The sequence below is a fragment of the Capricornis sumatraensis genome, chromosome X (genome assembly GCF_032405125.1).
Source record: "Capricornis sumatraensis isolate serow.1 chromosome X, serow.2, whole genome shotgun sequence".
Taxonomy (NCBI): domain Eukaryota; kingdom Metazoa; phylum Chordata; class Mammalia; order Artiodactyla; family Bovidae; genus Capricornis; species Capricornis sumatraensis.
Window position 1 is genome coordinate 98982822 of NC_091092.1, and position 72089 is coordinate 99054910.

At 44.1% G+C, this 72089-nt stretch overlaps 1 protein-coding gene across 1 annotated transcript; it reads left to right on the forward strand.

Annotated features, from left to right (window-relative positions):
• The first annotated feature begins 19011 nt into the window (after positions 1–19011).
• Positions 19012–56391, forward strand: DIPK2B (divergent protein kinase domain 2B). Its single transcript, XM_068963069.1, has 5 exons — positions 19012–19244; positions 25560–25824; positions 50477–50650; positions 54022–54310; positions 56051–56391. Exons 1-5 carry the CDS (start codon positions 19012–19014, stop codon positions 56389–56391), a joined length of 1302 nt encoding a protein of 433 aa, XP_068819170.1.
• Positions 56392–72089: the final 15698 nt, after the last annotated feature.

A 72089-nucleotide genomic window follows, 5' to 3' on the forward strand; every position in this document is an offset into this window, starting at 1 on the left:
CTCCATGAAAATGGTTGGTGTATTAAGCCACTTGTTATGTTTCAGAGTGGTTTGTTATGCAGCAGTGGTTAACTAACACGCATAGACTTTCAAGCTTTTATTCTCTTTGAATTCTAGAAGGTGAACTTCTTAGTAAGAGAAGTAGTGTCTGCTTAGTCTCCCAATACAAGTAGTTGCTATCACTTTTGATTTTTTTAATCGTATTTTCCTCCTGTCTCTTCCCATGATGACACTGAGTTGGTAGGAGTTAGGTTAAACAGAGAGTATGACAGTTACAGAATGAACGTGACTTTACTCAGGACCATTGCTAGAGCTGTAGGGCCCACTGCAATGAGATTTTGCAGTGGGGGAGAGAGATTGGGCTCAACTCTGAATACAACAAAGAAAGAGTGAATTTATAGCCAAGGAGCAGGGACAGGTTCATGACGGGGGTGAAAGGAAGGGCCAGAGGATGGAAAATTACTAAGAATCTTAATAGGTCAGGTCAGAGTGTTCAGACATCACCTGGGGGGTAGTGGGGTATGAGGAAACCAATCAGATACAGAGTGTAATCAGGTTTGAAGGATGGAGTATTCTGGCTAAAATGACTAAGGATACTTGCTAAAAATTAGACAATGTAGAAAGAAACAAAGAAGCCCAAAAGTCAAGATCTAGCTGGGGAGAGGATTCAGAAGAGCCTGCCTGACTAACATTTGGTCAAGGAGAGACTGTCAGTGAAGAGACAGAATGTGAAAATGGGCACTTTCAGCCTGTTTTCCACCCAACAGTAGAGAGCACAGCAGCCAAGTAACCGAAGCTCCCTGCGCTCACAGCCACTGACCCTGAGGACTTCCATCCTCAGGGCGCAAGCTGTACTCCTCACTCTGCTGTGCCCTTTGCTGGAGCAAGGCTTCCTTACAGCAGCAGACACAGAGCATCTAGGGCCAGCTTCTGTGAGGTTGCGCAGGGCCCACGTTCAGAAGGCTCCCTGTACTGAAGAGTTAACACAGCAGGTTGACTGCTTATCCTTGGAGATGCCTGCTAGCAAAGTTGGCTCTTGGCTGGAGACTGGGAGCTTGAACAACAGGAGAGTTCACACCATTCCCAGAACTGATAAGGGTGGCTCACTGTGCCTAGACTGTTTGCACAAACATGAAGGTTTATGCTGAACACCTGCTTGCCTTCTGAGAATGTGGCATTGGGCGACGCGCCAAACAAGGGGTGCCTATACGAATAGCCCTCAATAAAAACATTGAATGTTGAGTCTCTAATAAGCTCTCATGGTTAGGGACATTTTACATGTGTTGTCACAACTCGTTTATGACTCCACTGGGAGAGAGCTCTTGGAAATTTGCCCCTGGTCTCTCCCCTGGACTTCATCCCACACACCTTTTCCCTGTGCTGATTACGCTTTGTGTCTTTTCACTGTAATAAATTGTAGACATGAGTACAACCATATGCTGAGTCCTGTGAGCCCTCCTCGTGAATCATCAAACCCAGAGATGAGTTTGGTGAGCCCCAATCCAGTCTCACACTTGGAGATTAATGCTCTGTGGTCACCGTCTTGACATTCTTAATAATCTGACCTTTGCATCAGTGTTTCCTAAGTGACGTCAGGTGGGATAATGGAGCACGTGCCAGAGGCCTGGGGATTGTTCCCACCCCCACCCCAGCCACCCAGGATCACCACTGCACTTTGCTCCCAGCAAAGACCTAACCAGAGGCATGCAGCCCTGTATATGTGCCCTGTGGCATCTCTGGGTGGGGCATGGTGGCTGTGGTCCTTGCCAGGGCTAACAGCTCCTTGGCACACTTTGTGTATGACTCAGGGGGGTGTTGGGAGACTAAGCCTCTTAGCCATCACCAATCCAGATACTGAGCAGGCCTAGGTACAGAGGTTTCAGTCCTTTGTGTGTGTGTGTGTCCGATTCTGTGCGACCCTATGGACTGTTGCTCGCCAGGCTCCTCTGTCCATGGGATTCTCCAGGCAAGAATACTGGAGTGGGTTGCCAGGCCCTCTTTCAGGGGATGTTCCCCACCCAGGTATCAAACCGGCATCTCTTAAGTCTAACTTGCATTGGCTGGTGGATTATTTACCGCAAGCGCCACCTGGGAAGCCCCTGGGGAGTCAATTATTTTTCATCTGCTGTGGTTTCCACCAGTGGGCCCTTTGGAAGGGGAATTGCCTGGATAGACTTCTCCAGGTCACTGCACTGCTTGTAAGTCTCACAGCTGGAGAGTGGAGGGAACCAAGAAGCTGGAGAGCCACAAGCACCCAGTCTCAGGGCACAGCCCCAGGGTCACTGTTCACAAACCCTTCAGGTCTCCGTTTGACCCACAAGGTGCATGCCCAAGGGAAAGTGAAAGTGTTAGTCACTCAGTCATATCCAACTCTTTGTGACCTCATAGCTTGCCAGGCTCTTCTGTCCATGGGTTTCTCCAGGCAAGAAAACGAGTGGGTTGCCATGCCCTCCTCCAGGGGATCTTCCCAAACTCAGGTATCCCACATTGCAGGCAGGTTCTTTACCACCTGAGCCACCAGGGAAGCCCATGCCCAAAGGAGCACAATTTAAAATAGAAAATAAAAGGAACATGAAAAGAAAAGTCTTTATATTTTGGTACCTTTAGTGGTTCATTTTTCCTGCTTTTTGAACAAGCGGTCACACATTTTCATTTTGCACTGGGCCCCACAAATTCTGTAGCCCATCCTGACAACAGCTGTGTATGTTGAACTCTTGGCACTTTGCCTGAATCATCTCCCGTCATCCTCACAAGTGTCCCTCATGCTTTTGAGCTGATATCTTAGAACTGTGTTTCTCAACTCTTTCAACCTTGACTCTGATTAAGAAACACACGTACATTGTGACTCATACATATGTGTGTGCTTAGTCACTCAGTCATGCCCGACTCTTCGAGACCCCATGGACTGTAGTCCGCCAGGCTCCTCTGTACATGGGATTCTCCAGGCAAGAATACTAGAGTGGGTTGCCATGCTCTTCGCTAGGGGATCTTCCCAACCCTGGGATCGAACCCAGGTCTCCCGCATTGCAGGCAGATTTTTTACTGTCTTAGCCACCAGGGAAGCCCAAGAATACTGGAGTGTGTAGCCTAGCTCTTCTCCAGGGTATCTTTCCAACTCAGGAATCAAACTGGGGTCTCCTGCATTGCAGGTGGATTCTTTACCAGCTGAGCTACATATAAATTAATCAAATGTTTCACTAAATAATACTTATTGTTGAGGGATTGATCAAGATGTCAGTGTAGGAGTATGTGAACTCACCTCCTCTCCTCCATGAACACATCAAAAATACATCAATGTGTGGAACAGTTCTCACAGGAAACTAACTAGAAACTGGCGGAAAGAGTCCTGTACAATCAAGGCTGTAAGAAAGGTACATATGTAATCAAGTAGGAAGGGAATAAAACGATTGGGTTAGAGCTTCTGCCCCTGGGAGGAGACTCAGAAGAAAAGGGAAATGACACAGGTGGAGACTCTCCCCTGGAGAGTAAGCAGCTTGAGCCGCACACTGGGCATCTCAGTTCTAGGGTCCTACACAAGAGAGACAAGCTCCCTAGGCTAGTTGGAGGGCCGAGGGAAGACTAGACTCCACTCATGAGGAGCACGCAGTGTTGGCTTGCTCATGAGGCAGAGGGAGAGGGCGGATTGAAGACTGCTCCAGTGACTGCCCCGTTTTCTGTGGCTGCCCAGTTTCCTGTGGCTGCCCAGTTTCCTGTGGCTGCCCAGTTTCCTGTGGCTGCTCTGGGGTGTGCCCCAGCATGAGCCAAGCAAACACTCCAGGCAACTTACTTCACCTCCCAGCTCTGCACTGGAGTGAGGGCTGCCACAACCAGGGAGAGAACTCAGCCGTGGGACACCGAGGGGACTCTCACCCAGGACAGTGTCTGGGCAGGGCAGGAGCAGCCAGAGCTGGCGCTTACACAGATAATACATCAGGATGGTCCTGATCTCTAACAGAGCTGGGACTGCCACAGCCCACACCATGATGCACACCAGGAGCCCACGTGGGCCCCACCAGCTCTGTGGTGTGGGTCCACATTGGGGCAGTGGAGGTTGGGGGTAGTGACTGGCTGAAAGGGACAAATTCCTAGAAATGTACAATCTCTCAAGACTGAACCAGGAAGAAATAGAAAATGTGCATGCTCAGTCGCGTCAGTAGTGTCTGACTCTTTGCAACCCCATGGACTGTAACCTGCCAGGCTCCTCCGTCCATGGGATTCTCCAGGAAAGAATACTGGAGTGGGTTGCCATGCCCTCCTCCAGCGGATCTTCCCCACCCAGGGATCGAACCCGAGTCTCTTGCATCTCCTGCATTGCAGGCAGATTCCTTACCCACTGAGAAACTATGAACAGACAAATTACTACCAAATGAAACCCAAACAAACAAGCAAAAATGGACAGAGGGACTGAATAGACGACTTTCCAAAGAAGACATAGAGATAGCCAACAGACACATGAAAGATGCTTGACATCACTAATTATCAGGAAAATGCAAATCAAAACCACAATGATATATCACCTCACACCTGTCAGAATGGCTATTATCAAAACTACAAGAAATAACAAGTGTTGGCAATGATATGGAGAAAAGAAAAACCCCATTCACTATTGGTGCGAATATAAATTTGTGCAGCCACTATAGAAAACAGTATGGACATTTGTCAAAAAATTAAAAGTAGAACTACCATATGATTCAACAATTCCACTTCTGTGTGTTCCTTTGAAGGAAGGTCAAACATTATTTTGAAAAGATATATTCACCACTATGTTTATTACAGCATCATTTACAAAAACCAAAATATGGAAGCATACTGAGTGTCCATCAGTAGATGGATGGATAAAGAAGTTGCGTATATATACAACTGAATATTACTCAGCCTTTAAAAGTCATGAAATCTTGTCATTTGCAACAACATGGATGGCCCTCAAGGGTATTACACTAAGTGAAGTTAAGTCAGACACAGAAAGACAAATACTGTATGATTTCACTTATATGTGGACTCTAAAAAACGAAATGAACAAACATAACTAAACAGAAACTATCATAGATACAGAGAACAAACAGGTAGTTGCCAGAGGAGTAGTTAAATAAGTGAGGGAGATTAAGAGGAACAAACTTTCAGTTACAAAATAAATGTCACAGTATGAAATGAACAATGTGGGAAATATAGTCAGTTATTATGTAATATTTTTGTGTGGTGACAGATGACAACTAGACTTATCATGGCAGTCATTTTGAAATGTATAGAAATACCAAGTCAGCATGTGTGTACCAGGAACTAACATAGTGTTGTAGGTCAATATACTTCAAGAACAAACAACCTCATAGAAAAAGAGATTAGAGTTGTGGCTATTGGAGGCAGAAGATAGTGGGGGGAGGGAATTGGATGAAGGTGGTCAAAAAGTACAAACATCCAGTAATAAGATAAATAAGTACTAGGAATGTAATATACACATGATAAAGGAAATTAACACTATGGTACATTATATATGAAGGTTATTAAGAGAGTAAATCATAAGCATTCTCACCACAAGGAAAAAAGTTTTTTTCTATTTCTTTGATATTGTATGCATATGAGATGATGGATGTGCACTAAACCTGTTGTGGTAACCATTCCATGGTGCATGAAGTCAGATCATCATGTTGTACATCACGCACACAAAAAAGAACCAAAGCTGCCTGATGAAACACCACATCTCCCTTCCCTTACGTTGTAGAATCTTTTTGCCAAGTTTAATGCCCATGACTAATGGATGTGCCACAGAGTACAAAGTTTTTTCCAGCTATACACGCATACATGTTCGTCGCTCTGTCGTGTCCAACTCTTCTTGACCCCACTGACTGTAGCCGGCAGGCTCCTCTGTCCATGCATCTCTCCTGGCAAGAATACTGGAGTGGGTTGCCATTTCCTCTCTCAGGACCATTTCTTCCTCCAGTAATAGTATCAGCCAAATCTATGGATGATAATAAGCCACGTGGGGAGCATGTACTTGTGATCTTAGCCAGGGGATCCCCCCACATAGTTCATGTATCTGTTAGTTCAGGCCTATAAGGGTCTGGCTGCTGCTGCTGCTGCTGCTAAGTCACTTCAGTCGTGTCCAACTCTGTGTGACCCCATAGACGGCAGCCCACCAGGCTCCGCCGTCCCTGGGATTCTCCAGGCAAGAACACTGGAGTGGGTTAAGGGTCTGGCTAGGGCAGCCCAATTCACTCCAAGTCTCTCTTCCAACAAAGAGTCAAGGCACAGAACTCGGATTTGCTCCACCACAGCCAAAAGCAGCCTCTTTTGACTGTGTCACAAGAAAGGAAAGGAAATTGCCATTTGAAAATGGTTTGGGAATGAGAAGACTTCTGAAGCACTAAAGAAAAGCCTACTGGTCTGCTGTTAGGGATCGTATTTCAACCATCCTTGGCAAATTTGCAGACTCTGCCTTTTGGCTCTCAACTCTTCACTGAGCAAAAGACCTCGCAAATAGAAGACACTAATTGATTGATCTCATGCAGACCACAGCAGCCTTTTCCAAGTACATAGGAAATACCATTGAGAAAAGAAGCTGAAAGGATGGTCCCCACTCCCAGGTCCTCAGGGGCCACTGAAGTTTGTTCCACTGGTTGGAACATAACCACTATGGCTCATATGGTTGCACATTTTGCCTCGTACAGATCATCTGGTTTTGATCACAAGACAAGCAGAGTAAGCAACTATAGCTGGATTGACAAAAACCCTCAGCCGCTCCTGGAAAACTAACTACAAATATACTTTATGACAAGATCAGTAATACCATGTCCCACTGGGAAAGAAAACATAGCCCAGGCCTCAATTCCTCATCCTGAGCTTTCCCTATTATAAGAGGACTCGAGCAACCTAAGACTTTCACAGAAAGACTGGTTAGATAGAGACCATCTTAGCATGTCTGAGGGGGTGTGAGGAACATGAACTTTGAAAGTTTCTGCTAGAAAGTGTTCCTTGTTCAAAAGCTTGTACAAAACTGCATACTATTGCTTTCTCTTGGAATTTCATAGAACATTTTGACATTTCAAGAGCTCTAAAAAGCCCTGCATCAACAAAACCACAACAAAAAACACAATAGCAACAAAAACCACATTTATGCAATCAGAGAAGCCATTATTCTTGTAAAACCTATGAGCATCCTTACACATGTACTTTTTCATAGAACACACTTCAAGAAACACTGAGGGTCATTCACATGTATCTTCCCACTTAGAAGTTCCACTTTCTTTTTTATCATTTATTTTATTGAAGTATAGTTGATTTACAATGTTGTGTTAATGCCTGCTGTACAACTAAGTGATTTTACATATATATATTTACATATATATATTTTATATGCATAATATAAATAAAATATTAATATAATAAATATTATTATATTATAATTAATATATGCTATACTAATAATATACTATTATTATATTACAATAAATATAATAAAATATTTTATATATACATATATTCTTTGTGACCCCATGCCCCATTGACTGTAGCCCCACCAGGCTGCTCTGTCCATGGAATTCTCCAGGTAAGAATACTGGTGTGGGTAGCCATTCCCTTCTTCAAGGGACCTTCCTGACCCAGGGATTGAACCCAAGTCTCCTGAATTGCAGGCAGATTCTTTACCATCTGAGCCACCAGGGAAGCCTATAAATACATATTCTTTTTCATTCTGGTTTATCCCAGGGTATTGACTATAGTTCCCTGCGCTATATAGAATAACCTTGTTCATTCATTCTATATATACTAGTTTGCATCTGCTAACCCCAAACTCCCTGTCCATCCCTCCCCACCTTTCTCCCCCTTGGCAACCAAAAGTCTGTTCTCTATGTCTATGAGTCTGTTTCTGTTTCATAGATAAGTACATTTGTGTTATATTTTAGATTCCATATATAGGTGATATCATATTATACTTGTCTTTGACTTATTTCACTTAATATAATCTCTAGGTCCATCTGTGTTGTTGCAAATGACATTATTTCATTCTTCTTTATGGAGCAGCTCAATTCTTGATGCTGAGTCAACCTGGAGGACAATGCTCTCAGAAGATCAAGGTGGCCCCAGGCCCGTTTGAACTTGGCGTTGACAGCAGCCACAAGGCAGAGCGGTGAAAGTCCTTCCCTTGAGGGGAGCAGCCTGGTATATGTAGGGTGGTGCTCAATAGACTGAGCCCAGATCCCTCGGTTTAAGTCTAGGTCAGGAACTTCAGAAGAAACACAAAGCCCTAAAAATATTATGTGCCCCTCTCCATACATATATGCTCTAATTCAAAATAAACTCAACTTAAATTGTAAAACTGAATACAAGGAAGCATAACAGAATTCTGAATGGTTCCATAATAACAACTTCAATATTTGAACTGCTTGTCCCCAAATTAATACTCCTGCTCTGCCTAGTGCCCCAAACACTAGTCCTGTCAGTATTCTTACCCCAGGATCTGCCACTTGTTTATTCCAAGTTCATCAGTTGATCTCTTTTGGCTCCAGTTAAAATAGCAAAGGAAGTTAAACTAGTCTAGACCCTAGACTTCAGATAATTGCTATGATTACTTCCAGCTCTAAGGTTCTGTGATTCTTCCTGCTCTATTAACCAGCCCTGATATTGGAGGATGAAAGCCTTCCCCAAAGAAATTCTCAAGGTGCCCACGGTAGGACACACTGCTGGCTTCTCACCAGCAGTTGGAAACTGTGGGTGTCCAGTCCACCTGCCCTTGGTGCTTCCTTCATTCCCATCCTAACTGATGGCATCCAAATTCAAACACTGCAGCACTTTGCCTGAGATCTTCCTCTGACTATTGACAGCCTGTATGAGGCAGGCTGGAACTACCATGGAATTAATATCCCCGAGAGCAGCCCTCAATCAACGGCGGCTGAGAGTTGGTCTATAAACACCCCCGTTGTCTGACCCTCAGTTGGAGTAACTCCAACGTGTTTGCTCTCCACTATCTCCCAGAATTCCCCAGCAGGACTGAACCTCAGTTAGCTAACTTGGCAATATACTCTCTTTTGGCTTCCTTCATTTCCCTATCTTTGCTCTCTCCTCCCCAACCAGTATTTCCTGAGATCACCTCTCAATCCTCAAATCCTTGTTTCAGAGTTTGTTTCTGGGGGACCCAAGCCAAGACACTACTAGCCATTCATTTCCGCACTTTCTTCCCCCTCTAACCACACCTTGTTTTGGTTTAGCTGTCTACCCTGCAAGAAAATGGATTCCTACATGATAAATTCAGTCTTCTTCCCAGTGATGAGGTAGGATGTGATCCAGTGCTAGCTAATGAGATCTGAAGGGAGGACTGGAGGATTCTGGGAAACAATTTCTTGCTCTAAGAGATGTCTCCTGTTCTTCCACTAGGAGTTGATATGTCTGAATGTGAATGCCCCAAACTGCAGCCACCAATTTATGACCAGGGAAGCCAACCTGGAGGGAAAACTGACTCACTTAACATGGAAAGTGGACAGATGGCAAGATCCTGTCTCTTTTCAAATTATTTATTTATTGGCCACACTATGTGGCTTGTGGGATCTTAGCTGCCTGACCACGGATTGAACCTGGGGCCCTGAACAATGAAAGCGCAGAGTCCTAACCACTGAAGATCCTGCCTCTTTGATGTGTTTGAGCTTCTGGAGCCCACTAAATCTCTGGACTTTTTACATGAGGTAATAGATTTTGTGGTATTTAGACAAATTTCCGGGGATGACAGAGGACAAGATGGTTGGATGGCATCAACAACTCAATGGACATGAGTTTGAGCAAGCTCCGGGAGATGAGGAAGGACAGAGCAACCTGGTGTGCTACAGTTCATGGGGTCACAAAGAGTCGGACATGACTGAGTGAACAACAACTGTAGGAAAATTCTGTTGCTTGCAGTTAAAAATACCCTATCTGATCAACCTTCCCAAAGATTTCAGGAATAAAACCAAAGTTCGTTTTGGAACTTTGCCACTTGAGAAATTAGATCCTGCATAATTTCTAACAGATGCCTTAATAACAAGGACTGGTTCAATAAATTATGGCACATATTATACATCCATGAAAAATTCTCCTTTAGGAAAAATAATGGCACAAAATTATTTCAGTGTATTTTTAAGTTAAAAAGCAAGTATGGTATAAATGCACTGATAAAATGTTAAAGTCCATTCCCAGAACCATTAACATTTAATTTTTTTTATCCACCAAGTTTCTATTAAGATGTATTGCTTTTAATACTTGAAAAAAAAGGACAGGATATTTGAAAAAGTAACCTAGACTCCTTCAAGTGTTCCTTCTCTTTCCTCTCCATCAGGTAAAGATGCAAGGGTCCAGCATCGAAGTACACATTGAAAGCAGAAAGTGATCAGAACTCTTTAAGAACCTAAATTTCAAAAGGTCAGCTTCATGAGCTGTTCAGAGCAGAGCTTTCACAGAAGTCATAAAAGATAACCATTTCTCTTGCTACAAGGGTTACAGGCAATGTAGAATGACTTCCAAAAGCCTGTTGGAGATATCTAGGTTTGCATTCTTGCCTGAGCCACTGACCTTTGGGAATACTACAGATATATAAAAAAAGAATACCTGATCACCTGGTTTCAGGAGAGGTGGCAGGGTTTGAGGAACATCTTCTAGGATCTAATTTACTAAAGAGGAAGTAGGGTTCTGTTGGGTTTTTTTTGTTTTTTGGGTTTTTTTACAAGATGAAAGGAACACATCCAAAAAAGAAGCCAGAATAAAAAAGCAGAGAGAAATCAAAACCAGCCTCACGAGGGTGATGGTGAATGGAGAAAAACAACACAGAGGGAAGCAGGAAGAGAAACAACAGCCAAGAAGCCCAATGGCTGGCAGCCTCCCCTAGGGTGAGCCCTGGACATCTGAAGTTGCTGACACTTCATGATAACATACAGATAGTCACAGGCACCAGCAATTCATGCACTGGTCCCTGATGAGTAGAGCAAAGAGGGCACAGGCTGGTCCCACATGATGGATTCAGAAGGATGCCATGTTCCTTGGGTATATGGCCAATGTGGAAAGCCTTCTGAGAACCCAGTGCTGCTTCTGCACATTTGGGAATGCAAGTTAGACTCCCTGAAACCATCAGTACAAACTCAAAGCACATCTTAAGAGGCCTTGTCATAGAGAAGCTGGTACACTGTGTTACGCTTCAGAGGAGCTGAGTTCAAGCTTCAGGTCTGACATGTACTAGCTGTGTGACCTTGGTTGTCCACTGTGTGTGTGCATGTGTGTGTGTGCTGAGTCGCTTCAGTCATGTCCGACTCTGCATGACCCCATGGACTGTAGCCTATCAGGCTCCTCTGTCCATGGGATTCTCCAGGCAAGAATATTAGAGTGGGTTGCTGTGCCCTCCTCCAGGGGATCTTCCCTACCCAGGGATCGAACCTGGGTCTCTTATGTCTCCTACAGTGGCAGGCGGGTTCTTTACCACTAGCGCCACCTGGGAACCCCTAGTTGTCCATTAAACATCTCTAAACTTCAGTTTCCTCATCTATAATAATTATTATTAGCTTTGCATCCTTCATAAGTTTCTTGTAAGAATCTAGTGGAATAATACATGTGATAGTGCTTTATAAAACTACAGAAGTCTCCACACTGTAAGGTACTATTAGTGATTTTGAAGTCCTAGTCAGGAAAATCTTAAAGTGGGGAATTAGGGATGGTTAACATGCTAAGGGGAAAAAAATTTTTAACGATGGTCATCCAGAGAAGAAACACAAACATATAGATCTACAACCTTGGAGCAGATGGTGCTGACAGAGAGAAAGCTGAACACCATTAAGTTGTCATGTTTTATATCAAGGGAAACAATTTGAGAAAGAATTTTGAGAAAAGAATCGAAGCCCAAGAGAGCTGAGGGAATTATGAGATCTCTTCCCTGGGACTTCGTGTTAAACAAATTATTTGTGTTCTCCCCCTACCCTAAAAAGAGAAAAAACTTAGACATTTGATCCTAAGACCAATGTCAGGAGAGCATAGAAAAATTACGTTTGTGTCATTTGGGCCCTCCAGGAAGCAGACTCTGAGAAGCAGCTGAGAGTGCATGAGGTTTATGGATTTGCAGATGCCTGAAGGGAAAGATAAGCGGAGAGGAAGCAATTTGGGGCAGGGAGCACCTCAAACCATAATGCATCTCTGACAAGGCCTCAGCCACCCCAACAGGGAGTCCTGGAGCACAGATTTCCCCTTTAAAGGAATTCTGATGGGCAGGGGCAGCCAGACCTTGCTACCTTCACTGTGCTCAGTCATTGACTAAGGGCTGCCCAGAAACAGTGTAGCCTCAGCTCAAAAGTTGAGCTGGATTCTGAAGTGCTAATAGTTGATAGGTTCGATCCCTGGGTTGGGAAGATCCCCTGGAGGAGGGCATGGCCCCCCACTCCAATATTCTTGCCTGGAGAATCCCATGGACAGAGGAGCCTGGCCAGCTACAGTCCATGAGCGATTAAGCACAGCATAGCAGTTGGAGAGCATCAGCTAACTGCACTCTTCAGCATGGATCTGCACTCTCTTTCATGAAAAGAGATGGAGCAGTGCATCTCCACAGCTGCCACAGTGCTGACTAAGGGAGATGCCAAGAGATCAAAGATATTCAGATACACTGGGGTTTTTTTTTAGGGTGGCCTCTAGAAAGTCTAGACTGGACTACTGAGCAAAACTACTGTTTGTGAGCACTTAACAACAGGGAGTGGAGATCAGTAAAGGCCAATAGGGTTCATCAAGAAAATACCTACACCCATGGCTGATTCATGTCAATGTATGGCAAAAACCACTACAATATTGTAAAGTAATTAGCCTCCAATTAAAATAAATAAATAAATTTTTAAAATACCGTAATAGCTCATCTCACTGTTTTGTTGTTGTTGTTATTGTTACTTGTTTCTATTGATTTTTATTCTTCAAATATTTTTTATTTTATATTGCAGTATAGCCGATTAACAATGCTGTGATAATTTCAGGTGCAAAGCCAAGCAACTCAACCATACATATGCTTGTATCCATTCTCCCTCAAACTCCTCTCTCATCCAGGCTGCCATGTAACATTGAGCAGAGTCCCCTGTGCTATACAGTAGGTCCTTGTTGGCTAGCCATTTTAAATATTGTTTATTCACTAGGTCATGTCCAACTCTTTTGCTATCCCATGGACTGTAGCCCGCCAGGCTCCTCTGTCCATCAGATTTCTCAGGCAAGAATACTGGAATGAGTTGCCATTTCCTTCTCCAGGAGATCTTCCTGATCCAGGAATCAAACCTGCATCTCCTGCATTGGCAGGCAGATTCTTTATCACTGAGCCACCAGAGAAGCCCATTTTAAAAATAGTGTGTATATATCGATTTCAAACTCCCTACACTGTTGGTGGAAATGTAAATTGGTACAGCCACTATGGAGAACAGTATGGAGGTTACTTTAAAAAATAAAAATAGAGTTGCCATATGATCCTGCAATCCCTCTCCTGGGCATACACCCAGGGGAAACCCTGGCCTGAAAAGATACATGCACCCCAGTGTTCATTGTAGCACTGTCTACCACAGCCAAGACATGGAAGCAACCTAAATGTCCATTGACAGAGGAATGGATAAAGATGTGGTGCACATATACAATGCTTTGGGTTTTTTTTTTCTTTTATTGGGTTGTTTTTTGATTTTTTGGCAGTGCTACACAGCTTGCAGAAACTTAGTTCTCTTACCAAGGATGGAACTCAGGTCCTCGGAAGTGAAAGCACAGGGTCCTCATTACTGGAATGCCGGGAAATCCCCTCATTTACTGTTTTTTACATCACTAGTCTGACGCACATACATCAGGAGAATGTTAATAATATAGTATAACCAGATTTCAGAAAGATATTTACTGAAATCTAAAGCCATAGCTTTATCATCAAGATGGAAATAGGGGAACTGGGTAATAATTTAGTTGGGCACATTCTGATATTCTAAAGCAATCATGCCCATTGAGATCAATTAATAAGACATACATAAGCAGTTAATGTTTTAAATTCAAAGATCCCAAACCAGGATTTTTGTCTTCCAACACCAACTCTTCTTCCTCAATCGTGACATCTGTCAAGAATATTATATTTTCCCAGACATCCACGTATGAAAACTCTGAAATTCCGTGACTTCTTCCTTCTCCCTTGTTCTCTTCATTGACTCAGTTTCCAAGTCATGAAGACTATATCTCTTCTGACCTCTCACATTCATCCTTTTGCTTTCATTCCTTGGCCTTGAGCACCATTTCTTCAAATCAACTCCATGTCATGGCCTGCCCAGTGTTCTTCACACATTAATCCATCCCACACCATTCACACTGACCTTCCATGCCACTCCAAATCATTGGCTTGCTAGCCAGGGCCCCTTCAGTGGGGTCCTTCATTTATGCTTCCCATCTTACCATTTGCCCATGTGTCCCACCCCCTAATGGCTCAGCTGGTAAAGAATCCACCTGCAATGCGGGAGACCTGGTTTCCATCCCTGGGTTGGGAAGATCCCCTAGAGAAGGGAACAGCTACCCACTCCAGTATTCGGGCCTGGAGAATTCAGTCCATGGGGTTCATGGGGTCCATGGGGTCCATGGGGTCCATGGGGTCGCAAAGAGGCGGACACGACTGAGTGACTTTCACTCACTCACTCCCACCCCTGGGATTAAACAAATCAAAGTACTGCTCTTACTGTGCCTCCTGCTGGCTATCAGCTGCCTTGCAGATTTCTTCAATCCTGAGTCACACATTTTAAAAAAAGAAAAAATCATCAACGTTTCTGAAATTAGGAAGCACCTTATATTCAAGACCATACAAAACTGTCAGCCTCCGAATTAAGGCAGAAGTGATGACAGGCTCCTTGCTGCCTGTGACTGAGAATTTCAGAATATGTAAAAGGGATCGGTTCATCTAATTGTCATTGCAGCTGTATATTAACTTTGGATGGCTAATATTTACTTAAAATGAGGCAGCGTATGCTATAAACTGCTCTGGATACTTGAGGCAAAAGAAGGGAAGGTCTCTGCCCTGGTGGAGCATATGTCATGAAGAACTGTTGCCAGGTTCTGAAGACTCTGTCACAGCATCTGGTGGACTTTTAAGAGAAGATCTTTAACTACTAGTGACAAATAACTCAATTAGGGGAAAAAGTGAAACTATGGTTCCACCAAATAAGTCATGAAAGCACAATCTGTTATACTTTGTGTGACAGAAAATCATTTGTAGACAGTAACCTGTGTTTTGTTACCCTCGTCCTTTCCTCTTTCTTCCCCTCCCACCAGTTCAAGCAGAGACTTAGTCCCTTTCTCATTTACTTGGAGGGAGAATATGGCAGGGAAGAAAGCAAATATGGCCGAAAAGAGAGGGAATCTTGGCTCTGCTTCCTGGTGGTACTAGGAACAAAAGGGTAAAGTGAAAAAGTGAAACTGTTAGTCGCTCAGTAGTATTTGACTCTTTGTGTCCGCATGGACTGTAGCCCTCCAGGCTCCTCTGTCCATGGAATTCTCCAGGCAAGAATACTGGAGTGGGTAGCCATTCCCTTCTCTAAGGGATCTTCCTGACCCAGGGATTGAACCCGAGTAAGGGAGTGGCAAAATTCCAGAAAGAAAGTGACACTCAAGGTACATCTAAAGGCGTGATGGGCAGTCTTGCAGGCTAAAGCATGTGTCCCAAGTAGAGTTTGAAGGGATTAAGAAGAGAGAGTGGTACCAAATATCTCCATCCAGTGGCTGAATGTTGAGTAAATCCCACAGAGCCACAGAGAAATTCCAGAGAAGGGAAAAACTGAAGAAATAACCATGCTAAGTTTTTCCAGCAATCCAGAATGGAAAGCGCAAAGTAGAAATCAGGTTGAATTATAAAATGTAAAGTTGTATGTCTTCACATCTGAACAAATAGACTGAAAATCTTACCTGCTATACTTGCCATGTCACTGAATTAAATGTACCCAAGAGACCGAGAATCATGTGAACATTATGAACAGCAGTGAGTCCATGGAAACAGCAACTCAGGAAAATGTTCAGACTCCAAATGTGAAAAACACTTTCAAAATTTGGTCAGGATTTGAAAAAAGGAAGTAGCAGATATTTAAAGTTATAAGGATAATCTCGATCGTTTTTAAATGGATACTTGATATCATGTTTCTTATATTTTTCCTCTAAAAAGATGCTACTTCAATTGATACTGGATATTACAATTCATGGCCTTTTCGAAGGGAGGACAAAAATCTGTTTTTCATCATTCTGAGGAATTTCTGCTGTCAAAATCCTACCCATCAGCAACCAAAGTGTCAAAAACAAGGGATTTGTTAAATAATTGTGCTATATCTATATAGTGGAATAGAGTATTTATAAATGGTCTCATAGAAGAATATTTAATGAGTGAGAAAATGTTAAAGTTAACTAAATTTTTAAAAACCTCTGTGTGTGTATGTGTGTGTGTGTGTGATACCTATAGGTCTGCTTCCAAAGTGTCTCTCAAGACCTCCAACCTTTAATGTTATCTTTTAGTCTAATAGCCAAATGGCACACCTGAAATGTCATCTCATATACCTCGTATGGGAGGTCTACCAGTACTAGGGTGATCAATCATTTGAGTTTTCCCAAGATTAATGGGTTACCTGAGATTTCAGGACTAATATCAGGACAGCCCTGGGCACACTGGAACAGCTGGCAACTCTAATCAGTGCCTGATGACAGGAGCTGAATCAAGCCCCTGGTGTAGCAAGCTACTGCTGTGCTATCCATGACCAACTTTCCTGAGCTCTTGGTCCCCCTGCTGCTGATACCATCTGCAGGACCTAAACTAAAGCCTTGAGGTAACAGTAAGTACAACATGAATGTGCACTCAGTTGCCCATGTCTTTGCGACCCCATGGACTGTAGCCCGTCAGGCTCCTCTGTCCATGGGATTATCCCAGCAAGAATACTGGAGTGGGTAGCCATTCCCTTCTCCAGGGGATCTTCCCCACCCAGGGATCAAACCCATGACTCCTGCATTGCAGGTGGATTCTTTACCACTGAACCACCAGAGAACCCTGGTGTAAGATATATTTTGTTAAATCACATTGAATCTAGAACATCATTTCTAGCACTTTCTCCAGGGATCTGTACTTAGCCCTGTACCATGTTTGGTATTTCTGTACCTTTTATAAATGCAAAAGACCCTGTTAAGAAGATGAAAGACAAGTTACCACCTGGGCCAAAATATTTGCAAGCCACCTAATCAAGACAGAACTAGTGTCTAGAATATATAAAGAATTCTCACAACTTCACAACAACAACAACAAAATGACATTTCATTGAGGAGGATATACAGTTAGCTAATAAGCACATGCTTAACCATCAGAGAACTGCCCTTATCCTGCTCTTCCTACCAATCTTTAGCAAAACTCCCCAGTTCTTCAGAGGCCGTCCCCAGCCTCCTCTTGACTCCCTTTTCCCCTCTCTCAACCCAAGCCTGCCTTAATTAGCACGGCTATCTACCTCATGCTCTGGACCTTATCTTGGTGTCAGGAGGAAGGCCATCCTGGGGCATCCAGTCCCACCAAGTCAGCCTGGCCACTAAGAAGGGAATGAAAGTTGCTCAATTATGTCCGACTCTTTGCGACCCCATGGACTATACAGTCCATGGAATTCTCCAGGCCAGGATACTGGAGTGGGTTGACATACTCTTTGCCAGAGAATATTCCCAACCCAGGATCGAACCTAGGTCTCCTGCACTACAGGCAGATTCTTTACCAGCTGAGCCACCAGGGAAGCCCAAGAATACTGGAGTGGGTAGCCTATCCCTTCTCCAGTGGATCTTCCCTACCCAGGAATTGAACCAGGGTCTCCTGCATTGCAGGTGGATTCTTTACCAACTGAGCTAAAGGAAGAGGGATTTTCAGGTAAGTGGGGAGAAGGGTAGACACAGCTGGATGCAGGCACAAGGATCTTTCTGGTGCTTTCCCCATCACACCAGAGGCCATCGGGTCCTTTCCCCTCCTTCCTTCTCAGACAGGCAAGAGGAGCTGAAGCATAAACTCTATTGAGTTTTTCTGTTTCCTAAGCCAGAGGTCCCCAACCCTCAGCCATTGACCAGAACTGGTCCATGGTCTGTTAGAACATGGGCTGCACAGCAGGAGGTGAGCAGCGGGTGAGCGAGCAAAGCTTCACCCATATTTACAGCTACTTCCCATCACTCTTGTCACCACCTAAGCTCGGAAAACAAGTTCAGGGCTCCCATTACAGTGAGCTGTATCATTATTTCATTATGTAGCACAATGTAATACTAATAGAAATAAATTGCACAATAAATGTGATGTGCTTGAATCATCCCCAAACCATCCCTCGACCCCCGATGTCCACAGGAAATTTGTCTTCCATGAAAGAGTCCCTGTTGCCAAAAAGTTTCGGGACCCCTGCCCTAAGCGGTGAAAAGGCTTCACCTTTCAAATCAAAATGTGCTGCTTAATGGTTGGTGAACTGACTTCTAGTTCTTTCATAGCCAAATATGGCTGGTGAGGGGGCACGCCAAATTATCCACGGCAGGGCGCTGGGAAGGGGTCGGGGGGTGTGTGTGTGTGTGTGTGTGTGTGTGTGTGTGTGTGTGTGTGTGATCCATAGGGACAGATACACCCAGAATTAAAACAGTGGAGGGTGGAGGCCTTCAGGATCCTTTAAAACTCCCAGGTGGAAACCAGGTCGGACATGCATCCTGCCTGGACCTTTCCTGCACAGCCAGGATATCCTGTGTTTGTCAAAAGGACTGCATAGGGAGGCCCTGGCCATTGTCCATCCCGAAATCTGCCCTTCAGCCCCTCCCCAGCCTTTAGCAGCCGCCCCGGGGCAGAGGAAGAGTAACTCTGGAAACAGTTTTATCAGCATCCTCCACGGACTTCCTCACCTCCTCCCCAGCCTCATTAGCCCCAAGGTCCTTAGCATCCTCCAGCAGAAACCTGTGAAGCTGGGATGGGGTCAGCGCCCTAAAGCCAGCCCCTTCTCTTTTGCCAAGACCTGCCTCTGCACAGCCCTAAGTGGGTACAGCTGGAATCCTGAGCCTGCGATGGAGCCCCGGCTGGGGCCCAAAGCTGCCGCCCTCCACCTGGGCTGGCCATTCTTGCTGCTGTGGGTCTCCAGCCTGAGCTACTCTGTCTCTTCACCGGCTTCTCCCTCTCCTTCTCCGGTGTCCCGAGTCCGAACGAGCTACAATTTGGGAAGGACTTTCCTCGGTCTTGATAAATGTAACGCCTGCATCGGGACATCTATTTGCAAGAAGTTCTTTAAAGAAGAAATAAGGTCAGAATCTCAGTTGGATAACTCTGAGGGGCAAAATGTTGTTCCCTTCATGTGATGAGGTCCAGGAATTTCTTGAAAATAAGTCAGGGTGTAGTTTTGGGGTGCGAGCTAAAGCAAAGCCATTTAATTATAGTGGTAATAGGTTAAGGTTGGGATGGAGAGGAGGGAAGGTGTGAAGTCTAATTCCAGCTCTAAATGCTAAATCCAACACTTCCTTTGGAAGTGGGAGCATAAAGTTTTAAAGTTTTCTTTTCCATGAATGAAGTAGCCCGGGACTATTGAGTTTACCAAGTTCATTTCTCATAGTAGCAGGGAAATAAAATTTATAAAAAGCTTACTTTGTGACGAACGTTTTTAAGCTATTGTTATTTTCGCCTCACAACAATCCTGGGAGTTAGTGATTCGCACCCATTATTCAGATAGTGAACGGAAACCTAGCAAGGTTCAGTGACTGGCTCAAGGTCACCACCTAATAAGTGGCATATCTGGGACTCAAACCAAAGCAGTTTGCTCCAAAGTTTCTGAATGAGTTTTCTGTTGTGAACTGTTACCTTGATCAGAGGAAAACCTAAGTTTAAAAAATCTCATGCACATGGCTCTCCCCAGAGAATGGTACCATGCTCTGGAATCAACCCTGTCAACTCATGTTCAATGAACCTTTACTATGGCCAAGGCCCAGGACGTGCTATAATGACATTGCTATAACTCTGGTCCTTGCCCTCCAGGGGTTCAGGAGGTAGGGAACAGTGTTACAAACAGCAATAAGGCCTGATCTGAGGCAGGCCAGAAGTGAAGTGTAAAGGACCTCGGGGAATTCCAGGGAGAGAATATTAATTCCAAATGGGGACTAGAGAAGGGCTTCTGAGCACAGCCATGAAGGATGATGAGCTGAAATTAAGTGGGAGGAGAGCAGCTTAAGGTAGAAGGATCAGCTTAAGCAAAGGCCCAGAGGTGTGCCTTCGTGGCTGGAGCATGGGGCCCATGTGGAAGCATGGCACAAGGAGGACGTTGCAAGGGGCAGGGGGCCTTGAATGCCATATCAAGGAATTGGGACCCTAACCTGTGAGCCAGTGGTCTCCAGCCTTCTCAATAGTAAAGACACTTTGTAATAGACCTCTTCTCTTATGCCCTCCCTCAAGGCTCTGCCCCTGGCTTGTAAGGTTTGGTGACCAGGCAGAAGGCATTAACTGACAATAATTTTATTATCTATATTAACCAAAACTTGAGTATTCCACTGAGTTACTAAACAGAAATAACAAACAGAAAATACCAATAAAAATGTTGAACTTTTGTGAGATGGTAGATATCACAGGGAGTTGAAATGAACTTTTCCTAGTAGACTGTTTTAAAAAAATTTTTATTGGAGTGTAGCTGATTTACAATGTAATGTTAGTTTCAGGTATATAGAAAAGTGAATCAGTTCTCTATACACATATATTCATTCTTTTTTAGATTCTTTTCCTTTATAGGTTATTACAGAATACTGAGAATTCCTTGTGCTACACAGCAGATCCTTATTAGTGATCTATTTTATATATGGTAGTGCATATATATGGGTTCCCCAGGTGGCTCAGTGGTAATGAAAATGCCTGCCAAGCAGGAGACACAGGAGATGCAGTTTCGAGCCCTGCATTGGAAAGATTCACTGGAGGAGGAAATGGCAACCCACTCCAGTATTTTTGCTTGGAAAAATCCCATGGACAGAGGAGCCTGGCAGGCTATAGTCCATGGGGTCACCAAGAGTCAGACACGACTGAGCACACACACACGTGTGTGTATGTATGTATATATATATATATATATATATATATATATATATATATATGAAAGTGAAAGTGAAGTCGCTCAGTCGTGTCCGACTCTTTGCTACCCCATGGACTGTAGCCTATTAGGCTCCTCCATCCATGGGATTTTCCAGGGAACAGTGCTGGAGTGAATTGCCATTTCCTTCTCCAGGGGATCTTCCCGACCCAGGAATCGAACCCAGGTCTCCTGCATTGCAGGCAGACTCTTTACCGTCTGAGCCACCAGGGAAGATCATATATATATATATATTCTATTATCATTTTTAAGGCATTTTGAATGTTGAAAAATTGAAAGACTTCCACTTATAGGAGTTCTGTAGCAGGAAATGGTGAGGGTGTTGCATAGGGTGGGGACAAGATGAGGCCAGTATTTGGCAAAGATCTTCCGGAAAGCAGTGTGCAGAATGGCCAGGTGATGCAGACCAGTTCTCCTCGTCCAGGAGAAAGATCATTGAGAACAAAGCTGGGCAGGAAGGATGCAAGTCAATTTAGCTGGAGACTTATTTTGTCGATCAACTCAATGTGAGAGGAAAAAAAGATGGCGATGTGGAAAATGAACTCAAGAATTCCCACCTATGAAATGGGACGAATAAAACCAGTAACACAGGGGAAGTGGGTGGGACTGATTCCTTAGAGAAAGAAGGCAGTGAAAATAGGGACAGATTTTAAGATAGGAGGGAGGGAAATTAAGGGATTCACCTGAGGGAGAGCTCCAGATTCACCTCCCCCTCCAGATAAGTAAATAAGAATATATTAATCTTACAGTCAACTCTTCACCAAGTGGAAAGAAATGAGGCTTTTTCTCATCAGGCAAGTAATGGCCAAATTCAGGAAGCATTTCCCCAAATAGGTTTGTGTTCCAGTTTGAGTTCAGGATATTACTTCAGCTCCCTCAGAATTCATTTTCCACATGTGCCTGCCTGAAAGGGAAGTGTGCAGATCCAAGCAGGAAATCACCAGGCAGGGCAGGTTGGGGTCTGGAATGCTTCACGTTGAGAAATCACATTCTCAATGCAAGGAAACTGAGGCCAGTGAATGGGTCTGGAAATGTAGCCTTGTTTATAGTCCTTTTCTCTACATTGTAAATAGTTATTTCCTTATTTTAAAGTGATATATCTTTATTTTAGAATCTTCAGGAAATATCGATTAAAGAAAACACAAAATAAAGATCTCAGACAATTCCTCACCAAGGATCACCGCTTCATTAACATTTTGGTGTATGACCCTTACTACCTTTTGCTAAGTGTGGATTAAAGTTTTTTCAACAAAAATGTGAGCATATTATGCACTCTTTTGGAAACTTTTATTTAACAATATATCGGGGAGATTTTTCCACATTAACTATTCCCCACAATTTGATTTTTAGCAGTTTCATGGTATTCGATTGCATCAGTCAATCCTAATTTATTTAGCTAAATCACTGTGGTAGGACAACTAGGGTTTTTTGCACTTTATGTTATTAAAAACAGTGCTATGTTGAACCTCCTCCTATGTGATATGCATATCAGTAATTAATTCCTATAACAAATTCTAAAAGGTAAAATTTCTGGGTCAAAAAATATAGTGACTTTTTAGAATTTTGAGACATATATATATACATATCCAAATGGAGACTTCTTCCTATAGAGTTTACTTCTTGCATACTCAGAAATGTTTACTATTACTATTATTTTTGCTTTGTATATTCTTCTGAGTTGAGCCCTTTTTTCAGACTTTTTGGCCTTTTGTATTTCTTCTTTGTTAAATAGTCTGCGAATTCACATCCTTTGCCTCTCTTTCCAAAGGTGTGTTTGCTCATCTTGTTCTTGTTCATCTCCAAACATTTCTCCACTTTGAAAAATGATCATGATGCTACCTTATGAGAAAACCCATCCCAGGCTTTAGATGGTAAGCTGAAATGCTGTTGCCAGACAAGCATTAGCACTCCAGGACCTGTCCTCATTAAGAACTGGACAATGCTTGTTGTTCAGCAACAGAGAGTGAGCTCCTGAGGCTGACTGGGTAGGCTGAAGACGCATGATTGGTGGATGATGTCACCTTTCCTTCTTTCCCTATCTGTTCCCTATTGATTCCTGGGTCAGGAAGATCCCCTGGAGAAGGGATAAGCTACCCACTCCAGTATTCATGGGCTTTCCTGGTGGCTCAGACAGTAAAGAATCCATCTGCAATGCAGGAGATCTGGGTTCTATCCCCGGGTAGGGAAGATCCCCTGGAGGAGGGCATGCCTATCCACTTCAGTATTCTTGCCTGGAGAATCCTGTGGACAGAGGAGCCTTGTAGGCTACAGTCCATGGGGTCACTAAGAGTCAGACATGACTGAAGGGACTTAGCACACAGCTATAACCCCTAATAATGTTACCAGTCTGTTCCCAAGAGCTAAGTCATAAAATGGATGATAAAGGACTAAGTAGCAGCAAAGTGGTTCAGAGTACAAGCTCTGGAGCCCTGAAGGCTACTTCCTCCATTTCCTGGCTGTGTGACTTGGAGTAAAGCACTTAACATTTCTGTGCCTCAGTTTCCTTATCTGCATGATAACAGCAGCGCTGACCTCATAGGTTTGTTGAAAGGTATAACTGAATTATGGCACATAAAGTATTTAGCAAAGAGATTGCTAAAGTGATTCATAAATGTGTGTTGCTGTTATTGTTATCTAAAAGAGCCACTTGGTTGTAGACCCTTAGTTACAGGCCCTTGGGGAGAAGTGGTTTGAATCCGCATGAACAAGAGCAGCTACAGGAAACAGACAGGCCTGCCTCAGGGCCCTGCTGCTGCTGCTAAGTTGCTTCAGTTGTGTCCGACTCTGTGCAACCCCATAGACGGCAGCCCACCAGGCTCCCTCGTCCCTGGGATTCTCCAGGCAAGAACACTGGAGTGGGTTGCCATTTCCTTCTCCAATGCATGAAAGTGAAAAGTGAAAGTGAAGTCGCTCAGTCGTGTCCGACCCTTAGCGTCCCCATGGACTGCAGCCCTCCAGGCTCCTCCATCCATGGGATATTCCAGGCAAAAGTACTGGAGTGGGGTGCCATTGCCTTCTCTTCCTTATCCTCCCAGTGTGGAGGATCAATTCCCATGATTGTCCGAAAAATGCCAGTAAAATTGATTCCTTGCAAGTTTTTGGCGTTTGGTCTTTTTAAACAGATTTGTGGCAATGTCCTGGAATAGAATTCTTTGTGCCTATTTCAACTGCAGTTTGAACAGTCCAGTATCACAGAAGGTATTGACTGACAGTTTCTTAGAGCATCTTCTTAGAAAAGCTTGCAGTCTCTTAGGGTAACTGTGTCATGTAAGCGAGAAAAAAATACAATGTAGGGTGTGGAGCTAGTTCCTCGAAAACTCATTATCATGAGGTTGCCCAGTAATGCCCAATAATAAGAATTTAAAGATTCTTATTGAAATTAAGTTAAAAATGAGGTCCTTCTGTACAGCACAGGGAACTATATTCAATATCCTGTGATAAATCACACTGGAAAAGAATATGGAAAACAATGTATATACACATGTAACTGAATCACTTTGCTATACAGTAGAAATTAGCACATTGTAATTCAACTATACTTCAATAAAATTATTTATTTTTAAAAAAAGAAATTAAATATATAACATATATACCTAATTTTCATTTGTAGTATAACCCTCAATAATAATGAAGATATACAATTTTCTTAGTAATTTTTCATCTATGAATGAGAAGAAGATCTAGCATTCTTTCTTGATGGAAATGTTGGCACACAGCTAGAGAGATGACTGGAGAAAAGGGTCACTGTGGGTTGGGCGTAGAAAATCAGCAAATGGTAATAGGCCAGTGCCTCTCCCCCATTGTGTGGAATCACACACCTCCTGGATCCCAGATAGCTTTGAGTCTGCTGACCCTTTAACAGCCACTGTTCCCTGACACTTGGCTTGGACCGCAAACTTAAATCTTTGGACTGAAAGAAAAATTGATGGGGCCGTTTGGGGTTGGATATGAAGGGGGTAGTGCTCTCCCCAATGCAAGGGGCCAGAGAACTAGATTCTGCACGCTGCAGCTAGAACCAGGGTAGCGAAGGAGAAAGATCATGGGTTTTGCTGACAGAGAGCCCTGGGTTTGCACCCCTGCTTAGCCACATATTATCTGACCTTGGGCAAGGCACTTAAGCTCTGTAAGCCTGCTTCCACATCTGTAAAGTGGGGATGGGACATGAGGAGAATCAAAGGTACCAGCGTGTATAAAACTGCTGCCTTCACAGAAAGCCAGTTAAGTGAAGAAGATAAAGTTTGTGTCCGGTATGCAGATCCCTCAACTTTTCTGACATCACATATAAACTTCCTTAAGCCTGAGAAAACAAAAATAGTCCTTTGACAGAAAGAGCCTGGAGTACCCCAGGCTAAGGAGAAGAAATGGATCCGGGCAGATGTGGGCCCCTATGTCCCTGTCCCCAGGCTCTGCTGGCTCTGGCAGTATGACTGGTCCCTGCCTAGTTCCTTCTCTCCAGCTCCCAGGCTGATCTGAAAATGGCTGATCCTTTTTCAGGTTTGACAACAGGCCGGCCTTACACCTCGGACCACCTCCTGATGACTTGCCTTCTTACTCTGCAAATTACTCAGATGATTTCAAAACCTGGCGCCCAGTGGAGATCTCAAGGCTGGTCAGCAAACAGCAAAACAAGATCTCAGACGGGAGAATCTGTGCCTCCGCAGCTGCCCCCAAGACCTGCAGTATTGAGCGTGTCCTGCGGAAAACAGGGAGGTTCCAGAAATGGCTGCAGGCCAAGCGACTCACACCAGACCTGGTGCGGGTGAGTGTCCTGGCTGTGGGGGGCAGGAGAACAGAGGGTACCATTGCCAGCTCACATCTCAGTCTGTCTGGGCAAAAGGAATTGTAGTTTGTCTAAAGTAGGACAAAACAGTGTCATGAAACAACATGGCTTGTGACGAGATAGGAACTAAAGAGGTTTCCTGATGGCTCAGACAATAAAGAGTCTGACTGCAGTGCAGGAGACCCAGGATTGATCCGCTGGAGAAGGAAACGATAACCACTCCAGTATTCTTGCCTGGAAAATCCCATGGACAGAGGAGCCTGGCAGACTACAGTCCATAGGGTCACAAAGAGTCGGACACGACTGAGCAACTTCACAAAGTGGTTTAGTTGGAGGGACCCCTCCCATTGTCATTCTCCATTCTCTCTGATGTGACCCTGAGGGACTCTTTGGGAAAGAGTTCCTAGCTGCCATCTCTGGTCTGAACATCTGACGGGATGACCCTCACCAACCTTGCCCCCTCCCCCAAAAGGGATTAGCTCACCTACAATGTTTGCTAACCCCTAAACTGTCACTGTTCTTTTTTGGAATATTCATAACGATTTTATTTTTAATTGAAGGATAATTGCTTTACAATATTGCATTGGTTTCTGCCATTCATCAACATGAATTAGCCACAGGTATACCTATGTCCCCTCCCTCTCGAACCTCCCTCCCACCTCCATCCTTTCCCACCCCTCTAGGTTGTTGCTGCTAAGTCACTTCAGTCGTGTCTGACTCTGTATGACCCCAGAGATGGCAGTCCACCAGGCTCCCCCATCCCTGGGATTCTCCAGTCAAGAACACTGGAGTGGGTTGCCATTTCCTTCTCTAGGTTGTTACAGAGCCCTGATTTGAGTTCCCTGAGTCATACAGCAAATTTCCGTTGTCTCTCTTACATATGGTAGTGTATATGCTTCCATGATTCTCTTTCCATTCATCTTACCTTCTCCTTCCTTCCCCTGCCCATGTCCGTAAGTCTATTCTCTATACTCCATGTGACTGTCTTAGAATCTTCCATATACATCCTCTTTCATGATCCAGAGACCCTACTCTGAAAATCAGCTTCCTTTTTCATCTCCCCCAATAAAGAAGAACCAAACCTAAGTTACTGCGAAAGCAGACTCCAGTAACGCAGCTCCCTTCTCCCATTCAAGAGTTCCAACCCACTCCCATGAGTAGGCTGCCTTCAGAGCTTTGGCACATTGCTGGTGACATCTTACCCTGTGTTTGTCCCCTCCTGCACCGTCATTGCTGGTATCATCTGATTTTTATCCAAACCAACATAGTCATGGACCTCCACGCACATCCAGCCCAGCCCCTTAGGGCAGACAATGCCACCTCAAAACATTGAGGAGCCACTCACCTTTAGCAAAGATGAGAAAGAAGAACTCACCTCAATCTTCCTGCCATGATGAGGCTGGAGGATTTGGCATTCCTCGGGGGCATGCCAAGATTGTTTCTCGAAGTCCCCAGACCACTAGCCACTTCAAATGGGCACATAAGGCTGCCCAGGTAAATTCTGAGCACTAATAGACCTTCCCTTTGGTGTGTTCAAGATGAGTCACCCAGAATAAGGCAGAATCACTGGTCCCTAGATATCTCAACCACGTGGCAAGACCATGTGACTTTGCCTTATGGTTGTGTGGAAACTGCTTAGAAATCAAGAGGAATCAAGCTGCTGGTAACATGGCCATCATCTGACACTGAACTTTACACGTGGTCCTTTTGTACTCTGTACTTTACAAATCTCACTGGCCTGGAACGGGGAGAAAATAAGCCAGAGGAAGTCAAGCTATTCCCAGGCTGGAGAGGTGGTGGCAGGACCCAGCCTAAGGGTCTTGGAGTTGGTGTGGGAGATAGGAATTGGAGACTCAGGTGGGAAGAACCTTATGGGAGCTGCTCAACACTGGGCAGAAACATGAAACAGAGGGCAGATATCAAAGCCCACACCATGGTACACACCCTAGATGTAATGGCCTTGTGCCTCTTTCTGCGCCTGCAGACACATCCTCTGCCTGCAGAAACACCCTCCCTGCACTGGCCTGGGGTACCCACCATCTGTCACTCTCAGGCTGGCCACATGGGAAGGACTAATATGAGACCTCCTGGGCTTTGCCTCAAATATGTGCTCAAGAACAAATAGGAGTCCCCAGGAAGAGTAAAACAAGATACACAAGGAATTGTTTCAGAACCCCTTGAAAATCCCATCACTTCTTCCTGTTCTCATTGTTGTCTGCTCCCTTGCTGGCAGGCACAGTTCTCCCAAGCCACCGGCCTCAGGCTATCTCCACCTGGGACCTGGACCAAGTACCAAAGGAAAGAACTTCCTGGTGCGTAAGATACATTTGGGATTTCACAGAAAGTGACTAAACTGGTCTTGGGCTTTGAACTAAGGAAGACTCCCTCTTTCCCTCATTTCTAGACACTTCATAATGCAGTGGAGATTATCCTGGGGGGGGCTAAAAAGTCCAAAGCAACCTGCCAGGTACATCTAGTGTCACCTACCTTCATGAGTATAGATGCTGTGGTAAAAACAGAAGATCCTTGGGGACTAGAAACTGTGGTTGAGTCCTGAAAGTAAAAGTATTAGTTGCTCAGTTGAGTCCAACTCTTTGCAACTCCACAGACTGCAGCCCACTAGGCTCCTCTGTCCATGGAATTCTTCAGGCAAGAATACTGGAATGGGTTGCCATTTTCTTCTCTAGGGGATCTTCCCCACCCTGGGGTCAAACCCACGTCTGTTACATCTCTTGCATTGGCAGGTGGGTTCTTTACCATTATCCCCACCTGGGAAGCCCATCCATATTGTAGTCATTGCCACGGGCTGAGAGGAGAAGAGAATTAAGAGTGACTCTTTAATAGATACACGGTATCTCTTGGGGTGATGAAAATTTCTGGAGTTAGTGGTGATAGTTGTACAACTAAAAGCCACTGAATTGTTCACCTTAAAATGGTCCAAATAATGAATTTTACATGATATAAAATTTACCTTAATAAAAAAATGAAAAATAAGCCATTTACAAAACTTCACCAATCCTCTGACTCCATTCCCTTAGAGCCCTGACAGGTGACAGGTGACATTAATAATTTAATTCATGCCAGGATGTTAACAGCTAATAGCATTTCACTGTAGCCCTCTGAGAAACCATTTGTGTGTAAAGTCAATATTAAGATGCTCCCACTAGCCCAACCCATGACTATCTCAGACCTTCCTAATACCTCCATGCATTATTTCCCCCACAAAACCCAGATGTGGCCCTGGAATTCTCCTCAATAGTGTTCCATGCAAGCAGCCTCTGTCATGATTTCAGCTGGACTATGAGGTGACATCTATGTAACTGCCGATTCATCCCAGACTTGGCCAAATAGCTCTATCCTATTTTTCTGACAATTGGTCAGACATGAAGTCCTGATTTCTAATTTAGAAATTATAGTATTTCTCTTTTCACATGGAAGTTTTAGGAGTCAAGTGGAGAGAGATTGTAGAATGGATGGTAGGGAGACTTGCCTCATCCTTCAACTCTATATTAAATGGCCTGATGCCAACTGTGCCTATTGGCAAGGCCATTCAGCACATGGCTTCAGTGTGCTTTCTCTGAATTCCTCAAGAGCCACTTTCCCCCAGGGATCTAGGCCAGGACCCTCAAGTGTGCGTATTTGAGTGAGGATGTGCTGATGTGTGTTTGGAGGAGACGAAAGGAGCCACAAGAAACTGATGAGTTGGCTCAGAAAACTGGCAAGGCAGGGAAGGAAGGAGAAATGAAGAAATAAAAGAAAATTGAAGGCAGGAGGGATCTGACTGGTGCAGGGCCCTCAGAACCTGGACTGTTGGTGTTGCTTAGAAAAGTCGACTTGGATGAAAAGATCCAGTGCTCCCCATCGGATGCCAAGTGCAATTTTGTATTAATACCAAGGACCCTCTCTTGAGCCATAGGCAATACACTGCAGCTAAGGGCTGCCAAGGAGGGTAGACTGGACCAGGAATCAGCAAAAGGGTGAAACAATGCAATGTGTGTGGGTGTATGTCTGTGGCACTTATGCTAATAAAACCATGACTTTTCTCCTCCAAAACCTGCATTGTTCTGACGGGAATACCCCACAGCCTAAATTACTAGCCCACAAATAGAGCCGTGGCCAAGGACAGCACCTAGAGTTTATCATGATGTGCTTGTTCACAAAACCACAAAGAAGGTTTCCTCTGCTGCTACGCAAGTGCCAAGAAGTAACCACCCTCAGCAGCACATGGCTAATCAGAGGAAAAACAGTTCCTCCATCGGGTCCTCCTCCCATCGCCTCAACTGCCATCCACTCTGGACATTGCTCTATACGCTAACCCTGTTTCTTGTCAGGTGGGAAGTGAAGTTTTTTCTCCCACTAGATGGTGGTATAGAGTGGTCAGGAAGCTTTGTTTAAAGCAAGGTGCCTGGCAATTTGACTTCCTTTGTCTCAATTCCTTTTTTTACATAAATACAATAAGAGGTGGGTTTCCCAGGTAGCGCTAGTGGTAAACAACCTGCCTGCCAATGTAGCAGATGCAAAAGGCACAGGGGGTTCAGTCAGTAAAGACTCTGCCTGCAGTGCAGGCAACCCAAGTTCAATCTCTGGGTTCGGAAGATCCCCTAGAGAAAAAAAAGGCAGTATTCTTATCTGGAAAATTCCATGGACAGAGAAGGAGCCTGGTGGGTCACAAGAGTTGGACACGACTTAGCGACTAAACCACCATACACATATATTAAGAGATATAAAGTAACCAAAGTGCATATTAACCATTTAATCAGAATATAGTTTTACAGGTAACTGCTAAATGAATGATAAAATTTCTTTTTGTTTAAATTTTATTAAAAAAAAAACATTGAAGGGGTATGGGTAGGACATATCCTAGACCCTAGGAGGGTATAAGGCTGTCTAGACAAGGCTCCTGCACTCTGAGAGATAACACCCCAGTGGGGGAGACAAAGCATATGCAATGAAGTCTGATAATTCAGCAGTGTGTGTATGCGTCATTGCTCAGTTGTGTCCGACTCTTTGCAACCCCGTGGACTGTAGCCCATCAGCCTCCTCTGTCCATGGGATTTTCCAGGCAACAATACTGGAGTGGATTGCTATTCCCTTCTCCAGGGGGTCATCCCAACCCACGGATCGAACCCAGGTCTCCCACACTGCAGGCAGATTCTTTACCATCTGAGCCACCAGGGAAGCCCTGGTGAGCCATAAATAAATAAATATAGCAGTGTGTACATGTCAAAAATAAATAATTTTTTTAAAAGAAACAGGACTCATAGATTATCCAACACATTCTCGAAAATGACTCCTAAATTATTCTTGATCTCATGACTGAAAAGGAGACAGTGAAAGGTTTCCCTTGACACAGACAGGTTCGGAGAGAAAAACAGAGGCAAGAGAAGACTCAGGAAAGGTAGACATGAGTTGCCAGTGGCTCCTTCCCTATGAGTCTCAAATGCAGATTAGAGGCAGTCCCCAGAAAAAGCATTACTGAAGGCTGGACAGTCACCAAGACAGACCATCAGAGCAGACTTCATCTTTCCAGGGCCCTCAGCTTTTCCTGAACTTAGATGTTAGCCAACCAAGCCCCTTCTTAAATCAATCAAGCCATCCTTTGTTCTTTCTATGACGTCTTTCCTGGCTATCTAGCTATCCCTATCACTATAGCAACCTACTCTGGAGCAAACGCTTTTGATGGAGTGTAGCTTGTCTCAGAGTCCTGGGGATTGACTATATACATAGTATATAATATATAATCTATAAAGATATTTGCTTGAAAAAAATGGTAGATGTAATTGATACGTGTGTTACATTCTAAAAACCATTTATTAAGCCACAGAAACATTCAATACATTTTAAAAAGTAGAAATGCCAAAGGCCAGATCAAAGAAAAATGAGTTATTCTAGAATAATTCTGTTAAATGATTCCCTGGTAATGACTTAAGATCATCTCTTCCTGTTCTCAGTTTAGTTCAGTCACTCAGTCATGTCCGACTCTTTGCAACCCCATGAATCGCAGCACACCAGGCCTCCCTGTCCATCACCAACTCCTGGAGTCTACTCAAACTCATGTCCATTGAGTCAGTGATGCCATCCAGCCAGCTCATCCTCTGCCGTCCCCTTCTCCTGCCCCCAATCCCTCCCAGCACCAGGGTCTTTTCCAATGAGTCAAATCTTCGCATGAGGTGGCCAAAGTATTGGAGTTTCAGCTTTAGCATCAGTCCTTCCAATGAACATTCATGACTGATCTCCTTCACAATGGACTGGTTACACCTCCTTGCAGTCCAAGGGACTCTCAAGAATCTTCTCCAACACCACAGTTCAAAAGTATCAATTCTTCAGTGCTCAGCTTTCTTCACAGTCCAACTCTCACATCCATACATGACCACTGGAAAAACCATAGCCTTGACTAGATGGCTTGCCTTTATTGGCAAAGTAATGTCTCTGCTTTTGAATATGCTGTCTAGATTGGTCATAACTTTCCTCCCAAGGAGTAAGCATCTTTTAATTTCATGGCTACAGTCACCATCTGCAGTAACCATCTACAGTCACCATCTACAGTCCACCATCTGCAGGAGCCCCCCAAAATAAAGTCTGACACTGTTTCCACTGTTTCCCCATCTATTTCCCATGAAGTGATGGGACCAGATGCCATGATCTTAGTTTTCTGAATGTTGAGCTTTAAGCCAACTTTTTCACTCTCCTCTTTCACTTTCATCAAGAGGTTCTTTAGTTCCTCTTCACTTTCTGCCATAAGGGTGGTGTCATCTGCATATCTCAGGTTATTGATATTTCTCCCAGCAATCTTGATTCCAGCTTGTGCTTCTTCCAGCCCAGCGTTTCTCATGATGTACTCTGCATATAAGTTCAATAAGCAGGGTGACAATATTCAGCCTTGACGTACTCATTTTCCTATTTGGAACCAGTCTGTTGTTCCATGTCCAGTTCTAAGTGTTGCTTCCTGACCTGCATATAGGTTTCTCAAGAGACAGGTCAGGTGGTCTGGTATTCCCATCTCTTTCAGAACTTTCCACAGTTTGGAGGTGCACAAATCATTTTATTAATACCTTGGCAATAATATTTCCTATCATGCAGTACTTTGCAAAGTCTATCCTCTTGCTCCTTTGAATATCAGAAATGAATTTTTATGCCTTTTCTGTTTTCCCCTTTCACTGCCCAAGATTCAGCAATATTGTTTGCAAGGTCTCTGTGAATCTTCCAGGTGGGAAAACTCATTCCAAACAATGAAAGCTTCCTTTACACATTCTGGCACCCCATTCCTGTTCACCACTGTTTTGCTCCATCCTTTTCAGATCAAAGGCCAAATACGTGTCAAAGAAGACAGGCAAACATTATGAACATTGGGCCTTCATTTTGTTATCCACCAAAATTCTCCCCATGGCCCTGGTCTGTAGTTTATTTTCACTTAATACTTTGAAAAATAGAGTTCTTTTCTAAGTTTTTCAATCAAAGTATAACCTATGTACTTAAACGTGCATATATAACATGTAGAGCTAAATTTTTACACGTGTTCATTCCTGTAACCACTGTCCACATCAAGATACTGAACATTTCCAGCCCCTCAGAAGGCTCTTTCATGTCCCTTCCCTAAAAAGACTGCCTCTAGGGTGACCAACCATCTGATTTTCTTGACACTAAACTTGTTTCAGCCCTGAAAGTCTCACATTCTGTGAAACCCCTCAGTTCCAGGAAAAATGGAACAGTCGATCACCACACCCCTTCCCAACAGTAACCATTCTGAACTAAATCCCCATAAATCAGTTTTACCTGGTTTTGAACTTCATTTAAATGGAATCACCCAGTACATCCTCAACATGTTGTCAAGCTATTTAACCACACTGTTGCATGAATCAGTAGCTTGTTTTTCATTGCAGTAGACTAGCCCATTATATGAAGAAGTCAGTTTATTCATTCTAATGTTGATGAACATCTGTGTTGTATTTAGTTTGGGTTATTGTAAATTAAAACTTCTGCAAACATTCTTATCTATGTCAGTTGGTGAACACAAGCATACAGAAAGGATATTTTGGGGTTATATTGTGTACCTATGGATTTAGTCAATACTGCCCAACAGTTTCCCAAAGTAGTTGTACTGATTTCTTCCTATAAGCAATGAAAGACAGAGTTCCATGGTTACACATCTTCATCACACTTGATATTTTTAGTTTTTCATTTTAGTCATCTTGGTGAGTGTCTACCAATATCTCATTGTGTGAGCTGAATTTGTATTTTTCTCATAACTTATAATATAAAGATCCTTTTCATACACTTATCAGCTACTCTGATTTCATCTTTTGTAAAGTGTTGGCATATGTTGTTTGTCCATTTTTTATTGGGTTGTCTGTCTCATTGCGAAAGTTACATTTACATTTTGGATACAAGACTTTTTGTTGGATATATGTATTACAAGTATCTTCTCCCAGCCCATGGCTTGCCTTTTCACTGTCCTAATGGTACCTTTTGATAAATTGACATTCTTAATTTAAATGAAGTCCAGTTTATTAATTATTTTAAATGTCCTAATTATCCTATGGCCACAAACGTATTCTCCCATTTACTTCTGAAGTTTTCATATATTATCTCTCATACATAGCTCACTAATTTTATGTTCTGCTCTGCCCAGTTTGGGGTTAAATCCAGTCAGTAACTTCGTAATTTCAGATACTGTATCTTGTATTTCTAAACACCAATTTAACTTTATTCCATGGACTCCAATTCTCTATTGCAATTCTCTCCCTTTCATTATTTTTGTCTGTCTTTTCCTCTGTTTTCTTGAAATCTTAATCTTAGTTACTTTGACTTCTATGCTTGCTAGCTTTAATAGCTGGCTTGTCTCTAGTTCTACTTCTGCTTTTATTGGTAGTTTTCTTCTTTCTTTATTTTGTTTTATTTTTAACCGCGATGGGTCTTCATTGCTGCATGGGCTTTTTTCTAGTTGCGGCAAGTGCGAGCTCCCCTTTGTTGCAGCGCACGGGCTTCTCCTTGCGGCGGATTCTCTCGTTGCTGAGCGCAGGCTCTAGGCATTCGGGCTTCAGTAGTTGCAGCGTGTGGGCTCAGTAGTTGTAGCTTGAGGGCTTGAGAGTTGGTCTGTGGCATGCGGAATCTTCTCAGACCAGGGATTGAACTCATGTCACCTGCATTGCAAGGCAGATTCTTAACCACTAGACTACCAGGGAAGCCCCTCTTTTTTCTTGATTATCGGAGAAAGGCTACCCACTCCAGTATTCTGGCCTAGCGAATTCCATGGACTGTATAATCCATGGGGTCACAAAGAGTTGGACACGACTGAGTGACTTGTACTTTCACCATTGGAATGGGATGGAGGGGAACAGAGTACTCATGTGTTTATTACTCTTAAATCTCATAGTCTAATAGAAGTGAAAGAAAGAAAGAAAGTGAAGTCGCTCAGTCATGTCCAATTCTTGGCGACCCCATGGACTGTAGCCTACCAGGCTCCTCTGTCCATGGGGTTTTCCAGGCAATAGTACTGGAGTGGATTGCCATTTCCTTCTCCAAGGGATCTTCCCAACCCAGGGATTGAACCTGGGTCTCCCACATTGTAGACGGACGCTTTACCGTCTGAGCCAAGTGAAGTATATAATAACTGTAATACAGTGAAGTAAGTGTTCTTTTTGGGTAATTTTTCATTATATGCTGGATTTTAAGGATACCACATGGAAGAGGCTCTAAATTATGTTATCTTCTCCTAAAGACTACTGAGCTTTGTTCTAGCAAGCCAATGAGATTAATCACCTAAATCCAGGGTTTCCCAATCTTGTCACTCTTGACTCTTGAGGCTGGATCATTCTTTGTTAAGAGGATAGGGTGGGGGCTGTTCTGTACTGTAAGATGTTTAGCAACATCCACAGCCCTCACCTACTTGGTACCAGTAGCATCACAACTCCCAGCAGTGACAATCCAAATTGTTTCCAGATGTAGTCAAATGTCCCCTGGGGAACAAAACTGCCCCTAGTCAAGAACTGCTGCCTTAATTCTGTTGAGATTGGGTTTGGGACTTTGTTACTGCAGGTCTGTCTCAGTTTCATCCTTACTCCTAGGACATATTCCTTGCTGATAGAACATGAGCCTTACCACTAGAATGTGGACTTTTTGAGGTCCAGTCAAAAGCCCAGGGTGCCCACTGAGAAGTCTAGCCCAAACCCCCACCTCACCAGCACTATGTGGCCTCTAAACTCTGCTCAGTGATACAGCCATCTAATGTGGCCCTAGAGTCCCACCCTGCTCTTATGCAGTTTAGGAGTTGGCCAAAGATCTGAAGGAAAACTTTTCTCGCTTTTTAGGTGCTCCTTCTCTGTGACTTTTCCTGTATAGGATCTTGCCCCCCAGCTTCTAGCTACTCAAGTAGGTTTTTCTACCTAGCAGGACCCTGCAGTGCAGCTTGGAAAGTGTCCTCGGGGGAAAAGACCCAGCTCATATGCATCCTTTCTCTCAAGGACCACTGCCTTATATTGGTTATGGTCCAATGCCCACAGTTGTCTTACATATTTTGTCCAGGTGTTAGAGCCATTTCCATCACAAAGGTAAGCCTGATACCGCTTACACTGTCATGACCAGAACTAGAAATCTCAAGATGATTTCCAGGAGAGGAAAAAGCTAGCGCTATTGTATTCATATATCCAAATCCAAATATAACTATGAAAGCCATCGTCCTTTCTTTTGAAAATCTCACCTTATTCTAAAAACCTTTGGCATTTTAGATACTATTTCAAGGCTGAAGAAAGCCTGGGGAATACCTGTGGCTTTCAGCCCAGCACATGTGAAAGGAATCAAGCCTGTCACGGGAGCCAGTGGAGAATCTGACTTAATAACACAATGATAGCAGACCAGAAAAGCACTTTTTATAGAGTACATGGCATTGGGTTTTTTTCTTTTTTCTTTCTTTTTATTTCCTTCCTTATTTCCTGCTTTCCTCCCCGACCCCTTCTTTCTCTCTTTCACTCTGTTTTTGCCTCTTCAACCAGACAGAGGGCCACTTGAGGGTAGGGACTGCATCTTATTCATCAGTGTCTTCCCTCACACATGTCTGACATGGAGTAGACACTTCATAAATCTTTGGGGAATGAAGGAGTGATCAAATGAGTGAATGAACAAGACCTCATTCACCAATCATTATTCATGGCTTCAGGGTGACTCTCAATCCACACCTGTGCTAACTCCCCAGTCGATCAGCTCTGGAGGCCATCAGATTTCAGAGTCTCGGAAAGTCAAGTCTTTCCCCAAGAGAGCATTTTTCCTGGCATGACTCAGGTGTTAACAAGCCTGAAAGTCCCATGGCTCCTACTCCTCGGAATATGACTCTTGATACCAAAAATGTCTACCTAATTTGGGTGAGGAGGGATGGTGACACAGTTATCTATTAGCTTCTCTAGGGTTTGATCTCTCCATAGTTATCTTGGAAGACAGACAGCTGAGGCATTTTGACCCAAAGCATGCAAGGGAGAAATAGATGGTGGGCCTCTTGCAGAGAAGGAGGAGGAGTGGTCCCTCCAGAGGCTTGTCTGTTAGGCTGGCCCAAGCACTTCTGAGGACAGCACCTCAAAGAGAAGGTAATATACCAAATACATTTAGGATGGTTGGGGTCCAGTGAAATACTTCAGTCAGGTTGAAGAAAAGTCACCAAGAGAGAAGCAAAGAAGCCAAGGGTGATGTGGTGCCTTTGGAATGTATCAGTATGACCAAGCAAAAGTCGTTCAGTCATGTCCCACTCTTTGAGACTCCATGGTCTGTGCATGGGATTCTCCAGGCAAGAATACTGGAGTGGGTTACCATTCTCTTCTCCAGGGGATCTTCCTGACCCAAGGATCCAACCCGGGTCTCCTGCATTGCACGCTCCTCTGTCCATGGGGATTCTGTAGGCATGAATACTGGAGTAGGTTGCCATTTCCTTCTCCAGGGGATCTTCCAAACCCAGGAATCAAACCTGCGTCTCTTACCTCTCCTGCATTGGCAGGCAGGTTCTTTACCACTAGCACCACCTGGGAAGAGGTGAATCTTCCTGTAATGTAGGAGAACCCAGTTCAATTCCTGGGTCAGGAAGATTCCCTGGAGAAGGGATAGACTACCCATTCATATTCTTGGACTTTTCTGGTGACTCAGGTGGTAAAGAATCCGCCTGCAACGTGGGAGACTTGGGTTCTATCCCTGGGTTGGGAAGATCACCTAGAGGAGGGCATGGCAACCTACTCCAGTATTCTTGCTTGGAGAATCCCCATGGACAGAGGAGCCTGGTAGGCTACAGTCCATGGGGTCACAAGGAGTCTGACACAACTGAGTGACTAAGCACACACACACACACACACACACACACACACACACACACACCAGGACTTCCATTTCATTGAGTTTCTATTAACCTCTCCCCACTGGGAAGAGCAGCTGGGGCTAAAAACTAGCCTGCTAATCCCTCCCCCCAGGCAAGCTTGAGGCTGGATTGAAGGTTTTCCTGATAATCAGAATTCTATCTGGGCTTCCTGAACCACCGGACCTTGGCACAGCAGAAGCCACTGAGTTTCAGTAGAAATTTCTGCAAGTTTGCATGCACAAATGAGTTGTCAGAAGCACTTGGCTTCATATCTTTTGATTTAAAAAGAAAGAGAGAAACGAAAAACCAGCAACCTATAAAATGAAATGGCCCAGTGGAGAATTATGACCAACCTTGGCGTACCTGAACCAAAACGACAAACCATGAACTAACGTGTTTTCCTCTGTGTCAGCTGCCCTGCCTGTCCCAACTATCAGCTGACTTGCCTGCCACAATGATTATTTCATCTGCCACTGTAGAAATCTTGGAGCAGGCCACAAAGACTTCAGTGGCAAAGCCTCTGGGACCCTGGAATGCAGGAAGATGGAGGACAAGGTGGGAAGAAAGAGATAGACTCTTATAAGAGGAAAAAGCTAGTTACAGCTTCCACCGTGTTGCCTACCTCATAGAAGAAGAGGCTATGATCTCCACCAAGGGAGCCTCTGGCTGCCAAAGGTTTAACAGTAAGAGACACAGTAAGGGACAGTAAGCAAGAGGAGGTAGCCCTGACCAGGGCAGATCTGCCAGAGAATAAATGAAGAGGGTCTGGGCAAAGCCATGAAAGTGAGAATAAGATGTAACTGTGAAAAGTGGCAAATGTCACAACCCATAATTATAGTATGTGTCAAGAGCAGTGGGTGGATGTAATGGTAGGTCTGGGGCAGGGGGGTGGGAGGCTACATTTTATTCTGTAAGACAGTGGTTCTTACACTTGAGCAAGCATCAGAATTCCCTGGAGGACTGGTTAACACTGGCATTGCTGGGTCCTAGCCCCAGAGCTGCTGACTCAGAAGGTCTGGTACAGGGTTTGAAAACTGGCATTTCTAAAGAAAAGTGATTTAAAGACAGTGGCTCTTTCCTCGAATGGGACCTAAAAGTGGTATGCGAGGTGGATGGGCAAGGGGGTGAGGTCAGTGAAGCTGTCTGGCAGAAATAGGACAGGACCCCCAGAACACAGCTGCTGGTGAAGAAAGTAGGGAGGAGAGGTTGAGTTTCAATGTGAGAAAGCAGTACCATCTGACCTGGAACTTAGGCCTGAGTTCAAATCCTGACTCCACCACTAAGTAGGGTTCCTCAGTGGAAGACAGCTCGTAGTCAGAAGCCTGTTAGGTGGGTGCTGATCTGAGAGGAGAATCAGCTAAGTGAGCTTTAGTGGCCTGGCCACCTGCCCATGGGTTGCAGGAGGCCACGGGCTGTGCACCCTCTTCCCCCAACCACAAAGCCAACTCCCGACCCGTGGATTTCCTGTCTGAGTGCCCAGTGTAACCAATCTGCCAAGACATATCTGCTTGGCCACTCCAAATAGGGGACAAGATGATAACACTCATTCCCCAACCCTTCTCTCTGAAGTTCCTTCCATAGCTCCCTCACCAGAGTTTCTTGGGGTTCCCAACTGTTTTTTCCAAATTTAAAGACAGTCCTGGGTCAACCATAGTCACAGCATGGAGTTCATTTGTTTGACCCTCCAAAGGCTACCTGTTTCCTGCTCAGAGATCCAACTTATTGTGAAATTTAGGGAAGGGGAATATTACCATTGACCCTGTTGATCTCTGGAACTGATAACACTATCTTATGTTTACAAAGCACTCCACAGTGTGTAAAACAAAATGAGGTGTTTATCATGCTTTCAGGAAAGTCATATCAGGTATCTACAATGTCCAGAGAGCCAGTTAGAGCCAGGCAATGGAGTGCTGTATCTGGACCATAAAGAAAGCTGAGTGCCAAGCAATTGATGCTTGTGAACTGTGGTGTAGGAGAAGAGTCTTGAGAGTCCCTTGGACTGCAAGGAGATCAAACCAGTAAATCCTAAAGGAAATCAACCCTGCATATTCACTGGAAGGACTGATGCTAAAGCTGAAGCTCCAATACTTTGGCCACCTGATGAGCAGAACCGACTCATAAGAAAAGACCCTGATGCTGGGAAAGATTGAGGGCAGGAGGAGAAGCGGGTGACCAAGGACGAGATGGTTGGATGGCATCACCAACTCAAGGAACATGAGTTCGAGCAAACTTCAGGAGATGGTGAAGAACAGGGAATCCTGGTGTGCTGCAGTTCATGGGGTGGCAAAGAATTGGACACGACTTAGTGACTGAACCACAACAACCATCATACCCTCATGAGAGATGAGGAAACAGCCTCAGAAAGCGAAAGAAATTTGCCTAAAGGCATACCCTTGGGTCAGCTAAGCCCAGGGGGAGCACAAGCTGGGGGAGAGGTGACTGAGATCACAAATAGATACAACATAGCACATGTTGGAGATCACACTGATGATTGCACAACTTGACATGGTGAAGCAAAGACGGAAGAGACCAGCTATTAAGATAAGAAAGTCAAAAACAGCTCCAGATATTCTAACTTGGAAGACTGGGAGAAGGGTCACTAACAGACGTGAGAAAACTGGGAAAGTTCCTATCTTTGGGGTAAATAATAGCAAATAGTCATAGAGCCCTTCCCATGTGTCAGACACTTTTCCCAAAGACTTGACCTTAGCAACACCCTGATGAGGTGGGTACCATAATTATTAGAGTAACCACACATTCAGGTTTGCCAGAGACAGTCCCAGCATTTGCCAGCTGTCCTGATCTAATAACAAGTATCATCCCTTTCAATCTCAAAAATATCCAGGTTTAGAAGATAAGTCAAAAAGTCCCCATAATTATTATCCCCCAGTTACACATGAGGAAACTAAGGCATAGATCATTTGAAGAAATTTTTCCAGGTCATGTGGCTGTTAAATGACAGAGCTGACATTAGAGGTAACTTGCCTCTGAAAGACATGCTTGTAACTGTTTTGTCATGTGCATGCGCTAAGTTGCTTCAGTCGTGTCCTACTCTTTGCAACCCCATGGACTGTAGCCCTCCAGGCTCCTCTCTCCATGGGATTCTCCAGGCAACAAGAATACTGGAGTGCCCATTCCCTTCTCCAGGGGGTCTTCCCAAACCAGGGATTGAACCCACGTCTCTTATGTCTCCTGAACTGGCAGGCAGGTTCTTTAGCACTAGCACCACCTGGGAAGCCCCACTGCCTCTCAAAGTTGCTACTGAGTCCGGTTTGTCACCGTTGCAGTTGGGTTGCCACCTATCCAGGCAAAGACCCCTACCCAGGCCAATGGATTCCAGGATGAAATGAGGGGGGAGCCGGCAGTGGCCTGGAGAGGTTAGATATGAAGAAGTCCACCAGGAGGTGCTGCTAGAAGCAGGAGACAGGATGAAGCCACATAACCACCCAAGGGGGGGTCCCAGTGGGGAATCTGCATTACTCCTCTCCTGGGAATCCTCTCCATCAATTTAAACAGAACTTCTCAAACATTCCATCAGGGCTCAACCCAGAAACTCTGCGGAGTATCAAGAATCTAAACAAACAGAAACCCCACCCAAAGAAAGGATGTTGCGGAGCTAGAAGCTCAGTTTTATGTGGAAATGAGAGCTCTGTCAGAGACAGGCGTTCCTGTGCAAGGGAAATGTTTTATAGCCCTCGCCCCGCCCAACCAAGTCTGTTTAGTTTTTGATTTAATGTTGTTTTAACATCTAGTCACCCCTCCGAGGTATGTTATCCACTCTGAGGTGATCTAAGGTAAACTCCAGATTCTGGATTCATTCTTGGCTGACTCCCTGTCCTTGCTTCTACCCCTTGTGACCAGCTTTCCTTCAGGGACTAAACTGCAGGGAACCTAAACTAATCCGTAACAGAGAGAAGCTTCTTGGGTGGGGGACGGCGGAGGTGGGAGGGCAGCGGGAAAGGGGCCTATTGTAAAGCTACCATAGCTTATGGATTTCAAAGCAAAACTGAAATGATTTGGGGACCATCTATTGTACAAAATTCCCTCCCTCCTCCAGTACCAATAACAGCGGCTGAGACAAGCTGTGTCATAAAGTAACATAAAATGTTGTTTTATGAGGACATTTTTAGATGCTTTAATCATCCGTATGGTTTCTCCAAGATAATCACTGTGGTGGCCAGCATTTGTAGAATGAAAAGTTAGCAAACCAAGAAACCTCACATCAGGTCTGTGTTTCAAATTTAAAAAAAAAAAAACAAAACCAGGAAGCTCTTTAATAAAAGGTGGGAGAAAAAATCCATCTACTGGAGTAGGAAAAGAACCATGAGCTATTTCTCTTAATATCATAAACCAAACAGGGATTTTCATGGTTTTGAATACAATGAAGCTTGAAGAAATGTTCAAGCAACTTTCGGCTTAATTATCCACAACCGATACAGTTATTGAATTGTCATTGTTCTAATCAAGACACACTGATTAACTCTGATACATAATTAACCTAACCCTGCTTCACAAGCATATTTAATAACTAAATCATGTGAAAAGTGTTGAGTCGTGCAACCAGAAAGACAACTCACACGTTTATTAGCCCTAGAACTTTCTCTTCTCCCTGGGCGCTAGGAGCTTGACAAAAATAAATTCACTAAATGTAAAAACTCATTTGTTCAAGATTTCCCTCAGCTTTCCAAACTGAGTTGGCCAGAGAAACCTTCTTACTGAAAAAGCTAACTTCAGATCTTTTTTTTTTTCCCCTGGCATCACTCCGTGTGTGTATTCATACATACCCACACAGAACAATGGTGGCCTCTGTGATTTTTTTTACTTTCACACTGTATACTTCCATAGTGTTTGAGTATCTCACAATGAACATACTCAAGATGGCAGACTTTGGAAATGTCTATTGTCTTGGTGCATGGAAAAAAGTACACAGGCTGACCATTCTCTACAGACAGCGTGGGCACCGCCTGTGTTCTGATCCACTGATGGGGAAGATGGTGGTAGCCCTTACCCTTGGAAAGAGTAAGGAGGGGAATAAAGTGATTGGAGCCAGCACATCTGATATCATCTTCAGATGTGTGCCATAATTTGCAAACATAATTTTTATTTGTCTTACTTTTACGTTCTTTAAAGCCTTAGGACCAAAGAACAGATCCTATCTGAGAAGTGAAAATCAACTCTCATTTTAACATGAAGCTCTCCATTAGTCAGTTGTATGCGTCCTTGGAAAGGAGCTCAGATTCCTGAATTAAACTGTGCCTTTAGTTAGCACTGTGACCATAACTTGCTGACTTCCAGTCTTAAAGAGAAGCCAACTTCTTGTCTTAGATTTTTCTTTCTAAGAGCAGCTAGTGTTCTTTCTTCTACACGTTTATTTCGATCAGAACAAGTGTATTCAGTGGTGGTAAAATTTTTGTCTTTTTCAAAAAAATAATATCAGCTATATTCCCTGTGGCATATACAATGTACCCTTGTAGCTTATTTTATGCATAATAGTTTGTACCGTCTTAATCCCCGACCCCTGTATTGCGCTCCCTACTTCCCTCTCCCCACTGGTAACCACTAGTTTGCTCTATCTGTGTCTTTTTTCATATTCACTATTTTGTTAATTATTTTTAGATTCCACATGTAAGTGACAAATCATATAGTATGTGTCTTTCTCTGACCGACTTATTTCACTTAGTATAATGCCTTCCCAGGTGGGAAGTATAAGCCCTTAGTATAAGGGCTTCCCAGGTGGCACTAGTGGTAAAGAATCCACTTGCCAATGCAGGAGATGTAAGAGACACAGGTTGTATCCCTGGGTCAGGAAGATCCCCTGGAGAAGGGCATGGCAACCCACTCCAGTATTCTCGCCTGGAGAATCCCATGGACAGAGGAGCCTGGGGGGCTGCAGTCCATAGGGTCACACAGAGTCGGACACGACTGAAGGGACTTAGCACACAATGCCATCCAAGTTCCTCCATGTGGCTGCAAATGGCAAAATTTCATTCTTTTTTTATGGCTGAGTAGTATTACATTGTGTGTGTGTATAACCACTTTATCCATTCATCTGTTGATGGACACTTAGGTTGCTTTGTAAATCTTTGCTTTTCAAGTAGCATTTGCTTTGGAGAAACAGCTAAAAACCATCCAGAACCAAGTGAGATCATTAATATGAGAAATGAACTTGAAGATACTATGCACCCATAAGCAACATGGTCTTTAACAAGCTACTTCCCTTTCTTGTTCCTTGCCTTAGTATTCTCATCTGAAAAATGGGAATATTTTACTAGATCCCTTGATAACGCAGCCAACCATTTGCACTGGCCAGCACAAGGTGCAAAAATTAATGTTACTGCATTTCCAACAAACCCTTTAAGCTCTTTTCAAAATCAATCACTTTAAATTTCCAGGAGCATCACAGAGCAAAAGAGAACTAAAGGCTAAGAGCCCTTGTATGCCAGGATAATGTCTGCGAAAAGGCTTGCCATATGGCCTGACACTTAGAACTTCCAGAAAGTGTTACCCTCCTTTCCCGAACTGTGTCCCACCAACCATGGCTTGGAACTTCAATCCTAAGGCAATTCTGGCAAGGTTATTGAAAGTCCACATAACTTCTAGGTTGTGGCCTGCTTTGAGGAAACCCCCTTCCTGCTCCCTTGACTCTCTTATCTCTGGCTCCTAGGGAGGAACAACGAGCACAACTCTTTTAACCTTTTAAGGACCTCCACCAGAGTCATAAAGTCATTTGTCTAGCAATTTCGCTTTCATGCTTTCGTTCTGGTAAGAACCCTTTACATGAGGACACCACTGATTGCTGGTGATTTTGTCGAGCAAACACTGGCAAAGATGTGGATTTAAGCCAGTTGAAGGTCAAACAGCTCATTGGGGAAGTTACTTCTGGTGTATTCAGATTTCACTAGAAGCTTCAAAAGTGAAAGCAAATCTAGATTTCCTTCTCAGTTGCTATTGTTTCCACAGAGAGCAAGTGCTTTTCCCTTGGCACCAGTGTATAATATGTGTGTGTATCTATTATATGTATGTAATGCATGTATTGCATTATGATAGTATATTATACAAATATACAATATTAATAATTTGTTAACCAATATTAATACAGTATAAATTATTAATTAATATAATAAATTTTATATGAAATAATTATATGTAATATAATTATATATTACATATATGATACATTTGTGCATACACACACACACACACATATATAAACAGATTTATTTTAAGAAATTGGCTTGTGAGATTGAGGAGACTGGCAAGTCCAAAATCCATAGGATGGGCCAGCAGGATGGAGACCCTTGTGCAGGACCTGATATTACAGTCCACACGTGGAATTTCTTCCTTTTCAGGGAAACCTTAGTTTTGCCCTTAAGGCCTTTCAACTTCTTGGATCAGGCCCATTCACATTACCAAATGCAATCTCACCTCCTTTAAGTCAACTGACTGTAGATGTTAACCTCCTATACAAAGTTTCTTCACAGCAACACCTAGATTAGTGTTTGATTGAATAACTGGGCACCACAGCCTAGCCAAGTTGACACATAAAACTGACCATCACACTGATATACCCATTCTATTTCATTGATTGTTTTATAGACTGTTAGGGACTGTGGTAGAGAAGCTTGATAATCACTCAGTACCACCTTGCACTGAAGTTCCCTGTAAAGTGACAATGCAGCAGAGCAAAAGCCCAGTCACTATCACTGCACCATGAAGACCCTGACCTACCAGTGGCACCAAACAGGAAATACAAGGATGAGGAAACTGGGCATGAGGAGGGAGGGGCAATGGAAGCTCAGGGTTTGGTTTTCTTTTTGTCTTTCACTGGAAGGTGATGTGTTAGCCCTGCTGCCCATGTATAGAGAATGGAGTATTGACTTGGAACCTCCAAAGTAATGAGAAATCCATAGAAAGTGTGTATTTCCAATAAAATAATGAGTCATTATTTTATTGGAAGTGTTTAGTGTCCTACTTCTGTTTGCCGTTGGCCAATATCATTGTGGGCTTGCACTTGGCCATCACACAACAAACAGAAGTTTACAGAGCCCCACTCTGTGAGTGGGGCCTTGGGAAGCAGCTGCCTCCACCTTTAAGGGAGATTGGGGTACCAGATGGTTTTAGAGCCTCTTTTGGTGGTAATTCTAGAAGTGGCCCTGAACCTTTTCAGCAAATATATCAGTTATTTATTGCTGAATAATGATCCACTTCAAAACTAGGGGCTTAAAACAACAGCAATCATCAGTTTTCCTCATGAATATTCAATTTGGGTAGGGCTTGGTAGGAAAACTTCCGAGGCCCCACACAGCATCAACTAGGACGCTCAATACAGCATTGGAGGAGCCATTCCCAACACAGCTCAGTCGCTTGTCTGGCAAGTTGGGCTGGTTGTCAACTAGGTACTCAGCTGAATGAGGGCTAAGGATCTTGCTTTTTCTCCAAGTAGCCTGGGTTTCTGTACAGCATGGTGGTTGGGTACAAGAGAGAGCCAAGTAGAAGTTGTATCTCCTTTTATGGCCAAGGCTCAGAAACCATATAGCATCACTCCCATAAACTTTCCAGTCACTGGAAGTGAGTCACCAAAGCCAGTCCATACTCCAGGGGAGGAGAACCAGACTCCACCTGGATGGGAGGCATGTCTAAGAGTCTGTGAACATGTTCTAAAATCATCTCCACAAACAATACCTCTGGTGTCCACCCCCATGTTGACTACTAACTCTGACACCTCCCTTTTCTTTGGCCTCCCTCTCCCACTCAGCCAATCACCAAGAGTGTTGGATTCTACTACCTACAAATACCTTCAAATCTTTTCATTCTCTCATCACACAACTGGACCACTGCACATTCTTAACCGATCTTGCTACCTCCATTCTTTTCTTCTATGATATTTAGGATTAGGTTCAGCTGCATGTGAGAAAAACCCAAGTAACAGTGGCTTAAACAAGATCAAAATATGCATCTCTTTTACATAAAAGAAATGGATACATAGCTGTCCAGGGCAGATATAATGGCTCTGTGATTGTCAGGCATCCAGCCTACTTTCATTTTGATGCTCCACAACCCTTAGCATGCCCTGGTCCAAGATGGCTGCACAAGCACCAGACATCACTTCCACAGTCAGGAAAGGAAAAAGGAGTTAGGAAAAATACGCCCACTCCCTTTAAGGGCCTTTCTCAAAAGTTTCTATTTATTGTACAATCCATCACCCCCCTTCCCCTATGCATTAAAATTCCTCATTTATTCCCTTTCCCCCTCATATTCCTTCCTACTCTTTTTCTGGCAAAAATGAGCCTTTTCCTCTTTGTGACTCTATGAGTGTTCTGCACAGGGGAAATCACCCCCATCCAGGACCTGGCTCCACTCTTGGTTTCTCTGGTCTTCTGCTCTTTCCTGGTGCTCTTTTTTGTCAGTGGAGTGTGGGTAATAGAACAGTCATGGGCTTTGGGAGAACTTTAACTGTTTTGTTTTTTCCTTTTCATTTATAAAAATAATAACATTCAATATCAGAGAACCAAAAATCCCACCTTCCCACCAAACACTACTAAGGGACTTGGCTTCTGCTCCAAACCTCTTCTGTTTTTCTTTCTCTCTTGGTAATGCTTTTAAAAGCTAATGAATTTCTTTCCTCCACCTCCCACCCTTTCCCACCCCTCTAGGTTGTTACAGAGCCCCAGTTTGAGTCCCCTGACTCATACAGCAAATTTCCACTGGCTATCTATTTTACATATGTTAGTGTATATACTTCCATGCTATTCTCTCCATATACCTATAGCTAATTCGTGTTGCTGTATGGCAGAAATCAACCCAATATTATAAACCAACTATCTTTCAATTAAAAAAATAAATTATAAAAAAACAAATGAATTTCTTTAAATAAATAAAGTTTTTAAAGTGTGAAAGAAATTTCTTAGAAATTCCAAGAATGGAATCTGTCATAGCATCACTAAGGTTTTTGCACATCTTATTCCTTCTGTACAGATACCCTCCCCCCATCTTTGCAGGCTCACTCTACACTTGCTTCAGGCCTCCACTCAGACTTCACTGTCTTCCAAGAAGCCTTTGAGGGGCCCACAAAAATGTTTTGATTTCTTTCAAAATCAGAAGAAAAATAATCTTTTAGGTCTAAGAACATGTTTGAATGTATAATATTAATGTATTTATCTTTATACCAATGCAGTTGTAAAATATCATTTTCAGTATTTTTTTATGGAGAAAGGGGCCCATGAAAACAAAGGATTTTGTACCAACACTTCCAAAAGCTTTAGTGTGGCCTTGCATCCATGGGCTCCCACAGCTCCCTGACCTCAGGCTAGTCATTAGCACTCCCTGCACCATATAGTAACTCCTGGGCATTTGACAGTCTCCCCCACTTGGTGGCTCAGATGGTAAAAAATCTGCCTGCAATGCAGGAGACCTGGGTTCAATCCCTGAGTCAAGAAGATCCCCTGGAGAAAGAAATGGCAACCCACTCCAGTATTGCTGCCTGGAGAATTCCATGGACAGAGGAGCCTGGTAGGCTACAGTCCATGGGGGTCACAGAGAGTAGGACATGACTGAGCAACTAACAACTGTCAACTGCTCAGTTGACAGGCCTGGAAGGGCAGTGTCTGCTGTGGTCCCCCTTACATCTGCAGTGCCTAGAATACAGCCTGGTCTTTGGTGGATTCTCTGCAAACATTGGTAGGTGAATGAATGAATGAGTGCTCTGAGCTTACTCAAATACAGAGTTACAACCCCAGTGAAGATAAGGATGCAGGTCCTACCTGGCTCCACCTACCTACCTCTCACCTGGTGTACTGTCTGTCTTAGTACAAATACTAGGTATGTGTGACCTGAGGAAACTCACTTAATCTCTCTAAATCTCAGTATTGCCATCCACAAAATGGGAGCAGTAGTAGTACCTACCTTATTAGGTTCTTGTAAGAAAGAAATGAAAGAACACTCTACCTGTGAGGGTCTTAGAACAGCTCCTGTTGTATAGTAAGCACTCAATAATTATTACCTACTATTATCATTGCTTTATGGCCAATACCTCTCCCAGAGGTATTTTTTTATTTATGAATCAGCTCCTGGAAAAGAGAAGAAGAAATTACTTACCTCTAACCCTAACCACCAGGCTTCTCAGGTGGCTCAGTGGTAAAGAACCCGCCTGCCAATGCAGGACACATAAGAGACATGGGTTCAATCCCTGGATTGGGAAGATTCCCTGGAGGAAGGCATGGCAACCCACTCCAGTATTCTTGCCTGGAGAATCCCATGGGCAGAGGAGCCTGGTGGGTTACAGTCCATAGGGTCACACAGAGTTGGACATGACTGAAAGCGACTTAGCACACACGCACACACACAACCCTAACCACCACCCCTGCCCCAACAATGACTATCTTTAATGGCAGAATTTCAGGCTGTGTAGGAAAAGATTATCAGAAGCAAAGAGATTGTCTCATAGCTTCAAATCATCTTCTATGGTCTCCACCTGGGTAGCTTATCAGGTTGAAGGAGGGGCAAGGCCTACCACAGGGGAAAAGGCCTGGATGTTAGCGTCTATCAGATTGGGTTCTGTCCTAGCTTGGGGTGTTGTAAGAGAAGACCACAGACTAAGTGAGCTAAAAACAAAATTGTATTTCTCACAGTTCTGGAGGCTGGGAAATCCAAACTCAAGGTGCTAGTCAATTGATTCCTGGTGAAGTCTCTCTTCCTGGTTTGCAGACAGCCATCTCCTCATGGTCTCCTCGGGGTGCTGGAGAACAGAGAGAGGGAGCAAGTTCTCTCAGGCCTCTTCTTATAAGATCACTAATCCCATTCATGAGGGCCCCACCCTCATGACCTGATTACCTCTCAAAGGCCTCACCTCCTAATACCATCACATTATGGATTAGGGTTTCAACACATGAATGAGATGCAAGAGAGGGGCAAACATGCAGTTCATAACAGGTTCAAATCCTGAATCCAACCCTTCCAACACTAACCTGCAAACTTCCAATTTCTGAGTTGCAAAATATGTGCGGAGACACAGAGGCTCCGAAACTCTTACTAGGAGTTTGCTAGGGATGTACTGCCTGCCTAGCACCCTCCTACATGACCCCAGGATCTCTCAGTCCCTTCTCTTCAATGCCAGCTCTCACCCATGTACCCCACTCAGGCCCCTCTCACTCCACCTTCTAGGGGTACTCTGCCCCAAGGCCCACTTGACCCCTGCAACCCAGGGATCTCCCCCACAGCAGAGCCTGCCCATACCCAGTCCTGCCAGCCCCCCGCAAGCACTCAGCACCTTTTCCTCTTCCCCGGATCTCTCCTGCCCCGCTGCAGGGCCTGTCCAGCCCTCTCTTGCGCTGCCCATCACAGCGACTCCTGGATCGCGTGGTCCGGCGCTATGCAGAGGTGGCTGACGCTGGCAGCATCTTCATGGACCACTTCACGGACCGGGACAAGCTGCGTCTCCTCTACACGCTAGCTGTCAACACGCATCCTGTCCTTCTACAGGTATGCAGTCACCCTGCCCTGGAAAGCCTGTCCAGGGAGGGGATTCACATCAGGCTCTGAGGGGGTAGGCCCTGGGTTGAGCTTTCTCTCCCATCACTGGATACCTTGGGGCCCCCAGTCCATGTTATAATAGAACCTCTGTGGCACTCAGTAAAAATGTGTTGTTGTTTTAGAGGAAAGAAGTGTGGGAGCTGGGGAGGAGGGGGCACAGCTAGAAGTGGACATTTCATGGCCAGAGAAAGCCCTGAAGGGCTTTGTGGAGGAGGGCAATTTTGACCAGGTGTCTTAAAGATTAGAAAGGTATGAGCAAGCTCGGAAGGTGGGGAAAAAACAAAGGATGACCCAGTCAGAGGTGTGCTATGCAGCTGTGCTTGGAAAAGATGAAAGGATGGAAGTAACCTAAACCTCCATCAAAAAGGGAATGGTCAAATAGGTAAGGATGCTCTAGAACACTGGTCAACAAAGCAGGTGTGCTGGCCCCGCCTTCATGCAGCTTTCGGTCCAGTGATAGAGACAGTTCTTAACAAGTCAACATCGATAGGACACCCATTTCTCCCCGATCCCAAGAGTCAGGACACTTACTCAGTGGGCACAAAGGAAACTAGGAAATGGGAGGGCGTAGCAGATTAAGGAGGGAGGAAGAGAGAGGAGAGGAGGAAAAGGAAAAGGAAGAAGAATAAGAGGCAATGGGAGAGGAGGAGAGGGAGGGGAAACAGAAGAGAAGGAAGAGGAGAGGGAGAAGGGGCAGGGAGAGGAGGGCGTGGAGGAAGAAGAAGCACCATAACAATTAATAATGATTAGTATTGTTGTCAAGTGTAATTATTTATTATATAACATAGTGATATTGATGATTATAATAATTATATTATATAGATATTATGATCGATATTATATTACTATATTTTAATTATTTATAGTATTGTATTAATATTAATACTTATAATTAATTATTATATTGTATTATAATGATTTGTGTTAGAATTATTTATAATATATTTTATCCTGGTTATACTAATATAGTATAATATATACTATCATATAGTATATATTAGTATATAATATACTAATATAATTATTTATTCTATATAAATTATTATATAGTATATATTAAATATACTAATATATATAATATATACGTTATTATAACCATGAGATATTACATAAGATAATTATATATTCTTTTTATATATGATATAGTAATTATATATTATTGGCCAAAGGGTGATGGGTAAGTACATAATAACAAACAACTCATTTCTCAGCATTGTGTTGAATGTTGTACATCATGATCTCATTTAATGCTCAGGACAAACCCCACAGGGATATTATTGTCCCCTCTTTCAGATGAGGTAAGTGGAGCTCAGAGCAGTGAAGTGACTTGCTCACAGTACCTTAGCCAGTGTCAGTAATAAAACCCAAACCCAGAGCTGTCTGATGTCAGAGTCCATGCCCGTTCTGCTAAAAGCCGCCTGGTAATGTTGGCATTTCAAATCCTAGAGGAGAAGAAGGAATTGCTGGTTCCTGCACCCTTAGAGGTCTTCTCTCGTTGTCCTACTGTTGGTGGCTGAGGCGGATGATCTGACTACTTCCAGCCCTAGCTCCTGACAAGCCTGCAACACAGGGATGACTCCGCGGCCACACATTTAGACATTGCCAGGGGACCAGGGACCTTCCTCTGTGGCACACAGTGGGAGAGGTCCCGGTAGACAGAGAAGAAAAGGTTTCACAACGTGGCAAGTGGGCTAAAGTGGCAGGAGGCCACAGAACATCATCAGGAAGGGGGATGACTTTGTATTTTTAAAGAAGGAAAATAAGAGGAAAAGTGCCAAGTACTTATAGTTTCTGTCATTTCTCCCATAAAGAAACACCATCCTAGATATAGCTGCCTCAATAAATAGTCAGAAAAAAAAAAAAAAAGACAAGCCAGGATTCTCTCCTCCTTTTTTTCTCCTTATTGAGATATAGTTAATTTATAATGTTGTGTTAGCTTCAAATATATGGCAAAGAGATTCAGTTACATATATATATATATATATATATATATATATATGGGCAGGTGGCGCAGTGGTAGATAATCCACCTGCCAATACAGGAGATGCAAGTCATGCAAGTTCGATCCCTGGGTCAGGAAGGTCCCTGGAGGAGGAAATGGCAACCCACTCCAGTATTCTTGCCTGGAGAATTCCATAGACAGAGGAGCCTGAAGGACTATGGCGTTGCAAAGAGTCAGACATGACTGAGTGCACACACACACATATTTCTTTTTCAGATCCTTTTCCTTTATATGTTATTACAAAATATTGAGTAGCATTCCCTGTGCTATACAGCAAGTCCTTGTTGGGTATCTATTTTATATATACACTAGTGTGTATGTTAATCTCATACTCCTGGAGCCCTTACAAGGAGACAGAATTGGCTGGAGCTCTGTGCTTCCCTGGACCAGTGTTAGGCTGTCAGAACATTCCAGTCAGTTGTGGAGTCTCTGTGAATATGTAATTATCCTAGCCAGGCAGATTCACCAAGGGCCAGTGCAGTGGTTCCCAAAACTTTTTACGCAAGGGTCATCTTCATAATTTTTGCCCTATCCCAGAACTTACTAACTGTACTGTTATTTTTAAAAATATTTTTCTTTAAATCAGTCTTAAGTTGACCCTTTTCCCCTCCATAGCCTCTTCCAAAGCAGACATATCTGTGAAATCTGAAATGAGTCATATTTTTTCAAATATACAACTCTGAAAATAAACACATTCCCCTGACGCCTGAGTGCATGCATGCGAACTCAGTCGTGTCCAACTCTTTTGTGACCCCATGGACTGTAGCCCACCAGGCTCCTCTGTCCATGGGATTCTCCAGGCAAGAACACTGGAGTGGGTTGCCATTTCCTTCTCCAGGGGATCTTCCTTACCCAGGGATCAAACCCACGTATCCTGTGTCTCCTACGTTGAAGACGGGTTCTTTACCACTGAGACATTGGGGAAGCCCCCTGACGCCTGAATGCCCTCTAAAATCATGGCAAGTGCATCAGCACTCTCTTACCTCGCTTGGGGCAACTATGTTGACATATAATCCATCGTATGGAAAGAAGAACTTTCTTTTATGAATCCTTCCATCAAGAATAGAATAATAACTGGTCGGGGGTGGTGGGGGAGCAAGGAATTGCCATGTTCCAAGAGGTATAAACAAGGTTAAGAGATGCTTTGCTGATGTCTTGAGACAGTAGGTACCTATGTAAGGCTGATTTTTCTGTGTGCTCTTGGTGAGAGAGAATAGAGAGGAGGGAGGAGAAGGAGAGGGAGAGAGAAAGGGAGAGAGCTGCCTCCAGGAGTTTTTTCTCTCTAATCCTCTCATCTTTCCTCCTCTTGGCTTGGCAGATCTTCCCGGGTGCTGAGGGTTGGCCGCTTCCCAAGTACTTGGGCTCCTGTGGTAGATTTCTGGTCAGTACCAGCACCAGTCCGCTGCAGGAATTCTATGGTGCATCACCAGACCAGGCGGCCGACCTAGCCTACCAGCTCCTGGGTGTCCTGGAATCTCTGAGGAGCAATGATTTGAACTACTTCTTCTACTTCACCCATGTGGATGCAGGCATGTTTGGCATCTTCAACAACGGGCATCTGTTCATCCGGGATGCCAGTGCACTGGGCGTGATCGACAGGCAGGAAGGTACCCAGCATGGATCTGGCTGAGCAGCTGTCAGAGGGAAAGTCGGGGTGACAGGAGTTGGGGGGGGGTGATGGGTGGTGGAGTAGGGGTATCACATCACTGGGCTTGACCAGTGTGTCATATTGAGAGCAGCCCAGGTTTGGGAAGAGGAAGGGTCCCTTTCCCCTTTTAAGTCTCTGCTCCAGTGCCAAAGCAGAGTTGAACTTGACCTTGTTACTGTAGGAGAGGAAGATTAGCATGGTGATCATGGAGGTATGGCCCCAGCGGCACCCTCTGTGGGCACTGCCATTGCCCAATGTGTCTGTGTGGTGCGGGGACCTGCTCAGCCCCTCCTCACACATGGAGAACCCCCCACCCCACATCCAGCTCCCCTGCAGAGCCTTTCCCATCAGTGCATTTAGCCTTTATCTGAACAATCTGGCAGATTCACTGGTACATTTCACAATCCATTTGGGACCCTTTGTTTGTGTAAGAGCTTCCATGGTGGCTCAGATGGTAAAGAATCCGCCTGCCATGCAGGAGACCTGGGTTTGATCCCTGGGTAGGAAATATCCCCTGGAGAAGTGCATGGCAACCCACTCCAGTATTCTTGCCTGGAGAATCCCATGGACAGAGGAGCCTGGTGGGCTGTAGTCCATGAGGTTGCAAAAAGTCCTCAAATTGAAAAGCATGGCACCAACGGAGGTGTATAAGTGAATTGTGTTTCTCATGATGTGCACAGGTTCAGCAAGGGTTCTAGAACATTTTGAACACTCCAGTCCTTAATGGTGACCAGATATTCTGAGCCCTGTGGTAGGACAGAGGATTTTAATCTCAAATTTCTGATTTTATTTATATGAGAAGGCTTACAAAGATAGACCAATTAAGCCACATTTACTCCTTTCCTGATTTGCCTTTATTAAGAAGAATCAAATGAAAAGAAATGAGGGTGATTCCAGAATATTCAGAGATGTGACTCACTGAATGTCAGTCCCACTCCAATCAGTTGAAGGCATATTCTGGATTACCTGTTCTTTCTCCCAACTTTGTGTTTAAAAAGAGCAAATGGAACCAGTCTGAGGAATCTCCTCAGTGTTCCCGAATTCAGTAGTAATCATGGGAGAATCACAGCATGTATGTCTGCCTTACAACTGTTGTTCAGTCACTCAGTCATGTCCAACTCTTTGCATCCCCAGGGACTGCAGCACACCAGGCTTCCCTGTCCTTCACCATCTCCCAGAGCTTGCCCAAATTCATGTCCACTGAGTCCATGATGCCATCCAACCATCTCATCCTCTGTCGTCCCCTTCTCCTCCTCCCTTCAATCTTTCCCAGCATCAAGGTCTTTTCAAATGAGTCAGCTCTTCGCATCAGGTGGCCAAAGTATTGGAGTTTCAGCGTCAGCATCAGTCCTTCCAATGAATACTCAGGACCGATGTCCTTTAGGATGGACTGGTTGGATTTTCTTGCAGTCCAAAGAACTCTCAAGAGTCTTCCAAGAGTCTTATAATTAGAAGGCCAAGTTCTGGTATGGAGAAGTGCATTTCCCTGGCCAGCTCATCTTATTTTAGCAGAAAGAGCTCCCTGCCCCCCAACCCGGGGTTCTCAACAGGGCCTGTCGTGTCCCTGAACCCTAAATCTCCTGGGGACTGGAGATACGAGGAGGCTTAACACCACTTTGCCCAGAAATTCTCATTAGAGGCACCTCCCCACAGGGAACAGGGGCTGTAAGGTATATAACATCTTCCATCTCTTGTGTAGGCAGCCAAGCAGCCTCCGGTGCAGGAGACAATAAAGACATCTTCAGCTGCCTGGTCTCTGGCTGCCAGACTGAGCTACCCTCCTGTGACACCATCCCTGAGAAGCAGAACCTGGTGCTGGTGTGCAGCCAGGTGTTGCCCCTGCTTCTCCAGGCCAAGTTCCCGTCCCCAGTGCGGGAGGAGATTGACGCCGAGCTCACTCGCTGCGCCGACGGAACCCGGCCAGACCCGGAGGTCCTCGGGGCTGCCAGCCGGCTGAAGGACATCTTGAGACCCCTGAGAACCTGTGACCCCAGATTCGCCTACCGCTACCCAGACTGCAAGTATAACGATAAGTTCTGAGGGGCTGGAGCCTTGCCGACCCACATCCTTGGAACTTCCTCTGCCCACTCGGCTCACTGCATGGTTGAAAGAAGCTGCTTCCTTCTAGCCATTGGGAGAAAGGCACTTTGGTGTCCCAGAGACAGAGGAACATGCCAACCACCAGAGGACAGTTGGGCCAGAGGGCAGCCATGCTACCTGTCCCCTCTACCCCTAGCTGGGACATCATGGAAGAGCCCAGGGTTGGGCATTAGAAGACCTGGGTGTGGACACTCACTCAGCCTCTTTGAGCCTCAATTTTCTCTCTTCTCCACAAGACTCTTGAGTTAGTGAAAAATGCCAGAGATGTGAAGGGCCCAGGACACACACTTCCTCCTCCCAACCCAGTCAGTTACAAAGAATGTTCCAGAAGCATGCATGCCCAGACAGGGTAAATGAGGCATAGCCATGGAGGTCAAAAGAGTGACATGGAGGAAAGACTTGGCCCCGGTGCTAGCCCTCCTGGAACACTCCCCATACTGCCAGGGGGTGAGGAGACTGAAGGCCGAGGGGACACAGAGACAGGAGGCACTTAATGGCGTGGGAAGGAGGCAGGGGTAAGAAGAGTGCTGGGCTGGGGGCCAACATGTTTGTCCACATCCTCTGAGAACCAGATGTCAAGACAGGATTAAGTGGGCAAGGATTGTATTGAGGAAGATGGCTGTGTGGGAGGAAAGGAGGGAGGAGCCGAAGACCATGGGGAGAATCATATGGCCAGGCTGGAAGGCTGACGCCCCCTCCCCTGAGTGAAGGCAAGAAGATCAGATGAGAGCATCCCAGACTCCCCTCTGCTCAACCAAAATAAGATTCAGCAGGGCTGTCAGGGTGTCCTTGAGCTAAAGCCAATCATCAGAGAAACTTCTCAAGCAAGGATGGACAGCTCTTATATTCCTGCTGCAGGGAACAGCCCATGGGAAGCGTGGCCTTAGCCCAGCCACAAAGATGGATTTCAAAGCACAGTGCAGGGCACTTAGCCAGTTGAGCTCCCTGGAGCAGGAGGTCTGTGAGTAGAACATTCTTCGTAGCCATAGCCGAGGACCAGGGCCAGGTCTCTCTACATAACTTCCTCTAGGGCAGGACTCTAAGGAGTCTGAGAATTTTCATTCAAACTTGGCCTTATGAGTCATTCTAAAAAAACTTTTTCAAGATCAGCCAACAGAATATATTTTATTCAACAGCTTGCGTGTTTTATACCTTTCAAATGATTAGCCACATGGTATGTGGGTTTCCATGTATCCTTTTGCCCAGGCTGCAAACATTAATGGGGGTTCCTTGGACTTTTGCCCAGTCACCCTGCCTGCCCTCTACCTTCAGAGACCTCTCAGTTGGCCTCCTCTTTTGGGCTTCCCTGGTGGCTCAGACGATAAAGCGCTCGCCCGCAATGCGGGAGACCCAGGTTCAATCCATGGGTTGGGAAGATCCCCTGGAGAAGGAAATGGCAACCCACTCCAGTGTTCTTGCCTGGAGAATCCCATGGACAGAGGACCCTGATAGGCTACAGTCCACGGGGTCGCAAAGAGTCAAACATGACTGAGCGACTTCACTTTCACTTTTCTACCTCTGAGTCACCACCTTTAAGATAAAATGCCTGGCGTAATAGGCTTCATGCAGCAGATGTGGAAACTGAGGCCCAGGGAGGCAGAGTGACTTGCCAGGATAGTTTCAGAACTCCAGCGACCAGTCCAGGTTCCTCTTGCCTTCCCTTTCAGCCTTGTGTGTGGATGCTAAGTTGCTTCTGTCGTGTCCGACTCTTTGCAAGCCTATGGGCTGTATCCCACCAGACTCCTCCGTCCATGGGATTCTCCAGGCAAGAATGGCAGAGTGGGTTGCCATTTCCTTCTCCAGGGGATCTTCCCAACCCAGGGATCGAACCCAAGCCTCTTGGTCTTCTGCATTGGCAGGCAGGTCCTTTAGCACTAGCGCCACCTGGGAAGTCCCCTTCAGCCTCTGTCCTGCCCAACTTTGGTCCCTTTGTTGACATTTAAAGATGAGCCAAGGAAAATCATGTTTTGTTGTACACTGCAATGCAGTTGGGGGTCTCCCTTTTGACTACCTCTGGGGCAATCATGACAATGAGGATGCTGAGACAAGCTTCTGGAAGGGCAGGTCTGGGCTGCCTGAGAATTTTTGAGACAGTTACTTCCTGGCTTGGTCTGGAGGGTGATTTCCCAACACCTTGCTTTTTTAGCCAGTGAAATTCTGGTTTTCAGAACTCTCAGAGGATACATTTCTATTGTTTTAAGCCACCCACTTTGGAATAATTGTTATAGCAGCCACAGGAGACAAACACATATCTTGAACTCATCTTAATGTCTGCTTGCAGAGAACCCAACTTGCAATACTCCCCAACCCCAGTCTATTCTGATGGATCCAAAAGCCAGACCCACCAGGAGGGAGTTATTATGTGTCCATATCCAGGTCTGAGGCTTGGACCGTTCTGTTCCTCCACTTACTAAGCCCGAGGCATCTTAACTAGACCTGAGTCCTACCTGGACCCTGACAGCCCAGTCCCCATCAAGCCCTTTCTGAATCCCTCCTCTGTACCCCTGAACCCCAAGTCTGTGCCTATATGAGGCTAATCCCAAGGGTATTCCAGAGAGATATATGCCCCTCCTTCCCATCCAGCTGGGCACTCCTTCAAGGTGGCAGCGGCACAGAGCTCTTTGCGTTCCCTGTCACAACCAGCACTAGGCTGAGCACAGAGCAAGTGCTCAGAAAATGTTCTTGCTGAGAATAATGACTGTTTTTCAACCCTGGTGTTTTTCATACACCATGTGCTCTAAACTGATTATTTGTGTCCCCCTCCAAAATTCATAGGTTGAGATCTTAACTCCCAATGTGATGGTATTTGGGAGTAGAGTTTTGGGGAGTTAACTATTAATAGGTCATGAGGGTGGAGCCTTCATGAATGGGATGAGTGCCCTTATAAATGAGACCCTAGAGAGCTCCATCACGCCTGCCTTGTAGGGACACAGCAGGAAGATCCGGTTCTGGCTGTGAACCAAGAAGCTTGTTCTCAGCAGACATCAAATCTGCTAGCACCATGATCTTGGACTTCCCAACCACCGGAACTGTGAGAAATAATTATTGGTTATAAACCACCCAGTCTGTGGTATTGTTATAGCAGCCAGAACAGACAAAGACAGCATGCTGGACATATACAGGATATAGCCACTTCCTCAAGAACAGTTCTTTCCCCTCAACAGCCAGGAGACAAGTGAGTCAACACTCTAGAGACTTCAGTCAGAATAAAATCATTGTAGTGGAATCTGATTGGAGACAATAGAGTATTTTTCTGGGTTTCATCAGCCACTGTCTTTATGCCTGCAGAACCAGCTACATAATTTGTGGGGCCCAGTGCAAAATGGAAACATGGGGCCTTCTGTCATTGAGAAATGCAAGATGGCATCAGCAGAGCGTTAAACTAAGTGCGGGTCCTGTGTAACTCTATGTTGCATGCCCATGCAGCCAGCTCTGACTGCCTGAGAATGCTGATTAACCTCTGTGTGGTGGGTTCTTGGGATTTACTGGGGTCTCACTTGACTTCCACAACCAAAAGGAGTATCTGTGGAACCAAAGGTGATATAAAATATTTACTAACCATCATGGCAAAGTGAGTGAGTGGTAGTCGCTCAGTCGAGTACCCATGGCTTATAGCCCTCCGGGCTCCTCCATCCATGCGATTCTCCAGGCAAGAATCCTGGAGCGGGTTGCCATTTCCTCCTCCAGGGGATCTTCCGGACCCAGGGATTGAACCTGGGTCTCCTGCACTGCAGGCAGACTCTTTACTGTCTGAGCCACCAGGGAAGCCTTATCATGGCAAAGGAAATGACCTAGGAGAACAGACTGCATTGGCTGCGGTTGTCAGGTCGGCATCCCCACAGCCCTGTGGGCAAGCCCTACTTTTCAAACAAGGAAACTGGTTCAGCAATTTGCTCAAGGCAACAATTTTCAGGTCTCCCACTTTCCTGGTCCTCTCGTGTAGCGTCTGACTTCTGCTGATAAGCAATTGCAGGAGCCTGAATGTTTCCTCTAGAGTTCAGATAAATACTTTGTGGGATTTGTGTCCATTTTGGAAAAAAGTAGAGCCCTGGAATCAGACAGACCCGGTTTCAAATCACTACTCTGCTGGTTACTCGGTAACCTTGGGCAAGTTGCTTAACCTAAGTCTCACTTTCCTCATCCATAAAATGGTGAGGAAAAGATTTACCTTCATAGGGTTATTATCCCATTTAAATGACTGATCGTTTCTCAAGGGCCAGGCACATGTGGGCATTCTGTATCTGATGGCCTTTCTTTAGGAAAGGGCAGAGGGTTTCCTGGCAGAAAGGGCTCCTCACACAGCCAAAGTGAGTGCTGTAGCCTCTTGGGAGGGATCTTGACCTCTGTCCCAAGGCTCTGCTCAGACCAGAGGAATCATGAGGGTGCTGCAGGCTGCCAGACAGTGTGACAGGGGCCATTTTTCTTCCCTTCCACTCTCCAGACTCTGGGTTGATCTTGAAAGGCAGCTGGGAAGCCAATACGCTTGCATCCCCAGACTGGCCCTCCACCAGGCTCAGGAGGGAATCCTCCTCAAGCAGGTAATTTGGGGGGCCTTGGGAAGTCCATCCATGCTCAGGAAATTCTAGCACCCTCTTGGCCCATTGAAAGCTCCTGGCTCACTGTCTATGCATGGTGATATGGCTTTTCTGCCCACTTCGGGCCTGTTGTCCACAAATATTGGCACAGCTGAGCTCACATGCACACAAGTATACTCTGGTCTGTCCGCAACAACTTTGTGTCATTGTTTAAAAGTGGTTGTGACTGTGGGTTGTGAGGGAGGGTTAACACCCAGGCAGGGGGCCCCAAATGTGCAGATATAATGACCCTCCAAGAAGGGAACTTAGAGGAATAGGCCAACAAAGGGGAACTGAGCAACCAGGGGCCCACCTATTGGAGCTCATCGTAGAAGCAGACAAGGAGAGGGAGAAGCCCCAGCCCACTAGGGTGATCAGGGCATCATCTCAGCCCTGAGCTGCCTATAGAGGCAGTGTGGCCCCACAGACAGAGTGGCAGTTCTGGAAGCTGAGTCATCTGCCTTCAGATCTTGTGCCAGCCCCTCTCACAAAACTCAGTGCCTCAAAGCTATTGATTGCAGCATTGTTCATAATTGCAAATATCGAAAACAATTTCAATGCCATGGGAGAGTGATTGAATACGCTGCAGCACACATCCACACAAAGGAGTGCTATGCAGCTCTACAAATGAATAAAGAAGATCTCTAGGAACTGATATGGAGTGATTTGCAAGTTATACTATGAAGTGAGAAAAAAAAACACAGAGGTGTGTTTATAGAATGCTACTTTTCATGTAAGAAAAGAGATACAAGAAAACATTTATGTGTCTGCTCACCTGTGATGCAAAAAACGATATATATACACACACACACACAAGTCTGTGGGTGTGTAGCTATATAAAGAATAAACCAGAAGCTAATGAGATTGGTTCCCTACAGGGAATGGATGTCAATGGAGTGGAAAGAAGAGAGGAATAGGAGTGAGCCAAAGGAATGAAGAGGGAGTGAAACTTCTCTGAGTGTACCTTTTTTTTAGAATCATGAGAATACCTCACACAATCCACAAATAGAGAACCAAGATCAGCCAGGATGTGGGTTGAACTAAAATGAAATACAAAGAATAACAAATGGATACAACTGTATTGAAAAAAAAAAAAAAGAATAAAATAACTACACAGAGAAACTAACCTGGGTAACTTGGAAAGTAAGCCTTTTGACAACATAGTATAAGACAACAAACAAAAAGAAGTCTACACACATTTTAAAATGGTTAATTTTATAGTATGTGAATTCTACCTCAATTTAAAAAGAGTGGGGGAAATCCATTCACAAAAACTCTGCTCTGGTTAGTGATTATTTTTCCTATGAGAATCTGGGTTAGCAGTTCTGAAATTACTTTAAGTCTTGAGCAAGAATTGCTTGGAGAAAAAAGTTACAAGTCAGGAAGCACAGAATTTTGTGCTCCTTCCAATTTTGAATGTTGTGATGTTAGATTGGAATTGGAAGTATCACTATGAACTCACGATTCTTTTTTTCTGGTCACAACTCAAGGCAGGTAGGATCTTAGTTCCCCAATCAAGGATCAAAGTCAAGCCCCCTGCAGTGCAAGTGTGGAGTTTTAACCCCTGAACCACCAGGGAAGTCCCTGAACTTGGATTTTTTAGGTACATATACACAGATGGAGAGATATAGGGATAGAGATGTGAGTGTAGAGAAGTGAATAGAAATATATTCCCTAGCTTTGTTCTCTGAGATGGCCTATAAGAAGTGACACTCCAGTACATAGTGCCTAGGTCTTGGTTTCTTCAGTAAAAGAAACCAGAGCTCTTTGGAGAAATGGCTGATTCTGAGACTAGATAGGGAAAGTACAAGATGAGCCTGTAATACTCTTGTGCTGCCAGAAAGGGAGGAAGTGCTAAAAAAATTGGGGGCATGTTAAAAGGACACAGGAACCAACTTGAAGGGGCTCCCATAGCCAAATTTGGGACAATTTGAATATTAAATAAGTAATGATACAAATAATCCATAGAATAAAATAAATTCTTATGAGACCATACTGATACAAATAAATAACCAGAGAAGTAAATAAATGGGAAAGGCAAGAGCTCTTCTTTACAGTAGAATTCCAATAAATGCAGAAGAAATGATGCAAGTGGAAAATCACCACTTGCCAAACACCAGATTAATAATGATTGCAGGCAAGAATCCTCACTGGGGGCTGAAACTGGTTGATCAAAGTAGGAAGAAACAGGATGCTTGCATGATCTCAAAGTTATCTTGCCACAACATACCCATTAATTACAAAGAGGAAAAAAATTGTAAATTTATGCTTGAAGAAACCTGGCAGACACTACTGTAACCAAGTGATCAAGGTCAACATCACTTGTCATAAGTCACATAGACATCAGGTACGCTCTGATATGATGTGCTGAGAAGGGTATTTTTGCCCCACATGCAAAACTTCGATTGACTCATGAGATAACATCAAACAAATTGAGGGACAACCTACAACTAGCCGTGAGAAACAAAGAAAGAGTGAGGAATTATCATGGATTGCCGGTGCCTAAGGAGACAGGAGAACTACATGCAACGTGGGGGCCTAGGCTGGGTCCTGGAGCAGGAAAAGGACATCAGCAGTGACAACACTCACCAGCCCAAACTCAACAGCAACAGAGCTGTAGTTGAACCAGTTGAATTTACCGCTCATCAAAACAAGGGAGAATGGGCACCATGGAGCAACATGAAGCGTCTCAGTAAGAGGGGGTTAGAAAGGACTTAGAGATTTGGGCTTATTAAGTGCTTTGGGGGAGAGTTCAAGAAAGAAGAGCTTTGCTTTAGATGGAATGCTGTCAGTAACAGGGGTAAATCCATAATTGTATGCCTCAGTAAATCTTATCTTTAAAAGCAGGAGGAATGGCACAGGTTAACTCTGTAGTTAGGAAAGAAGCAGTCACTCACAGTAGCCAGGACGGGGTGTATTTGGTCATTTTTATTTAAACAATGCTCATGATGCTGTTTGTGTTCAGACCTGAATGGCCTTGTTTTCTGTCTTGATTCACCATGGTCACAGAGTGGCCTTGTTTAACGTTAGCGATCTGAGAAATGCTTTAGGTTCAAGGAGAATGCAGGCCCAGCTACTGTGAGCCACGTTTCTCTTTCTCAGTGGAACAACTGGTGAAATTCTAGGATCTAATTATAAACTGTGGAAAATTCTGAAAGAGATGGGAATACCAGACCACCTGACCTGCCTCTTGAGAAACCTGTATGCAGGTCAGGAAGCAACAGTTAGAACTGGACATGGAACAACAGACTGGTTCCAAAGGAGTACGTCAAGGCTGTATAGTCACCCTGCTTATTTAACTTCTATGCAGAGTACATCATGAGAAACGCTGGACTGGAGGAAACACAAGCTGGAATCAAGATTGCTGGGAGAAATATCAATAACCTGAGATATGCAGATGACACCACCCTTATGGCAGAAAGTGAAGAGGAACTAAAGAACCTCTTGATGAAAGTGAAAGAGGAGAGTGAAAAAGTTGGCTTAAAGCTCAACATTCAGAAAACTAAGATCATGGCATCTGATCCCATCACTTCATGGGAAATAGATGGAGAAACAGTGGAAACAGTGGCTGACTTTATTTTTCTGGGCTCCAAAATCACTGCAGTTGGTGACTGCAGCCATGAAATTAAAAGATGCTTATTCCTTGGAAGGAAAGTTATGACCAACCTAGACAGCATATTAAAAAGCAGAGACATCACTTTGCCGACTAAGGTCTGTCTAGTCAAGGCTATGGTTTTTCTAGTGGTCATGTATGGATGTGAGAGTTGGACTATAAAGAAAGCTGAGCACTGAAGAACTGATGCTTTTGAACTGTGGTGTTGGAGAAGACTCTTGAGAGTCCCATGGACTGCAAGGAGATCCAACCAGTCCATCCTAAAGGAAATCAGTCCTGGGTGTTCATTGGAAGGACTAATGTTGGAGCTGAAACTCCAATACTTTGGCCACCTGATGCAAAGAGCTGATTCATTTGAAAAGACCCTGATACTGGGAAAGATTGAGGGCAGGAGGAGAAGGGGACAACAGAGGATGAGATGGTTGGATGGCATCACCGACTCGATGGACATGGGTTTGGGTAGACTCCAGGAGTTGGTGGTGGACAGGGAGGCCTGGAGTGCTGCGGTTCATGGGGTCTCAAAGAGTAGGACACGACTGAGTGATTGAACTGAACTGAATTATATCAGTACATAGTATTTTATCAGTGTTCTTTTCCTAGTTGAAGCATTAGTACTATGGCTATGTAAGGTGTCAACATTAAGGGAAGTCAGATGGGGGAACTCTGTATATGATTTGGGAACATTTTTGTAAGTCTAAAATTATTCCAAAATAAAAAACCAAAAAAGCAACTCAGTGTGTGAAGCAAAAATTTTTCAGCACCAGGTGAAGAAACTGCCTTGCATACTGGGGCTGGGTAATATAACACAAAAGACAAAACACAAAAGGATTATATGTGTGACAAGATGGTCCTAACTAAGAAGGGAAACTGAGTTGGATTAAAAGGAAGATTCAGATTACCTATGTGTATATAACTGAGTCACTTTGTTGTACAGCAGAGATTGGCACAATATTGTAAATCAATTATACTTCAACAAAAGAAATAAATAAATCCATAAAAAGAAGATTCAGGTCTCTCGTTTAGGGCTTACTCCAGGGTGATGCACATTGAGTAGAAGCACCATTTCCGTTGTTCAGTTTGCCCAGCTGAATGAATACACCTGTACTGAAGTAGGGCTGCCCCTACCATACTGGAAGGCAGTAGAGACCTGGGGCTCACACGTTCACTTCTGATTCCTTTCCTTCTACATACAAACCCTGGTGCCTCATGAAGAGAGCTGAAATCTGCCCCCCGCAACCTCACACACAGTACCCTGAGCCCCCGGCCCTTTACCTGAACCCACCTTTCCATTTCATGCCCCTACCTGCATCTTCTCTCTGAAAAAAATCATTCTTTAGGAGGAACTGTGCCAAAAGTGAGTTAATATTCCCCATGTCAAAATCACACGTTTCTTGTGCTTTTAAAATAATGCTACCCAAGGGAGGCAAAATTTTGGGAAAAGAGGCAAGTAGTGGGAACTTGGTGAAAATATAATCCTATCAAAAAGCAATTTGGCAATGTTCATCAAGAGCCTCAAAAGGACTGCACAGTCTACCCAATAATTTCACTTCTGGGACAATATCCACAGGAAGTAAGCAAGAATGCAGAGTGATTTCTGCACAGATTGTTAAAAACCATGGATTAAACACTTGTGTAAGTGTGTATTAGTTGCTCAGTCATGTCCGACTCTTTGTAAAGCTATGGACTGCCCACCAGGCTCTTCTGTCCATGGGATTTCCCAGGCAAGAATACTGGAGTGGGTTGCGATATTCTTCTCCAGGGGATCTTCCTGACCCAGGGGTCAAGCCTGAGTTTCCTGAATCACAGGTGGATTCTTTACCATCTGAGCCACCAGGAAAGTAACTCCTCCTAAAATGAGATTAACTGGAGCTTTTAATAGGTATTAACTACCACACAGGGGGAAATGAGAGAGGAGAAAAATAGAAACAAAATTTTGAAAGCTGGAAAGCAAATAACTAGGCAGGACCAAAAGAACAGAACCCTAAGCTGGCAGCAAAGGATGCTGATGACCACCCCAATTTATAGCATGTGTGTGTGCTCAGTCGCTCAGTCATGTCCGACTCTGCCACACAGGCTCGTTTGAGTGTGTGTTAGTTGCTCAGTCATGTCTGACTCTTTGTAAAGCTATGGACTGCCCACCAGGCTCCTTTGTCCATGAGATTCTCCAGACAAGAGTGCTGGAGTGGGTTGCCGTTTCCGTCTCCAGGAGAGCTTCTTGACCCAGGGATGGAACCCATGACTCTTAGGTTTCCTGCATTAGCAGGTGGGTTTTTTACCACTAGTGCCACTTGAGAAACTCCTCAATTTATATCATAAAATCTCTCAAAAGGTTGAGGAATTGATGGCTCTAGATCTCTCAGAAAGTGAAGGAGAAGGCTGAAATATGGGTGAGTTGTAAAAGGCCATTTTAAGAAGCAATTGGATCCCAGTTTTCTACCCTCACCCTGACACTTCACAGCCAGGTAATGGCCAGGTGATGGCCAAGCTCCAAGCACCAACAAATCAGAAGCTTCTTCCCTGAAGAGAGTCAATCCAAGGGTTTTCAGGGGCTGCAGAGAGACTAGCACAGCAGGTCACTCAGTTTTCAGGGGGCTCAAGGGCATGTGTGCACAGTGGCTGTGCACGTCCCCCAAGGCAGGAGAACTGCAGAGTAAGCCTCATGGGAAAAAGGTAAAAGATCCCAACATCGGAAGCCCCTCAAACACCTCACCCAGACACATGAGGTCACAGTTGGCGAACTTCATTGGCTGTTCATTTCTTTCTCTTTTTTTTCTAATATTATTTTTAAATCATTTAAGACTTTCAGAAAAGTTGAAAGAAGATTACAAATAACTCCCATATACCCTGTGTTCATATTCCCAACTGTTAAATTTTTCCTTATGTTTGCTTTATCATTTTCTCCCTCTCCATCATCCCTCTCTCCCTCTCTCTGTCTCTCTCTTCCTCTTTCTCCCTCCCCCACCACCCCTTTTCTCCATTTTTTCCTGAACACTTTTAAGGTAAATTGCAGATGTGCCCCTAAATGCTTCAGAGTTTTTATCCTAAAAATAAAGTAAATGCTTATATAACCACAGTACAATTCTGAAAACCAGGGGATTAACATTGATACAACACTATTATCCACCTACAGGCCTTATTTAAATTTGGTCAATTTCTCCAATAATGTCCTTCACAGAAAAAAATTTTCTGGCCCAGGCTTATATATTGCATTTAATCGGCACATCTCTCTACTCTTTTAATCTAGAACAGTTTCTCAGCATCTGTGTGCATATGTGTTTCATCACTTTGACATCTTTGAAGAGAAAAGGCTGTTTATTTTGTAGAATTTCCATCAATTTGGATTTGTCTGTTGTTCCCTCATGATTCAGTTTAGTTTAGTGATTTTTTTTTTCATCTTGGGCAGAAATGCTTCAGAAGTGATGCTGTGCTCACTTCATTGAAGCCTATCAAAAGATACAAGAGGTCAATTTGTCCTATTTTGGGTTCACTTGGTTTCTCCACTGTACATTTACTCTGTAATTGGAGAGGAAATACTTCAAGACTATGTAAATGTCCTGTGTTCATCAAACTCACACGCACTCATTTTAACATCCATTGATGATTCTTGCCTGAATCAAGTATTACTGTAATGGTTGCCGCGTGGTGATTTTTTTTTTTTGCTGTGTTAGCTCTTCATTACCACGTGGGCTTCTCTACTTGTGGTGCTCGTGCTCAGTGACCCTGCAGCATGTGGGATCCTAGCTCCCCAACCAGGGATCAAACCAGCATCATTAGCATTGGAAGGCAGACTCAACCACGGGACCAACAGAGAAGTTCCCAAATGGTGATTTTTTAAATTCTATTATTCCTTTCACATTTATTAGCTGGCATTTTATTGTTTTTTTTTTTAACTTTTTTTCCCTCCTACTTACTTATTAATACATTTATATACATATGGACTTGGAGATTCTTATTTTATTCAATGGTTACAGTGTATTATTATCATTTATTTTGGTGATATTATTTTGGTAAAGATATTAAGAAGAGGTGGCAAGAATACACAGAAGAACTATACAAAAAAGATCTTCATGGCCCAGATAACCACGATGGTGTGATCACTCACCTAGAGCTAGATACCCTGGAATGTGAAGTCAAGTGGGCCTTAGGAATCATTATGAACAAAGCTAGTAGAGGTGATGGAATTCCAGTTGAGCTATTTCAAATCCTAAAAGATGATGCTGTGAAAGTGCTACACTCAATATGCCAGAAAATCTGGAAAACTCAGCAGTGGCCACAGGACTGGAAAAGGTCAGTTTTCATTCCAATCCCAAAGAAAGACAATGCCAAAGAATGCTCAAACTATGGCACAATTGCACTCATCTCACATGCTAGTAAAGTAATGCTCAAAATTCTCCAAGCCAGGCTTCAATGGTTATGTGAACCGTGAACTTCCAGATGTTCAAGATGGAGTTAGAAAAGGCAGAGGAACCAGAGATCATATTGCCAACATCCACTGGATTATCAAAAAAAGCAAGAAAGTTTCAGGAAAACATCTACTTCTGCTTTATTGACTACACCAAAGCCTTTGACTGTGTAGATCACAACAAACTGTGGAAAATTCTTAAAGAGATGGGAATACCACCACCTGACCTGCCTCATGAGAAATCTGTATGCAGGTCAGGAAGCAACAGTTAGAACTGGACAAGGAACAACAGACTGGTTCCAAATCAGGAAAGGAGTACGTCAAGGCTGTATATTGTCAATGTGCTTATTTAACTTATATGCAGAGTACATCACACTAAACTCTGGATGAAGCACAAGCTGGAATCTAGATTGCTGGGAGAAATATAAATAATCTCAGATACACAGATGACACCACCCTTATTACAGAAAGTGAAGAACTAAAGAGCCTCTTGATGAAAGTGAAAGAGGAGAGTGAAAAAGTTGGCTTAAAACTCAACATTCAGAAAACTAAGATTATGGCATCTGGTCCCATCACTTCGTGGCAAATAGGTGGGGAAACAATGAAAAGAGTGACAGACTATTTTTTGGAGCTCCAAAATCACTGCAGATGGTGACTGTAGCCATGAAATTAAAAAAAAAAAAAAAAACGCTTGCTCCTTGGAAGAAAAGCTATGATGAACCTAGACAGCATATTGAAAAGCAGAGACATTACTTTGCCAACAAAAGTGTGTCTTGTCAAAGCTATGGTTTTTCCAGTAGTCATATATGGATGTAAGAGTTGGACTATAAAGAAAGCTGAGCGCCAAAAAATTGATGCTTTTGAACTGTGGTGTTAGAGAAGACTCTTAAGAGTCCCTTGGACTGCAAGGAGATCCGACCAGTCCATCCTAAAGGAAATCAGTCCGGAATTCATTGGAAGGACTGATGCTAAAGCTGAAGCTCAACCTCCAATCTTTGGCCACCTGATGCGAAGAACTGAGTCATTGCCTGATGCTGGGAAAGATCGAAGGCAGGAGGAGAAACAGGATGACAGAGGATGAGATGGTTGAATGGCATCACTGACTTGATGGACATGAGTTTGAGTAAGCTCTGGGAGATGATGATGGACACGGAAGCCTGGCGTGCTGCAGTTCATGGGGTCACAAAGAGTCGGACATGACTGAGTGACTGAACTGATTTTGGTGATCCAAACTTTTCCAGGTTTGACCAGTGGAAAAATTCCCAGGAACTAGGGCAAAATGTCACACTAAAAATGAGAGAAAAAATTAAAATTTTTAAATTAAAAACTAATTAAATTAGTCCAAGAGGTCCATCATCCAATAATAGGACTTCCAAAGAGGACACACACACACAGACACACAGACACTACACAGTGACATAGGGACACACACAAACACATATACAGAGACACAGACCCATATACCCAAACTCAGATACAGATACAAACATGGACACACACACTGGAAGAAATCATCAACAAGAAAATTAAATTTCCCAAAATGAAAGTGTTTACATTGGAAGAACTTTTGGAAAGCCCATTACAATACATAACTGGTCAGAGCTCTAGGGACAAAGGAAAGACCCTAAAGTTTCTAGAGGCTGGGGAGTAGGGCAGATGACCACATACAAAGGGTAAAGAGCCAGAAGAGCCTCATATTTCTCAACAGCACTAGAAGCCAGAAGCCAGTGACTTCAAATTTCTGAAAGAAACTTTTTCCCACCTTCAGTTCTCTACCCAAATTATCAGTCAGTTCTAAATCTGTTCAAACTACCAATCTCAGACATTCAAGTTCTCAAAAATTTTCATTTTTAAGCACTCTGTCTTAGGAAACTATTTGGAGGAGGTGTTCTACCCAAAGCAGGCAGTAGACCAAGAAAAGGGCTTCCCTGAAGGCTCAGATGGTAAAGAATCTGCCTGCAATGCAGGAAACCTGGGTTCAATCCCTGGTTTGAGAAGATCCCCTGAGAAGTAAATGGCAACCCACTCCAGCATTATTGCCAGGATAATCCAATGGACAGAGGAGCTTGGCAGGCTCCAGTCTCTGGAGTCACAAAGAGTTGGACATGACTAAAGCAACTTCACAAACACAGACCAAGATAAAAGAGACCAGAGATATAGAAAACAAGGGATCCAGCACAGGAGAAAGGAGAAAAGATCCCTGGATGATGGCAAAGGGTGGTCCCAGGACATAGCTGTGCACTAGGCATGGGGCTATGTAGTCCACAGGGGAGCAGGTCAGAAGGCTTCAAGAGTTATATCTTTGGGAAGATGCAACTCATATAAACCTGATGCATCTGAATGCTTTGAGAGAAGATGTAGACCACTGGCAAAGTATTTGGATTTGAATTAACAGTAAATATATAGAAAACCAAGCAAAGGAATAAACCATGCAATTAACAACTTCTGAGGGGAAAAAAAATTATGCAGGAAAGGAAAAAATGAGCATTGTGTACTACATGGCTCAGCTTTAAATGGCATTTACGTAGACACAATAATTGAAACACTGTTAAAACAACCAGATTAGGCCCAAGATGGAGTCACTCATGCTAAGCCACATGCCAGCAAATCAAAATTTAACTAAGTTTCTACACTCCACTCTCCCGAAAAAAGAAGACCTAGGTCAACCAACCAATCAGAGTTTGTCTGCTCCACACAAGGTACCCAACCTGGTCCAACACTTCTTTTTGTGTCAAATGCCTAGTATGACTTCCTTGTCCCTGCTCCCTTTATTCCACTAAAATCTCTCACCTAGGGACTTCCCTGGCTGTCCAGTGGTTAAGACTCCACTCCCAATGCAGGGGGGCTGGGTTCCATCCCTGGCCAGGGAACTAGATCCCATATGCCGCAAATAACACCCGGCACGGCCAAATATTTAAGTATTTTTTTAAAAAAGAAAGAAAAAAGAACTCTCACCTTGTACAGCTCTGCAGAGCTCCTTTCTGTCTGCTAGATTGGATGATGCCTAATTCATGAATCGCTGAATAAAAACCTACTGGAATAGCACGTT

Excerpts from the sequence above, each read along its gene's own strand:
- DIPK2B (XM_068963069.1), top strand. The coding sequence starts at position 19,012 with ATGGAGCCCCGGCTGGGGCCCAAAGCTGCCGCCCTCCACCTGGGCTGG. Across the intron at positions 19,245-25,559 it reads TTCTTTAAAGAAGAAATAAG|GTTTGACAACAGGCCGGCCT; the intron begins GTCAGAATCTCA and ends ATCCTTTTTCAG. Across the intron at positions 25,825-50,476 it reads TCACACCAGACCTGGTGCGG|GGCCTGTCCAGCCCTCTCTT; the intron begins GTGAGTGTCCTG and ends GCCCCGCTGCAG.